At 46.7% G+C, this 70,965-nt stretch overlaps 1 protein-coding gene, 2 long non-coding RNA genes and 1 other non-coding gene across 7 annotated transcripts; 1 reads left to right on the top strand and 3 right to left on the bottom strand.

Moving 5' to 3' along the window:
* Window positions 1-17,599: 17,599 nt before the first annotated feature.
* On the bottom strand, window positions 17,600-40,271 carry LOC134808944 (uncharacterized). Of its 2 annotated transcripts, XR_010153221.1 has the most exons (5): window positions 36,833-40,271; window positions 35,272-35,410; window positions 28,077-28,227; window positions 20,031-20,312; window positions 17,600-18,359 (listed from the first exon to the last, which is right to left on the bottom strand). It is a non-coding gene; the product is annotated as an uncharacterized LOC134808944 (long non-coding RNA). The 2 variants fall into 2 exon arrangements; XR_010153222.1 differs by lacking the exon at window positions 28,077-28,227.
* A 7,525-nt stretch (window positions 40,272-47,796) lies between these two features.
* Window positions 47,797-52,801, top strand: LOC129137752 (uncharacterized). The gene is made up of 2 exons (XR_008540527.2): window positions 47,797-47,913; window positions 51,524-52,801. It is a non-coding gene; the product is annotated as an uncharacterized LOC129137752 (long non-coding RNA).
* On the bottom strand, window positions 50,036-67,897 carry LOC740665 (uncharacterized). Of its 3 annotated transcripts, XM_063799593.1 has the most exons (6): window positions 67,504-67,742; window positions 66,936-67,057; window positions 60,245-60,630; window positions 58,100-58,239; window positions 56,648-56,790; window positions 50,036-50,451 (listed from the first exon to the last, which is right to left on the bottom strand). In XM_063799593.1, exons 3-6 carry the CDS (start codon window positions 60,301-60,303, stop codon window positions 50,404-50,406), a joined length of 390 nt encoding a protein of 129 aa, XP_063655663.1. In that variant the 5' UTR covers window positions 60,304-60,630; window positions 66,936-67,057; window positions 67,504-67,742; the 3' UTR covers window positions 50,036-50,403. The 3 variants fall into 3 exon arrangements, with proteins under 3 accessions (XP_063655663.1, XP_016787221.1, XP_063655662.1); XM_016931732.4 differs by lacking the exon at window positions 66,936-67,057 and having other exon boundaries at window positions 50,073-50,451; window positions 67,288-67,897; XM_063799592.1 differs by lacking the exons at window positions 50,036-50,451; window positions 66,936-67,057 and having other exon boundaries at window positions 55,300-56,790; window positions 67,288-67,897.
* On the bottom strand, window positions 66,226-66,417 carry LOC112206202 (U2 spliceosomal RNA). The gene has a single exon (XR_002940395.1). It is a non-coding gene; the product is annotated as a U2 spliceosomal RNA (small nuclear RNA).
* Window positions 67,898-70,965: the final 3,068 nt, after the last annotated feature.

Genomic DNA, 70,965 nt, shown 5'->3' with positions numbered 1-70,965 from the left:
GAAGGCCGCAGTGAGGTGAGATCGCGCCATTGCACTGCAGCCCCGGCGGCAGAGCCGGAGCCCCGTCTCGAAAGAAACAAACAAAAACCAACCGACCAACCAACAAACAAACACAGACAAAGAAAGAAAGAGCCCAGGCAACCTAGTGAAAACCTGTTCGGGCTGGGGCGTATCTGTACCCCAGCTGTTCCAGAGGCTGAGGCCAGGAGGATGGGTGGACGCTGGGAGGTGGATGCTGCAGTGAGCAGTGATCGCACCACTGCACTCCAGCCTGGGTGACAGAGCCAGACCCCGTCCCAAATAAATAAACATGAAAATAGAGGAACCAGTTTGTAGAAAGCGGGAGAGGGTCCCATTGAACTTCAAGCCTTCGAGCAACAGCTGTGGCTGGACAGGTTGGACCAGCAGGCTGGAGCAGTCGCCATCTTGGCAGGGATCATTGACCCTGATCTATCGCCGGGAGGAGGAAGAGCTGATCTTACGCAGGGAGGGCAGGTGGACTATGCGTGGACTCTGGTGATCTGTTTGGGTGCCAGGTGTTACTCCCAGGGCCACCCGTAACTGTGAATGTGCAGGAACCCTGACTTGAGAAGGGCCTGGCCACGGGGGGCTTAGGCCCCTGGGGAATGAGAGTTTGGTTCCCGGTACCCAGGGAAACCACCAGCATCGGCAGAGGTGATAGCTGGGGAGGAGCGGGGATTTGGACGAGAGACACAGGATGAGTACCGGGGGCAGCCCCGTGATCAACAACTGCTGCAACAGGGGCCGTTTGTTCGACTCGCTAGTCTTCTGTGGCTCTATGCGGTACTCAAGAGCAGAAGACAGAAGATACAAAAACCACAAAAGGTAGCCGGGCGTGGTGCTGCCCGTCAATAATCCCAGCTACTCGGGAGGCTGAGACAGGAGAATCGCTTGAACCCGGGAGGCGGAAGTTTCAGCGAGCCGAGATCACGCCATTGCAGTCCAACCTGAGCGTCCGAGCGAGACTCTATCTCAGAAAATAAAGACAGAATGAAAGAGCCCGGCGCGGTGGCTTACGCCTGTAATCCCAGCGCTTTGGGAGGCCGAGGCGGGCGGATCGCCTGAGGTCAGGAGCTGGAGACCAGCCTGGCCGACATGGCGAAACCCCCTAAAAATACAAAAATGAGCCGGGCGTGGTGGCCTACGCCTGTAATCCCAGCTACCCAGGAGGCTGAGGCAGGAGAATCGCTGGAACCCGGGAGGTAGAGGCTGCAGTGAGCCGAGATCGCGCCACTGCACTCCAGCCTGGGCGACAGAGCAAGAGTTTGTCTGCCAAAAAAAAAAAAAAAAAAAAGCCAGGGTGAGCGGTGGCTCAAGCCTGTAATCGCAAGCAACACTTTGGGAGGCGGCAGCTGGGCGGATCACCGGAGGTCGGGAGTTGGAGACCAGCCTGACCAACATGGAGAAACCCCATGTGTACTAAAAATACAAACTTAGCCGGGCGTGGTGGCACATGCCTGTAGTCCCAGCTGCTCGGGAGGCTGAGGCAGGGGAATCGCTTGAACCCGGGAGGCGGAGGTTGCAGAGAGCCTAGATCGCGCCATTGGACTCCAGGCTGGGTAACAAGAGCGGAACCTCCGTCTGAAAAAAAAAAAAAAAAATTGGGAGAATTTTGCTCCCACTGCCGTCAAAATCCCATGTGTATTTCACACTTACAGCACAGCTCCATTAGAACTGACCACATTTCCAGGGCTCCCTAGATACCTGTGGCTAGCGGCTGCCATACTACACCGTGCTGGGCTGTAGAATGGGGATGACAAGACAGGGCGGCGGAGATTGGGTTGGCGTGAAGCGAGGGAAACACTCGGCCGCAGGACAAAACTAAAACAGCAAGGGGGCACCGAAAGACTCAGTAGTCCACATGAATATCTTGATTATGTTGTAGCCGAGATAATGTAGGGTCCACCCCTACCGGGTCTGTGGGTTTTCTCTTCGTGTGTGTGCGCGCGGAGACGAGAGATCGAAGAGATAAAGACAGAAGACAAAGAGATAGGAAGAAAGACAGCTGGGCCCGGGGGACCACTGCCACCAAAGCGCGGAGACAGACAGGTAGTGGCCCCGAATGCCTGGAGGCGCTGCTATTTATTGTAGTCAAGGCAAGGGGGCAGGGTAAGGAGTGCCAGTCATCTCCAGTGATCGATAGGTCACGCGAGTCACGTGTCCACTGGACAGGGGGCCTTTCCCTTTGTGGTAGCCGAGGTGGAGAGGGAGGACAGCAAACGTCAGCGTTTCTTCTATGCACTTATCAGAAAGATCGAAGACTGTGGTACTCCTACTAATTGTGCTACTGCTGTCTTCTAAGAACTTAAAAGGAGGAGCCAGGTGTACAGGCGGAACATGAAAGTGAAGAAGGAGCGTGCCCACTGAAGCACAGCATCACAGGGAGACGTTGGAGCCTCCGGCTGACTGCGGGCCGGCCTGGCTAATGTCAGACCTCCCACAAGAGGTGGTGGAGCGGAGCGTTCTCTGTCTCCCCTGGAGAGAGGGAGATTCCCTTTCCCGGCCTGCTAAGTAACGGGTGCCTTCCCAGGCACTGGGGCCACCGCTAGACCAAGGCCTGCTAAGTAACCAGGGCCTTCCCAGGCACTGGCATTACCGCTAGGCCAAGGAGCCCTCCAGCGGCCCTTCTCTGGGCGTGAATGAGGGCTCACACTCTTGTCTCCTGGTCACCTCTCACTGTGGCCCTTCAGCTCCTAACTCTGTGTGGCCTGGTTTCCCCCAGGGTAATCATAATGGAACAGAGATCATTATGGTAATAGAACAAAGAGTAATGCTACAAGCTAATGATTAATAATAGTCAGATATAATCCTATCCGTTTCCTATCTCTAGTAAAACTTTTCTTATTCTAATAATTTTCTTTACTATACTGGAACAGCTTGTGCCTTCAGGCTCTTGCCTGGGCATCTGGATGGCTTTCTGTAGGGTGCAGCCCTACGGGGCCTGTAGGTTTTTCTGTTTGTGTGCGGAGAAAATAGATCATGGAAGTAAAAACACAGGACAAAGAGAAGAAAAGACTGCTGGGCCCACGGGAACACTACCACGAAAACTCGGTGACCGGTAGTTGCCCTGAAGGCCTAGCTACGCTGTTATTTATTGTATACAAGGCAAGGGGGCAGGGTTAGGAGTGCGAATCATGTCCAATGATAGGTAAGGGCACGTGAGTCATGCGTCCACTGCACAGGGGGCTCTTCCCTGTTTGGTAGCCGAGGCAGAGACAGAGAGGGGAGAGCTTATGTCATTATTTCTTCTTTGCATTTCTTGGAAAGATCAAAGACTCTAATACTTTCACTAATTGTGCTGCTGCTATCCAGAAGGCGGGGCCATGTGCACAGAGCTGAAAATGAAAGTGGACCAGGACCACTGAAGCAGAGCATCACAGGGAGACGTTTAGGCCTCCGGATGTCTGCAGGCATGGTTGCAGGTGGGTCTGACTTATGTCAGTCCTTCCACAAGAGGTGGTGGAGCAGAGTCTTCTCTAACTCCCGCAGGGAAAGGCAGAGTCCCTTTCCTGGTCAGCTAAGTAACGGGTGCCTTCCCAGACACTGGGGTTACCGGTTGACCAAGGAGCCCTCCTAGTGGCCCTGCCCGGGCATGACAGAGGGCTCACACTCTTGTCTTCTGGTCACTTCTCACCATGTTCCTTCAGCTTCTATCTCTGTATGGCCTAGTTTTTCCTAGGTTATAATTGTAGAACAGAGATTATTATATTGGAATAAAGAGTAATGCTACAAACTAATGATTAATAATATTCACATATAATCACATATAATCCTATGTATATTCTATTTCTAGTATGACTATTCTTATTCTAAATATTTTCTTTATTATACTGAAACAGCTCGTGCTCTCCGTCTCTTGCCTCGGCACATCGGTGGCTTACCACCCACATCTCCCCCCTTTTTATTGACTAGGATCATCATTGCCATCATTGCTTCTCGTTGACTTGGGACTTGTCCTCGGCCTCCTTGGAGACATCTGCAGACTAAAAGTAGACAACATAAACATACCAGTATTAATAATGCCAATGACAACAATGATCCTCCGAGGGGTTTGATCCATTTAAAGGGATTAAGATCAGATAATCCTTTAGTTATTCCTTCAAAACTGCCCAAGCCAGGAGCAGTAGTTAAATGAGCCTGTGAGGCCTCAAAAACGTGTTCTTTAAGTTTTGAAATATCTAAGGTTAAGTTACCATCCCAGGCTTTTAAATGTCTTGAGACTTCTTCCCCGCTATGTTGATCTTTATTATAAACATAAGGTCTTATGCAATAATAAGAAGTATTCCAATCGCACTGTAATTGCATATGGTGTTCCAGATTCATAACTCTATCTCCCAGTCAGATTACACTCTGGCGGAGATAATTAATTTGAATAGCCAATTTTTGATCAACTTGAGCATGAGAATTTCAGAGTTTGGTGGAGTTTTTTTTGCCATGCTTCCACATATTGAGCGGTTTGAACAGAGTTGTGGATAGCAACTCCAGCGGTTGCCACTGTTGCAGTCATGGCAATTAGTCCTGCAATGACTGCAATAAGAGTAAAAATGAATCTCTTGGTTGTTTTGAGGATACCCTTAAGAACTTCACTGACTATGTGTATAGAGGGGGAAGACTCCCATGGATGATGTAAAGAAATGATATCCATACCCCCTTCCTAGCCCTTATCAAAAGAATACTTGTTCTGGGATTAAAAGTAGCATCGATACACGTGAACAGCTTACAATCATTACATTCTGTAGTTTGTGTATTGGGAATAATAATTATAACTCCAACTAGCAGCATGTAAGGGGATTTGACACAGCTCCTGATATGTATCACCTGTCCTGACATCAAGGTGATCTTGAATATGAGTGTCTTGGTATTAGTAGGAGAGATTTGATAGGTAGCGTTCCATATCCTTATTCCTGTCATGGCTGCAGCTAATTTCCCTAATTCAGGATGTTCAGGGGTAACAATTTGATGAATCATTTTTGGTCTAGGAGGAACGATTCCCGTGTTCATCCATTTAAATGGATAAGGAGGCACCCATTCCCTCAACCTGTAGAATTGCCATCAGTCCTTTACATAATCTAACAAATAATTAAACTCCAAGCATTTGGTATTTTAGCCAGAGCAATTTCTCCAATAATACCCTCTTGGGGCCCAGTCAATAACAACACCCGTAGCTAGATTTTGGAACCCTACAGCCTTTGGAGCATTACAATCATTCCATAAAATTGAATTTAGTAGAAAATGTCCCTTTGTAGGTTCCTTTGAGCAGTCTGGCAATCCTTTTGTTTTATTGCTTTTAGTAGTGACAGGAACTCTCCATTCCTCATGTGGATTAAGTTTAACATTCATGAGTTGAAAAGAATTGCTCCTGAACTTGATAAGAATCATTACTAGAGGACTGTATGGTCCACATCCAATTCTGATAAGAATAAGCTAAGCAGCCAGGCGACATTCCAATACACAGTGGTGGATATTTGTAGCCAATTGACAAATTAAAGTGCATACTTTTTACTTCTGGTTGAGCTGGAAACCTGTCATCGTTGGGGACTGGCATGAAGGCACTATTATTGGTGTAAACTTCCACTGAGGAGTCCATCCAGGAGACAGACCGAATTAAAGGGGGAAAAGGAATGTATGCCCAGTAGGTATAATTTTGAGTTGCCCCAACCCCTGGTATACTCACCACTGCACTGACCACCATAAAGGCAGCCAGAATTATATTACCCGTCATTTTTGGAATTCCTTTTTCTTGTAGTTATTTCTCTGTTTGATGGGATAAGACCTTTATCTGGCCCCATGTTGGTAGAGTAGAATGACTGGTGTTGGAGGTCACACGGTGAGATTTTGTTGTAATGTCGAGGTCATGGAATTTATGTGTCAGGCGGCAAACCTTGCTCTTTGATTTCTGAGGCTTCTTTGCCTTTTGTTTCTGAGAGTTCTTCATCCTTGGAGTTAAAATGCAATCTCAGTTGCTGGGAGGGAACCCACACGTGTTGTTGTCCTTCTCCTGGGGAAACACAAGCGAAACCCCTACCCCATGTTATCACAGTGCCTAATTCCTATTTGTCAGTTTTTGCATCCTTCCACCATACCCGCTTTCCTTTTTGTGGATCAAATCTGTTTCCAGTGAAATGTTGTTCTGCTGCTGTAAAAGGTTGATTTCTTGCTAGGTTTAAGAAATTGAGTGTAAAAAGAACAAAACTTAACTGAGTATGAGGGGTAGGAGCATCCTTCTTCGCTTTAGTGTCCTGTTTTCAAAGTTGGTCTTTCAGCATTTTATTAACTCGTTCTACCAATGCCTGTCCTTGACAGTTATAGGGAATGCCAGTTGTGTCAGTAATTCCCCATGTCTGAGTGAACTTTTTAAAATCATTGATAATGTAACCAGAAAATTGTCAGTTTTTAGTTTCTCAGGACAGCCCATAACCAAGAAACATGAAACCATGTGCTGTTTAACATGAGCCGTACTTTCCCCCGTTTGACATGTGGCCCAGATAAAATGAGAAAAAGTGTCAATAGTTACATGCATAAAAGAGAGTTTGCTGAAAGCTGGATAATGAGTCACGTCCGTTTGCCAGAGAATATTTTGTGAAAGTCCTCTAGGGTTAACTCCTGAAGAAAGTGGATGTAAAATTAACACTTGGCAAGTAGGACAGTGACATACAATGGTTTTAGCTTGTTTCCATGTGAAGCAGAACTTTTTTCCGAGTCCTGCAGCATTGACTTGAGTTATAGCGTGAAAATTTTCTACGTCCATAAAAATGGGAGCAACTAATGTATCAGCGCTGGCATTTGCTGCTGAGAGAGGTCGGGGAGGGACATGTGAGCCCGAACGTGAGTAATGTAGAAGGGAGAAGACCTTGCTCTGCGTAGGGACTGAAACTTTTGGAAAAGAAAAGTGGTTATCATCAGGCAGAAATGTGTTTAAGGCAGTTTCAATGTTGCAAGCGACACCTGCTGCGTACACCAAATCAGAAACAATGTTAACTGGTTCAGGGAAATACTCAAGAACAGCCATGACAGCAATCAGCTCAGCTTGTTGTGCTGAAGTAGCTCCTGAGTTAAGGACACATTCTTTTGGCCCTGCATATGCTCCTTGGTCATTACAGGAAGCATTAGTAAAAACAGTGACAGCTTCAGCTAATGGGGTATCCATAGTAATGTTAGGTAAGATCCAAGAAGTAAGTTTAAGGAACTGAAATAGTTTTACATTAGGATAATGACTGTCAATTATACCCAGGAAACCTGCCAAATGTACTTGGCAAGCAATGCAGGTTGCAAAAGCCTGTTGGACTTGTAATCAGGTGAGGGAAACAATGATTTTTTGGGGCTCTGTACCCTAAAGATGAAGAAGGCGAGAGCTAGCTTGACCAATTAGGATAGAAATTTGATCTAGATAAACGGTAAGCGTCCGTAAAGAGCTGTGTGGAAGAAAGCACTATTCAATTAAATTATGTCCCTGGATAATGAGTCCTGTTGGTGAATGTTTAGTAGGAAAGATTAGCATTTCAAAAGGTAAATATGGATTCGCCCTGGTTACCTGAGACTGTTGAATGCGTTTTTCTATAAGTTGTAATTCAGAATCTGCCTCAGGGGTCAAAGACCTTTTGTTGCATAAATCAGGATTGCCCCATAATGTTGCAAACAGATTAGACATAGCATATGTAAGAATGCCTAAGGAGGGGCAAATCCAATTAATATCTCCAAGCAATTTTTGGAAATCATTTAGCGTTTTTAGAGAGTCTCATCTGAGTTGAACCTTTTGGGGCTTAATAACCTTGTCTTCCAGCTGCATTCCTAAATATTGATAAGGAGAAGAAGCTTGGATTTTTTCTGGAGCAACAGCCAAACCAGCTGTTGCAACTGCTTGTCGTACTGCAGAGAAACAAGATATTAATACAGAACGTGAAGGTACTGCACAAAGAATATCACCCATGTAATGAATGATAAAAAATTGGGGAAATTGATCTTTTACTGGCTTTAATATGCTCCCCAAGTAATATTGACAAATAGTACGCTATTAAGCATTCCTTGAGGTAGGACTTTCCAATGGTAACGTGCTGTGGGAGCGATGTTGTTAAGGGTTAGAATTGTGAAAGCAAATTTTTCAAAGTCCTGAGGGGCCAGAGGAATGTTGAAGAAGCAGTCTTTAAGATCAATGATGATAAGAGGCCAATACTTGGGAATCATAGCGGGGAAAGGCAAGCTGGGTTGTAATGTCCCCATAGGCTGAAGGACAGCACTTACTGCCCTAAGATCAGTAAGCATTCTCCACTTACCGGATTTCTTTTGGATAACAAAGACAGGTGAATTCCAGATAGAAAAAGATTGTTCGATGTGTCCCAATTTTAACTGTTCAAGGATCAAAATGTGGAGTGCCTCCAGCTTATTTTTAGGGAGTGGCCACTGATTTACCCAAACCGGTTTCTGAGTTTTCCAAGTCAAGGGGATGGGATTTGGAGGCTTGATAGTGACCACTTCTAAAAAGAATAACCAAGTCCCGTAAAATCTGATTTATGGGTAGGTATAATAGGCTCGGTGATGCCTTGTGCTGATTTCCCTAAGCCCATAACTTGAACAAATCCCATTTTTGTCATAATGTCTTTACTTTGCTGGCTGTAATTGCCTTGTGGAAAAGAAATCTGTGCCCCTCATTGTTGTAAAAGATCTCTTCCCCGCAGGTTAACAGGAATGGGTGTAATGAGGGGGTAAATAGTACCAATCTGTTCTTCTGGGCCCATACAGTGTAAAATTGTAGAACTTTCATAGACTTCTGAAGCCTGACCAACACCAACTAATGCTGTGGACGCGTGTTCCTTTGGCCAGTGTCGGGGCCATTGATGTAAAGCGATAATGGAGACATCAGCGCCCGTATCAATCATTCCCTCAAACTTCCTTCCTTGAAGATGCACGGAGCACACAGGACGAGTGTCAGAAATTTTGCTGGCTCAATAAGCTGCTTTGTCCTGATAGTCTGTGCTACCAAAACCTCCAGTTCTGGTACAAGAACTGGATCCTAAAGGAACGTAAGGGAGTATAAGAAGCTGAGCAATGCGGTCTCCAGCTGCCGTATATCAAGGGACTGCAGAGCTAATGACAATATGAATTTCACCTGAATAGTCAGAATCAATTACACCAGTATGTACATAAACACCTTTTAAATTTAGGCTTGAGAGATCAAATAGCAAACTGACACTGCCAGTCGGCAAGGGGCCAAAAACACCTGTGGGAACAGTAATAGGTGGCTCTCCAGGTAACAGAGAAATATCTCTGGTACAACAGAGATCTACTGATGCTGAGCCTGTGGTGGCAGGGGACAATCATTGTACTGAGATTCCTGTTGGGGCAGAGCCATTAGATCCTGTGGCACAAATTGCTGAAGTGGGAATTGGGATGTAGGTTGAATGGATTGGGCTGGCAAGGCGCTCATCTTGCTGGACGCCAGGGGCTCGGAGTTGAGGAATGCCCCATTGTTTGGAGGGGCCTAGGGCTGACCCCTCTTCCCGTTTACCTGGAAGTGACTGTAAGGGATTGCCATCAATATCAAATTTTGAATGGCATTGAGCCACCCAGTGATTTCCTTTTTGGCATCGTGGGCATATAGTAGAAAGTGGGGCTTGGTGTTGAAAAAATTTTGGTTGTTGGTGTTGAAAAGAACAGCGGCCTGTATGCCAAGGACAATTTCTTTTAGAATGTCCCGATTGGCCGCATAGGAAGCATTTGCCAGGGAATTGTCCAGGCATTTGAATAGAGACCATGGCTTGTGCCATGACCATTGCTGTACGCAGAGTTCCCCTCACGCCTTCACAGACTTTAATGTATGAGGTGAGTACATCACCCCCTGGTGTAATTTTGCCTTTAATGGGGCAAATAGCCACCTGACAGTATGGATTTACTTGTTCATAAGCCATAAGTTCTATAACAAGTCATTGGCCCTGGCTATCAGGGATAGCTTTTTCTGCTGCGTCTTGAAGACGGACAATAAAGTCTGGATACGGTTCATGTTGTCCCCGTCTGACGGCTGTAAAACATGGGCATAGTTTGTCATCATCTTGAATCTTGTCCCAAGCATCTAAGCAACATTTCCACAGTTGTTCAATAACCTCATCATTTAGTATAGTTTGGTTTCGAATTGCAGCCCACTGGCCCATTCACAGTAATTGGTCGGCTGTAACATTAACAGGAGGATTAGAGCCCAAAGACGAATGAATTCCTGGACAGCATCAATCCACCAAGTCCTGAATTGTAAATATTGGGATTTAGATAAGACTGACTGCTAAAATCTCCCAGTCATAGGGCACCAAGTGTTTATTTTCTGCTAGGGCTTTTAATTTGGAATGGACAAAAGGGGAGTTGGTGCCATACTGCTTCACAGATTCTTTGAAATCTTTGAGGAATTTAAAAGAAAAACTTGGCCAGGTGCGGTGGCTCACTCCTGTAATCCCAGCACTTTGGGAGGCCCAGGCAGGTGGATCACAAGGTCAGGAGATCGAGACCATCCTGGCTAATAGGGTGAAACTCTGTCTCTACTAAAAATACAAAAAAAAAAAAAAAAAAAAAAAAAAAATTAGCTGGGCATGCCTGGGCGACAGAGCGAGACTCCATCTCAGAAAAAAAAAAAAAGAAAAAAGAAAAAAGAAAAAAAAACTTTCCTAAGTAGCAGGACATAGCTGAACCTGGCCTGGATGTATAGGGTCAGGTTGAACTACTGCCTGAACTACTGGAATACCAGGAACTGGCTGTGTCTCAGCTGCAGGCAGTTGTGGAGCCTGATTATTTTCCTGAGCAGCCTGATTGTCAGGCTGAGGGGCTTGATTCTCAGGCTGTTGATCTTGAGGGGTAGCGGGATCAGCCGCCTGCTGAGCGGGATCAGCAGGCTGTGGCTGATTTTGTGCCACTGGGACGGCGGGTATTGGAGGTTGTAAAATTACAGGAAATTGCCAGGCTTCGGGATCCCCATATTCTCTTGTCTGAGCTATAGCCCTCATAAAAGGAGTGTCATTTTCAGGGATGTATATAGCTCATTGCTTATGAGCGGCAATGGTGGTATTGGCAACCACAGTAGCAACTGGACCAGAAGCAGAAAAAAGGTTGGAATTTTGAATGGAGGAAGAGTTGAGAACCTGTAGGCCAGGATGAGACGAGATTACCTGCTGGGCAGGTCTTTCATGGGCCTGAGGCTGCCACAGTAACTGTGGACCAGGCTTCAAGGGAGCCTGAGGTTTCAAGGGAGCCTGATTTGTCAGAAAAGACCCAGGCTTCAAGGAAGCGTGATTTGCCAAAAGAGACCCAGGCTTCGAGGGAGACTGATTTGCCAAAAGATACCCAGGCTTCAAAGGAGCCTGATTTCTGAAAGAGACCCAGGCTTCAAGGGAGCCTGATTTACCGAGAGACCCAGGCTTTGAGGGAGCCTGATTTACCAAGAGAGGTCCAGGCTTCAAGAGAGACTGACTTGTCAAAAGAGAACGAGAAGAGAGAGGTGGAAAAATAAGTTGAATATGGATAGGGTTGAGGGCCTCATAACTGGGCTGAACTGGTAGAAAGTTGAGAGCCCCACAGCGGGGCTGAACAGAGATAGGGTTGAGGGCCTCATTACCAGGCTGAATAGGCAAGAAGTTGAGAGCTCTACAGCAGGGCTGAACAGGGATAGGGTTCAGGGCCTCATTACCAGGCAGGGAATTGAGAGCCTCTTCACCGGGCTGTGTAGAAATTGGAGCCTCTGTACCAAGCTGCATGAAAACATAGTTTAGAGCCTCTTTTTCAGGCTGCATCATCTCATTTTCTATCTGCATAGCTAGAGAGTTGAGAGTTTGAGGAAAGGTAGGAGGGTACAGCTGTGATGGCTATTGATAATATCTTTCAGCTGGATTTTGCTGGTTGGGGGAAATAAATTCATTCAGATCAGTTAAAAGTTCATCATAAAGTGATAACTGGGGCATGGTAGGCTCTGGCGTAGGTGGTGGCACCAAAGGAATATCAGAGTGGAGGTCCGTCTCTAGAACTATGGTCTCAAACTGTGCAGTATCCTCAGGTGAAAAAGAACTAAGCACTTCCTCAGCCTCCTCAGAGGAAAGAGGGATCAGTCTCCATGTTGTCCTCCTGAGTCTGTAAAGAGTCTAGGACAGAGTGAACCGAAGCCCAGATTGACCAAATTGTGGGTGGAATAATATGTCCGCCTTTATGAGCAATTTTGAATGTCTGCCAATCTCATCCCAATCCTTAAGTTCTAAAGTTCCCTCAGTAGGAAACCAAGGGCAAAGAAGATCTACAACATCAAACAGTTCAATTAACTTATCAGTAGATACTTTTAACCACTCCTTCTTTAAGGAGAGTTTTTATACAATTTAAATAAGCTGAGTACTTAGTACAGGCCTGTCCCTTGGTGTCCCCGGGATACTCTGAGTGCCCAAGCTTACCACCAAGCTTATTGACCTCAATCCTCAGGAATCTGTCATTGAAATCCTCTGCTGTGTTTCACGCTCAAAGTGCAACTTCACACAGTGAGAGAGATTCTCGTTGGGTGCCAGATGTAGGGTCCAACCCTACAGGGCCTGTGGGTTTTTCTCTTGTGTGTGGAGATGACAGATCATAGAAATAAAGACACAAGACAAAGAGAATAAAAGACAGCTGGGCCCGAGTGAACACTACCACCAAGACGTGGAGACTGGTAGTGGCCCCGAATGCCTGGCTGTGCTGTTACTTATTGTATACAAGGCAAGGGGGCAGGGTAAGGAGTGCAGGTCATCTCCAATGATAGGTAAGGTCACGTGAGTCACGTGACCACTGGACAGGGGGCCCTTCCCTATTTGGCAGCTGAGGTGGAGACAGAGAGGGGACAGCTTACATCATTATTTCTTATATGCATTTCTCGGAAAGATCAAAGACTAATACTTTCACTAATTCTGCTACCGCTATCTAGAAGGCCGGGCTAGGTGCACAGAGTGGAACATGAAAGTGAACAAGGAGCGTGACCACTGAAGCACAGCATCACAGGGAGACGTTTAGGCCTCCAGATGGCTGCGGGCATGGCTGCGGGTGGGCCTGACAAAGATCTTCCACAAGAGGTGGTGGAGCAGAGTCTTCTCTAACTCTCTCCCTTTCCTGGTCTGCTAAGTAACGGGTGCCTTCCCAGGCACTGGCGCTACCACTAGACCAAAGTCTGCTAAGTAACGGGTGCCTACCCAGGCACTGGCGTTACCACTAGACCAAGGAGGCCTCTAGTGGCCCTGTCCGGGCATGACAGAGGGCTCACACTCTTGTCTTCTGGTCACTTCTCACCATGTCCTTTCAGCTCCTATCTCTGTATGGCCTAATTTTTTCTAGGTTATAATTGTAAAACAGAGATTATTATAATATTGGAATAAAGAGTAAAGCTACAAACTAATGATTAATATTCATATATGATCATATCTGTATTCTATTTCTAGTATAACTATTCTTATTCTATATATTTTATTATACTGGAACATCTTGTGCCTTCGGTCTCTTGCCTCAGCACCTGGGTAGCTTGCCGCCTGTAGGGTCCAGCCCTACAGGGTTTAGTGGGTGTTCTACCCATGTATGGAGATGAGACATTGTAAGAGATAAAGACACAAGACAAAGAGATAAAGAGAAAACAGCTGGGCCCAGGGGACCATTACCACCAAGACGCAGAGACCAGTAGGGGCCCGGAATGGCTGGGCTCGCTGATATTTATTACATACAAGACAAAGGGGGCAGAGTAAGGAGGGTGAGACGTCCAAGTGATTGATAAGCTCAAGCAAGTCACATGATCATGGGACAGGGGGCCCTTCCCTTTTAGGTAGCTGAAGCAGAGAGGAAAGGCAGCATACATCAGTGTTTTCTTCTAGGCACTTATAAGAAAGTTCAAAGATTTTAAGACTTTCACTATTTCTTCTACCACTATCTACTATGAACTTCAAAGAGGAACCAGGAGTACAGGAGGAACATGAAAGTGGACAAGGAGTATGACCACTGAAGCACAGCACCACAGGGAGGGGTTTAGGCTTCCAGATGACTGCAGGGCAGGCCTGGATAATATACAGCCTCCCACAAGGAGGTGGTGAAGCAGAGTGTTTCCTGACTCCTCCAAGAACAGGGAGACTCCCTTTCTTGGTCTGCTAAGTAACAGGTGCCTTCCCAGGCACTGGCATTACTGCTTGGCCAAGGAGCCCTCAACCGGCCCTTATGTGGGCATGACAGAGGGCTCACCTCTTGCTTTCTAGGTCACTTCTCACAATGTCCCTTCAGTACATGATCCTACACCCATCAATTATTCCTAGGTTATATTAGTAATGCAACAAAGACTAATATTAAAAGCTAATGATTAATAATGTTTATACATTATTGATTGATAATTGTCCATGATCATCTCTATATCTAATTTGTATTGTAAGTATTCTTTATTCTAACTATTTTCTTTATTATACTGCTACAGTTTGTGCCTTCAGTCTCCTGTCTTGGCACCTGGGTAATCCTTCGTCCACAGCTGCCCAAATCTCCCCTCTTTTTATTGACTAGGATCATCATTGCCATCATTGCTTGTTGTTGACTTTGGGCTTTTCATCGGACTCCCTGAAGACACCTGCATACTAAAAGCAGACAACATAAACACACCAATATCAGTAATGCTAATGACAATAGTGAACCTCTAAGGGGTTTGATCCATTTAAAAAGATTAAGATCGGATAATACTTTGGTGATTTCCTCAAAAATATGAGAGCCAGGAATGGTAGTTAAGTGAGCCTGTGAGGCCCCCAAAATTTGCTCTTTCAGTTTTGAAATATCTTAAGTTAGATTATTATCCCAGGCTTTGAATGTCTCATGACTTTTTCCCAGCTATGCTGATCTTTTTTATAAGCATAAGGCATTATGCAATAATCAGAATTATTCCAATCACATTGTAATTGCATACGGTGTTGCAAATTCATAACTCTATTTCCCAGCCATATCACACTCTGGTGGAGATCATTAATTTGATTAGCCAAATTTGATCAACTTGAGCCTGAGAATTCCAGAGTCTGGTGGAGTTTTTTTTTTTTTTTTTTTTTTTTTTTTTTGCCACACTTCCACATATTGAGTGGTCTGAACAGAGTTGTGGATAGCAACTCCAGCTGTCATTGCTGTGGCAGTGACAGCAATTAATCCTGCAATGACTGCAATAAGAGTAAAGATGAATCTCTTCATTCTCTTAAGGATTCCTTTAAGGATTTCATTGACTATATGAATAGAGGGAGAAGACTCCCAAGGGCGGTGTAAAGAAACGGTATCCATACCCCGTCCCTAGCCCTTACCAGGAGAATACTTGTTATGGGATGAAATGTAACACGAATACATGTAAACAATTTGCAATCATCAAATTCTATGGTTTGGCTGTTGGGGGGTGATAATTATATTTCCGACTAATAGCATATAAGGGGATTTTACACAGCTCCTGCTAGGTATCACCTGTTCAGACATCAAGGTGACATTGTATACGTCTGTCTTGGTATTAGTGGGAGTGATCTGATAGGTTACATTCCATATCCTAATTCCGGTCATGGCAGCAGCCAATTTCCACAATTCAGGATGTTCTGGGGTAACAATAGGATGAATCACTTTTGGTCTAGGAGGAATGATCACTTTGTCCATCCATTTGAATGGGTAAGGAGACACCCATTCCCTCAGCCTGTAGGACTGCCATCCCTCCTCTACATAATCTATCAAATAGTTGAACTCAGACTATTTGGCATTTAGGCTGGAAAAATTTAGCCAATAATATCCTCTTGGAGCCCAGTCAATAACTACACCTGTAATCAGGCGCTGTAACACTACTGCTTTTGGAGCATTACAATCATTCCATACAATAGTTTCAACTGTAAAAGGTTCCCTGGTAGGTTCACTTGAACAGTCTAGCAGTCCTTTTGTTGTATTATGTTTGGTAGTGACGGGAACTCTCCATTCCTCATGAGGATTAAGTTTAACAGTCATGATCTGAAAAGAATTACTACTGAACTCATTATGTACTTGATAAGAATCATTATTAGAGGACCGTACGGTCCATATCCAATTTTGATTAGAGAAAGCTAAGCAGCCAGGTGACATTCCTATGCACAATGGTGGGTATTTAAATCCAATTGACAAATTAAACTGCACACCTTCTTCCTCTGGTTGAGCGGGAAACCCGTCATCATTAGGGACTGGTATAAATGCACTACTATTAGTATACAGGCAGCATTTGCGAAGCTGTTGAATGACCTCATCATTTAGTATAGTTTGATTTGTAATTGCAGGCCATTGTCCCATTCCCAATAACTGGTCAGCTGTAATATTAACAGGAGGATTAGAGCCTTGATTAAGCTGAACTCGATCCTGGACAGCATCAACCCACCAAGTCCTGAATTGTAAATATTGGGATTCAGATAATACTGATTTTGCTAGAATTTCCCAGTCATAAGGCACCAAACGTTTATCCTCTGCTAGAGCTTTTAATGTGGAATGGACAAAGGGGGAGTTGGTGCCGTATTGTTTCACTGATTCTTTGAAATCTTTGAGGAATTTAAAAGAAAAACTTTCCCGTGTAGCAGGGAGTAACTGGACCTGGCCTGGATGAAAAGGATCTGGTTGGACTACTGCCTGGACTGCAGGTATACCTGGAGCTGGCTGCGCTACAGCAGCAAGCATTTATGGTATAGGTTGAGGAGCCTGATTATTTGCCTGAGGAGCCTGATTTTCAGGCTGCGGACCTTGGGGAGCCGTGTGATCAGCCACCTGCTGAGCAGGATCAGCGGGCTGTGGCTAATCCTGTGCCACAGCAACAGGAGCGGCAGGTAATGGGGATGTAGAATAACAGGAAGTTGCTAGGCCTCAGGATGCCCATACTCCCTGGCTTGAGAAATGGCTCTCATAAGAGGAGTGTCATTTTCAGGAATGTATGTAACCTGTTGCTTATGAGCAGCCATGGTGGTGGCAACAGCAGTGGTAACCGGACCAGAAGCCAAAAAGAGATTAGAGTTTTGGGTAGAGGAAGAATCAAGAACCTGTAAGCCAGGATGAGGTGCGATTACCTGCTGGGCAGGTCTTTTAGGGTTGAGAAATCAAGGCTGCTGCAGTAACTGCAGGACAGGCTTCGAGGGAGCCTGATGCACCAAAGGAGAAGCAGAAGTGAGAGATGGATAACCAGGCTGTGGAGGGATAGGGTTAAGGGCCTCATTGCCAGGCCAAACAGGCAGAAGGTTGAGAGCCCTACAGCAGGGCTGAACAGAGACACAGTTGAGAGCCTGTAGGGGCCAGCCCTACAGGGTCTGTGGGTTTTTCTCCCCGTGTGCAGAGACAAGAGATCATAGAAACAAAGACAAAAGACAAAGAGATAAAAGAAAAGACAGCTGGGGCTGGGGGACCACTACCACCAAGACGTGGAGACCAGTAGTGGCCCCAAATGCCAGGCTGCGCTGTTATTTATTGGATACAAGACAAGGGGGCAGGGTAAGGAGTGTTAGCCATCTCCAATGATAGGTAAGGTCACGTGGGTCATGCGTCCACTGGAAAGGGAGCCCTTCCCTGTTTGGCAGCCGAGGCGGAGAGAGAGGAGAGACAGCTTACACCATTATTTCTGCATTTCAGAGACTTTTAATACTTTCAGTAATTCTGCTATTGCTATCTAGAAGGCAGAGCCAGGTGTACAGGATGGAACATGAAAGCAGACCAGGAGCATGACTACTGAAGCACAGCATCACAGGGAGACGGTCAGGCCTCTGGATAACTGCAGGCAGGCCTGACTTATGTCAGGCCCTCCATAAGAGATGGTGGAGTAGAGTCTTCTCTAAACTCCCCCGGGGAAAGGGAGACTCCCTTTCCCGGTCTGCTCAGTAGCAGGTGCTTTTCCTTGGCACTGACGCTACCACTAGACCATGGTCCGCTTGGTACGGGTGTCTTCCCAGACGCTGGCATTACTGCTAGACCAAGGAGCCCTCTGGTGGCCCTGCCTGGGCATAACAAAAGGCTCACACTCTTGTCTTCTTGTCACTTCTCACCATGTCCCCTCAGCTCCTATCTCTGCATGGCCTGCCTTTTTCTAGGTTATGATTGTAGAGTGAGGATTATTATAATATTTGAATAAAGAGTAATTACTACAAACTAATGATTAATGATATTTATATATAATCATATCTATGAGCTATATCTAGTATAACTTGTTATTTTATATATTTTATTACACTGGAACAGCTCGTGCTCTCAGTCTCTTGCCTTGGCACCTGGGTGGCTGCCACCCACATCTCCCCGCTTTTTATTAACTAGGATCACCATTGCCATCATTGCTTGTCGTTGACTTTGGACTTGTCTTCGGATTCCTTGGCGGCATCTGCAGACTAAAAGTAGACAACATAAGCATACCAATATTAATAATGCCAGTGACAACAATGATCCTCTGAGGGGTTTGATCCATTTAAAGGGATTAATATCAGATAATTCTTTAGTTATCCCTTCAAAAATGTCTGAGCCCAGAACAGTGGATAAATGAGCCTGTGAAGCCTCAAAAATTTGTTCTTTAAGTTTTGAAATATCCAAGGTTAAGTTATCATCCCAGGTTTTTAAATGTCTTGAGACCGTTTCCCAGCTATGCTGATCTTTATTATAAGCATAAGGTGTTATACAGTAATCAGAAGTATTCCAATCACATTGTAATTGCATACGGTGTTCCAAATTCATAACTGTATCTCCCAGCCATATTACACTTTGGTGGAGATAATTAATTTGATTAGCTAATTTTTGATCAATTTGAGTCTGAGAATTCCAAAGTCTGGAGGAGTTTTTTTGACATGCGTCAACATATTGAGTGGTTTGAACAGAACTGTGGATCTCAACTCCAGCGGTTGCCGCTGTTGCAGAAACCACAATTAGACCTGCAATGACTACAATAAGAGTAAAAATAAATCACTTTGTTCTTTTCAGGATACCTTTAAGAACTTCATTGACTATGTGTATAGAGGGGGAAGACTCCCATGGATGATGTAAAGAAACTGGTATCCATACCCCCTCCCTAGCTCTTACGAATAGAATACTTGTTGTGGGATTAAAAGTAGCATCAATGCACATGAACAGCTTACAATTATCACAGTCTATATTTTGTGTATTGGGAATGATAATTATATTTCCAACCAACAGCATGTAAGGGGGTTTGACACAGCTCCTGATACATATCACCTGTTCAGACATCAAGGTGATGTTGAATGTGGGTGTTTTGGTATTAGTGGGAGAGAGTTGATAGGTAGCACTCCATATCCTTATTCCTGTCATAGCTGCAGCTAATTTCCATAATTCAGGATGTTCTGGGGTAACAATGGGATGAATCATTTTTGGTCTAGAAGGAACAATGCCTGCGTTCATCCATTTGAATGGGTAAGGAGACACCCATTCTCTCAACCTGTAGGACTGCCATCCGTCCTCTAATATTGTAACAAATAATTGAACTCTGAGCATGTCGTATTCTGGCCGGAGCAATCCCGCCAATAATGGCATTACAATTATTCCATAAAATTGAATTCACCAGAAAAGGTCCCTTTGTAGATTCCTTTGGGCAGTCTGGCAGTCCTTTTGTTTTATTGCTGTTAGTAGTGACCAGAACCCACCATTCCTCTTGTGGATTAATTTAACAGTTAGAAGTTGAAAAGAATTGCTACTGAACACATTATGTACTTGATAAGAATCATTTGTAAAGGACGGTACTGTCCACATCCAATTCTGGTAAGAATAAACAGCCAGGCGACATCCCCGTGCATAGTGGTGGATATTTATAGCCAATTGACAGATTAAAGTGCATACCTTCTTGTTCTGGTTGAGCTGGAAACCTATCATCATTAGGGACTGGCATGAATGCACTATTATTAGTGTAAACTTCTACTGAGGAGTCCATCCAGGAGATAGAGTGAATTAAAGGGGGAAAAGAACATATGCCCAGTAGGTATAATTTTGAGTTGCCCCAACTGGTGGTATACTCACCACTGCACTGACTACCATAAAGGCAGCCAGAATTATATTACCTGTCGTTTTGGGGATTCATTTTTCTCTTAATGATTTTTCTGTTGATGGGATAAGACCTTTATTTGACCCCATGTTGGTGGAGTTAAATGAGTGGTGTTGTAGGTCACACGGCGAGATTTTGTCTCAATGTCGAGGTCATGAAGTTTATGTGTCAGGCGGTGATACTTGCTCTTCGGTTTCAGAGGGGTCTTTGCCTTTTGTTTCTGGGAGTGTTTCTTCTTTGGAGTTATGGTGCAATTTCAGTTGTCGGGAGGGAACCCACACAGGTTGTTGTCCTTTTCCTGGGGAAACACAAGCAAAACCCCTACCCCATGTTACGACAGTGCCTAATTCCCATTTGTTAGTTTTTGCATCCTTCCACCATATGTGCATTCCTTTTTGTGGATCAAATTTATTTCCAGTGAAATGTTGTTCTGCTGCTGTAAAAAGTTGATTTCTTAGTAGGTTTAAGAAATTTCAGTATAAAAGCAGCCAGATTTAACTAACTGAGCATAAGGGGTAGCATCATCCCTCTGTTTTAGTGTCCTGTTTCCGAAGTTGCTCTTTGAGTGTTTTATTGGCTCGTTCCACCAAGGTCTGTCCTTGAGAGTTATAGGGGATGCCAGTTGTGTGAGTAATTGCCCATGTCTGAGTGAACTTTTTAAAAGCAGCACTAGTGTAGCTGGGGCTGTTGTCAGTTTTTAGTTTCTTGGGACAGCCCATAATCGAGAAACATGAAAGTATGTGTCATTTAACATGAGCCATACTTTCCCCTGTTTGACAAGTGGCCCAGACAAAATGAGAAAAAGCATCAATAGTTACATGTATAAAAGACAGCTTGCCAAAAGCAGCATAATGAGTCATGTCCATTTGCCAGAGAGCATTCTGTGAAAGTCCTCTAGTGTTAACTTCTGAAGAAAGTGGATGTAAAATTAACACTTGACAAGTAGGACAGTGATGTACAATGGTTTTAGCTTGTTTCCATGTGAGGGGGAACTTTTTTCAGAGTCCCACAGCATTGACATGGGTTAAAGTATGAAAATTTTCTGCATATGTAAAAACGGGAGCAACTAATGTATCAGCTCTGGCATTTGCTGCCAAGAGAGGTCTGGGGAGGGTTGTGTGACCCCAAATATGAGTAATGTAGGAAGGAGAAGACCTTGATCTGAGTATGGACTGAAACCTTTGGAAAAGAAAAAGTAGGTTATCATCAGGCAGAAATTTGATTCAGGCAGTTTCAATGTTGTGAGCAACATGTACTACATACGCCGAATCAGAAACAATGTTAACTGCTTCAGGGAAATATTCAAGAACAGCCATGATATCAAACAGCTCAGCTCACTGTGCTGAAATAGCTCCTGTGTTAAGAACATGTTCTCTTGGACCCATATATGCTGCTTGGCCATTACAGGAAGCATCAGTAAAAACAGTGGCAGCTTCAGCTAATGGGGTGTTTCTAGTAATGTTAGGCAAAATCCAAGGAGTTTAAGGAACTGAAATAATTTTACATTAGGATAGTGATTATCAATTATATCCGGGAAACCTGCCAAATGTACTTGCCAAGAGATGCAGGTTGCAAAAGCCTGTTGGACATGTAATCGGGTGAGGGGAACAATGATTTTTTTGGGCTCTGTACCCAAAAGATGAAGGAGACGAGAACGAGCCTGACTAATTAAGATAGAAATTTGATCTAAGTAAATAGTAAGTGTCCATAAAGAGCTGTGTGGAAGAAAACACCATTCAATTAAATTATGTCCCTGAATAATGAGTCCTGTTGGTGAATGTTCAGTAGGAAAAATTAGTATTTCAAAAAGTAAATGTGGATTCACTCTGGTAACCTGAGACTGTTCAATGCGTTTTTCTATAAGTTGTAATTCAGAATCCACCTCAGGAGTCAGAGACCTTTTGCTGTGTAAATCAGGATTGCCCCATAACGTTGCAAAAAGATTAGACATAGCATATGCAGGAATGCCTAAGGAGGGATGAATCCAATTAATATCTCCAAGTAATTTTTGGAAATCATTTAGAGTTTTTAAAGAATCTCATCTGAATTGAACTTTTTTGGGCTTAATAATCTTGTCCTGTAGCTGCATTCCTAAATAGTGATAAGGGGAAGAAGTCTGAATTTTTTCTGGAGCGATAACCAAACCAGCTGCTGCAACTGCTTGTTGTACTGCAGAGAAACAAGATATTAATACAGAGCGTGAAGGTGCTGCACAAAGAATATCATCAATGTAATGAATGACATAACATTGGGGAAATTGATCTCTTACTGGCTTTAGTATGGTCCCATAATATTGACAAATAGTAGAGTTATTAAGCATACCTTGAGGTAGGACTTTCCAATGGTAACGTGCTGCAGGAGGGATGTTGTTAAGGGTTGGAACTGTGAAAGCAAATTTTTCAAAGTCTTGAGGGGCCAGAGGAATGTAAAACAAGCAATCTTTAAGGTCAATGATGATAAGTGGCCAATACTTGGGAATCATAGTGGGGGAGGGCAAACCAGGCTGTAATGTCCCCATAGGTTGAAGGACAGCATTTGCTGCCCTAAGATCAGTAAGCATTCTCCACTTACCAGACCTCTTTTGGATAACAAAGGCAGGTGAATTCCAGGGAGAAAAAGAGGGTTTGACCCAATTTTAACTGTTCAAGAACCAAAATATGAAGTGCCTCCAGCTTATTTTTTGGGAGCAGCCACTGATCTACCCAAACCAGTTTCTGAGTTTTCCAAGTCAAAGGGATGGGATCTGGAGACTTGATAGTGACCACTTCTAAAAAGAATAACCAAGTCCTGTAGAATCTGGTTTATGGGTAGGTATAATAGTCTCGGTGATGCCTTGTGCTGATTTTCCTAAGCCCATATCTTGAACAAATCCCATTTTTGTCATAATGTCTTTACTTTGCTGGCTGTAATTGCCTTGTGGAAAAGAAATCTATGTCCCCCATTGATATAAAAGATCTTTTCCCCACAGGTTAACAGGAATGGGTGTAATGAGGGGGCAAATAGTTCCCATTTGTCCTTCAGGGCCCATGCAATGTAAAATTGTGGAGCTTGCATATACTTCTGAAGCGTGACCAACACCAACTAATGCTGTGGACATATGCTCCTTTAGCCAGTGTTGGGGCCATTGATGTAAAGCAATAATAGAAACATCAGCACCTGTATCAATCATTCCCTCAAACTTCCTCCCTTGAATATGCACAGAGCACACAGGATGAGTGTCAGAAATTTTGCTGGCCCAATAAGCCACTTTGCCTTGATAATCTGTGCTACCAAAACCTCTGTTTCTCATACAAGAACTGGATCCTAAAGGAATGTAAGGGAGTATCAGAAGTTGAGCAATGCGGTCCCCAGCTGCCACATTCCAAGGGACTGCAGAGCTAATGACAATATGAATTTCACCTGAATAGTCAGAATCAATTACACCAGTATGTACTTGAGCACCTTTTAAATTTAGACTTGAACGACCAAGTAGCAAACTGACACTGCCAGTCAGTAAGGGACCAAAAACACCTCTAGGAACAGCAATAGGCAGCTATCCAAGCAACAGAGAAATATCTCTGGTACAACAGAGATCTATTGCTGCTGAGCCTGCGGCGGCAGGAGACAAACACTGTACTGAGATTCCTGCTGGGGCTGGGCCATTAGATCCTGTGGCACAAATTGCTGAAGTGGGAATTGGGGTGGAGGTTGAATGGATTGGACTGGAAGCCACCCATCTGGCTGGATGCCAGGGGCTGGGAGTTGAGGAATGTGCCATTGTTTAGAGGGGCCTGCGGCCAGCCCCTCATTCCATTTCCCTGGTTGTTAAGAGACTGTAAAGGATTACCATCAATATCAAATCTCGAATGGCATTGAGCAGCTCAGTGATTTATCTTTTGGCATCGTGGGAATAAAGTAGAAGGTGGGACTTTCTGTTGTTGAAAAATTTGTTGTTGTTGTTGGTAGTGGGGTTGAAAAGAACGGCAACATGTACACTGGGGACAATTTCTTTTAGCATGTCCTGTCTGGCCGCATATAAAGCATTGGCCAGTGAATTGTCCAGGCATTCGAATAGAGGCCATGGCTTGTGCCATGATCATTGCTGTGTGCAGAGTTCCTCCCACACCTTCACAGGCTTTAATGTAGGAGGTGAGTATATCACACACACACACACACCCGTGGAATTTTACCTTTAACAGGGCGAATAGCCACCTGACAATCTGGATTTGCTTGTTCATAAGCCATGAGTTCTACAACAAGTCAATGGCCGTGGCTCAGGGATAGCTTCTTCTGCTGTGTCTTGGAGATGGGCAATAAAGTCTGGGTAGGGTTCATGTTATCCCTGTCTGACTGCCGCAAAGGATGGGCATACTTTGCCATCATCTTGAATCTTTTCCCAAGCATCTAAGCAACATTTCCACAGTTGTTCAATAACCTCATCATTTAGTATAGTTTGGTTTTGAATTGCAGCCCACTGACCCATTCCCAGTAACTGGTCAGCTGTAACGTTAACAGGAGGATTGGAGCCCTGATTAAGATGAATGCGTTCCTGGACAGCATCAACCCACGAAGTCCTGAATTGTAAATATTGGGATTTAGATAAGACTGACTTTGCTAAAATCTCCCAGTCATAGGGCACCAAACGTTTATTTATCTTCTGCTAGGGCTTTTAATGTGGAACGGACAAAAGGAGAGTTGATGCTGTATTGTTTTACTGATTCCTTGAAATCTTTGAGGAATTTAGAAGAAAAACTTTCCCAAGGAGCAGGGCGTAGCTGAACCTGAGCTAGAAGTATGGGGTCAGGTTGAACTACCGTCTGAACTGCTGGAATACCAGGTACTGGCTGTGCCCCAGCGGAAGGCAGTTGTGGAGCCTGATTATTTCCCTGAGCAGCCTGATTGTCCGGCTGAGGGGCTTGATTATCAGGCTGTTGATTTGATGAGCTGCAGGATCAGCCGCCTGCTGAGCAGGATGAATGGGCTGTGGGTGATTTTGTGACCCTGGAGTGGCAGGTACTGGAGGGTGTAAAATTACAAGAAATTACCAGGCACCAGGATCCCCATATTCCCTTGCCTGAACTATAGCCCTCATAAGCGGAGTGTCATTTCCAGGGATGTATGTATTTTGTTGCTTATGAGTGGCAATGGTAGTATTGGCAACAGCAGTAGCGACCAGACGAGGAGCAGAAAAACGGTTGGAATTTTGAAAGAAGGAAGAGTTGAGAACCCGAAGGCCAAGATGAGACCAGATTACCTGCTGAGCAGGTCTTTCATGGGCCTGAAATCCAGGCTGCCATGGCAACTGTGGACCAGGCTTCAAGAGAGCCTGAGGCTTCAAGGGAGCCTGATTAGCAGAAAAGGAACCAGGCTTCAAGGGAGCCTGTGACTCCAAGGGAGTCCGATTAGCAGAAAAGGAACCAGGCATAAGAAAACTAGGCTGTGGAGGGATAGGGCTGAGGGCCTCATTACCGGGCCGAGAACTGAAAGCCTCCTCATCAGGTTGTATAGATATCAGAGCCTCTGTACTCTGGGCTATCGGGCTGCATGGAAACATAATTTAGAGCCCTGCTTTCAGGCCACCTGATCTCATCTGCTATCTGCATGGCTGCAGCATTGAGAGGGTGAGGAAAGGCAGGAGGGTCTGGCTGCAATGGCTGCTGATACATTTCAGCTGTGTTTTGCTAGTTGGGGGAAATAAGTTCATTCAGGTCAGTTAAAAGTTCATCATAAAGTAATAACTGGGGTGCAGTAGGCTCTGGCGTACGTAGTAGCACCAAAGGAATGTCAGAGTGGAAGTCTGCCTGTAAAATTATGGTCTCAATCTGTGCAGTATCCTCAGGGGAAAGAGAACTGAGAACTTCCTCAACCTCATCAGAGGAGAGGAAACAGGGATCAGTCTCTGTATTGTCCTCCTGAGTCTGTAAGGAGTCTAGGACAGCAAACCAAAGCCCAGATTGACCAAATGGTGGGTGGAATAAAATGTCCCCCTTTATGGGCAATTTTGAATTGTCTGCCAATCTCATCCCAATCCTTAAGTTCTAAAGTTCCCTCAGTCAGAAACCAAGGGCAAAGAAGATCTACAACCTCAAACAGTTCAATTAACTTATCAGTAGAAACTTTAACCCTTCCTTCTTTAAGGAGAGTTTTTATAAAATTTAAATAAGCTGAGTACTTAGTACTGGCCTGTCCCATGGTGTCCCCAGGATACTCTGAGTTCTCAAGCTTACCACCAAGCTTGTCGACCGCAATCCTCAGGAATCTTTTGTCAAAATCCTCCACTTAGTCCCATGCTCAAAGTGCAACTTCACACAGCGAGGGAGAGCCCCACATTGGGCGCCAGATGTAGGGGACAGCCCTACAGGGTCTGTGGGTTTTTCTCCCCATGTGTGGAGACGAGAGATCATAGAAATAAAGACACAAGACAAAGAGATAAAAGAAAAGACAGCTGGGCCCAGGGGACCACTACCACCAAGACACAAAGACCGGTAGTGGCTCCGAATGCCAGGCTGTGCTGTTATTTATTGGATACAAGACAAGGGGGAAGGGTAAGGAGTGTGAGCCATCTCCAGTGATTGGTAAGGTCACGTGGGTCACATGTACACTGGAAAGGGGGCCCTTCCCTGTTTGGCAGCCCAGGCGGAGAGAGGAGAGACAGCTTATGCCATTATTTCTGCATTTCAGAGACTTTTAATACTTTCAGTAATTCTCCTACTGCTATCTAGAAGGCAGAGCCAGGTGTACAGGATGGAACATTAAAGTGGACCAGGAGTGTGACCACTGAAGCACAGCATCACAGGGAGATGGTTAGGCCTCCGGATAACTGCAGGTGGGCCTGACTGATGTCAGGCCCTCCACAAGAGGTGGTGGAGTAGAGTCTTCTCTAAACTCCCCCAGGGAAAAGGAGACTCCCTTTCCTGGTCTGCTCAGTAGCGGGTGCTTTTCCTTGGCACTGATGCTACTACTAGACCATGGTCCACTTGGTAACAGGTGTCTTCCCAGATGCTGGTGTTACTGCTAGACCAAGGAGCCCTCTGGTGGCCCTGTCCGGACATAACAGAAGGCTCACACTCTTGTCTACTGGTCACTTCTCACCATGTCCCCTCAGCTCCTACCTCTGTATGGCCTGGTTTTTTCTAGGTTATGATTGTAGTGCAAGGATTATAATATTGGGATAAAGAGTAATTACTACAAACTAATGATTAATATGTACATATAATCATATCTATGATTAATATGTACATATAATCATATCTATGATTTATATGTAGTATAACTCTTGTTATTATATATATCTTATTACACTGGAATAGCTCGTGCTCTCAGTCTCTTGCCTCGGCACTTGGGTGGCTCGCTGCCCACAAAAGCCTCATTACCAGGCCAAACAGGCAGAAGGTTGAGAGCCCCACAGCAGGGCTGAACAGAGACAGAGTTTAGGGCCTCATTGCTGGGCTGAACAGGCAGAAGGTTGAGAGCCCTACAGCAGGGCTGAGGAAAGACAGGAGGGTCTGGCCAAGATAGCTGTTGATGATATATTTCGGTTGGAGTTTGCTGGTTTGGGGAAAGATCATTTTAAAGGTCATCAAAAAGTGATAATGGAGGCATGGTAGGCTCTGGTGTAGGTGGTGGGGCCAAAGGAATGTCAGAATGGAGGTCCGTCTGCAGAATCACGGCCTCAATCTGTGCAGTATCCTCAGGGGAAAGAGAACTGAGGACTTCCTCAACCTCCTTGGAGGAGAGGAAAGAGGGACCAGCCTCCATGTTGTCCTCCTGAGGATGCGAGGAGTCTAGGACAGAGTGAACCAAAGCCCAGATTAAGCAAATGTGGGCAGAATAATATGTTCCCCTTTATGAACAATTTTAAATTGTCAGCCAATTTCGTCCCAAAGTTTGAGTTCTAAATTTCCCTCAGTAGGAAACCAAGGGTAAAGGAGATCTACAACCTCAAACAGTTCAATTAACTTATCAGTAGAGACTTTTACACCTCTTTCTTTAAGGAGAGTTTTTATAAAGTTCAAATAAGCCAAGCACTTGGTACTGGCCTGTCCCATGGTGTCCCCGGGATTCTCTGAGTGTCCAAGCTTACCACCAAGCTTATTGACTGCAATCCTCAGGAATCTGTCATTGGTAGTCCTCCGCTGAGTTCCACGCTCAAGGCGCACCTTCACACAGTGAGAGAGAAGTCCTCATTGGGCGCCAGACGTAAGGTCCAGCCCTACAGGGCCTGTGGGTTTTCTCTTCATGTGTGGAGACAAGAGATCATAGGAAAATAAGACACAAGACAAAGAGAGTAAGAAAGACAGCTGGGCCCAGGGGGCCACTACCACCAATGCATGGAGTCCGGTAGTGGCCCAGAATGCCTGGATGCATTGCTATTTATTGTATACAAGGCAAAGGGGCAGGGTAAGGAGAGTGAGTGATCCCAAGTGATTGATAAGGTCAAGCAAGTCGCTTGTCCACGTGACAGGCAGCCTTTCCCTTTGTGGTAGCCAAAGCAGAGAGGGAGGACAGCATACGTCAGCATTTTTTCTATGCACTTATCAGAATGATCAAAGACGTTAGTACTTTTACTAATTCTGCTACTGCTATCTTCTAAGAACTTAAAAGGAGGAGCCAGGTGTACAGGCGGAATGTGAAAGTGAACAAGGAGCATGACCACTGAAGCACAGCATCACAGGGAGACGTTTAAGCCTCCAGATGACTACGGGCAGGCCTGGCTACTGTCCGACCTCCCACAAGAGCTGGTGGAGTAGAGTGTTCTCTAACTCCCCCAAGGAAAGGGAAACTCCCTTTCCTGGTCTGCTAAGTAATGGGTGCCGCCTTCCCATGCACTGGCACTACTGCTAGACCAAGGTCTGCTAAATAACGGGTGCCTTCCCAGGCACTGGCACTACCACTAAACCAAGGAGCCCTCAAGCAGCCCTTATTTGGGTGTGACAGAGGGCTCATACTCTTGTCTTCTGGTCACCTCTCACAGTGTCCCTTCAGCTCCTGACTCTGTATGGCCTGGTTTTTCCTCAGTTAAAATAACAAAGATTAATACTAAAAACTAATAATTGATAATATCCATATATAATCTCTATATCCTATGTCTAATATAACTTTCTTTTATCCTATTTTCTTTATTATATTGGAAGAGCTTATGCCTTCAGTCTCTTTCCTCGGCACCTGGGTGGCTTTCTGCCCACACTGACTGAGCCAAGTGAATGGAAAGTAAGTCACACTCTGGTAATATACACGTGGTAAATGTGAATGCAGTGATCTTGATACCATATCTACTGAGCCACGTGAATCAAAAAATAGACTCAGCAGAGTGATGTTCATGCGGTAACTGGAAGTCAATCATCTTCATACCACATCTAACTGAGTCAAGTGAATCGAAAATTAGTCAGACTCTGGAGAGCAAAGTACATGTCATAAATTTAAATGACAGGCTCTTTATACCCCTCTGACTGAGCCAGGTGAATTGAAATGTAGTTAGACTCTGTATAGTGACGTACATGTGACGAATATGAATGCAGTGATATTCATACCGCATCTGACTAAGCCAAGTGAATTGAAAAGTGGTAAGACTCCTAATAGTGACATACACGCCATGACATTGAAGGCAGCAATCTTCATACTGCATGTGAGTGAGCCAAGTGAATCAAAAAGAAGTCAGACTCTAGATAGTAACGTACACACAGAAAACTTGAATGCAGCAATCATGTTACAGGAAAGGGGCCCCAATCCAGACCCCAAGAGAGGGTTCTTGAATCTCACACAAGAAAGAATTCAGGATGAGCCCGCAGTGCAAAGTAAATGCAAGTTTTTTAAGAAGGCAAAGTGGTGAAAAAACAGCTACTCCATAGACAGAATAGGACATTCACAAAAGTAAGAGGAGGAACACATCTATCCTAGGTACAATGCTTGTATATTTGGGGAGATGTGCTCTGCTACAAGGGTTTGTGATAAAAGATTAATGTTCTCAATTACTGTATTTTGCAAGAACCGATATTATCATCTTTGAAGCAAAATTAGGAATGCCTTTGTTCTCCAGATATCGAGATGTCTGGACATTGCCACGTTTGGGTCTGTTTAGTAAACATTATTAATTTGTTCCCTTAGCCATAAACATCTAGAGGCTAGGAATGCCTGACTTTCTCAGAATCCAGCCCAGAAAGTCCCAGCCTCATTTTCCTAGCCCTCCCTCAAAATGGAGTCGCTTTGGTTCAAACGCCTCAGACATATCTCCCCACTCCCTTTACAAGAGGACCCTTAATCCTAAGGGTTGCAGCAAGATGAAGATCTGTCTTGTGTAACTTCTTCAGGCTGAATTGGGGCAATGATATTGCTGCCTAACTATTACAGTCTCTTGCATTTGGGATAGAGAAAAGCTCAGAGAGCGTTGATATGGTAAATGTCATTCATAACTCTGAGTTCTGATGAAAGGTGATATCTGGAAGATTAGTAAGTGTCCAATTTAAAAAAGCATTGAGTGAGCTTGTCTTGCATTCCTACACAAAGAGCTCAACCACAATATTTTCCACAGCAGCAAAGCAAAGTAAGTAAAATTGTTCCAAGTAAACTAAACAGGAAGTCTTTCCAAGAACTAGGCAGTTGTTGAAACCAAGCCGATATAGGGTCGATTGACAGCACGCCAATGGCAGAGATATGAGTGTCTAAAGCTTTCATAGCCTGGGTAATAGTATGTGAATAGTCAAAAACATACACACAACATTCGATTTTGATCAAAGCACATGTTTCCCCTTGGGCTGCTGCTAAAATGTCCACATACCCAGCAGTTTATCTGATTATGTAGAGAGGCTAAAGTCTATGCCCACTCAATAAATAAGTTAATCTCTGCATGATTCCAACTTCTACCCAAAAGTAGAATCCCAATCCATATCTTTAGGTTACCCATCTCTTTCATTTCTTCTGAACAGGAGTCGGAGGTCACTGCTTGGCTCACAGGAATAAACGGGATCAGTCTGTGTTCCACCAGATTGTGGGACTTCATAAGAGACAGGTTTCATTCGAGATAAGTGGACCCAGCTGTTTATTCCCAGAAGTTTAACTATATAGCTGGCATACTGAGGAGAACTTGATAGGGTCCCTTCCATTTTGGGGAAAGTTGATCTTCTGGGAATAGTTCCAAGTTTCTAACAGGACTCAATCTCCTGGCTGGGTTGTAACAAGAGTCTCTTTCTTAGTGGGGGAAGGGAGTCTTTGGTTTCCATATTTAAGGAGTGCATTTTGCATTTGTTCTAAGTTGATCACATAATTCTGTAGCTTGAAAGTATCTATGTCTATTAGGAGGTCTGTAGTTAAGAAAGGCCTTCCATACATAATTTCAAAACTGGTGAGCCATAGATTTCCCTTAGGAGCCACTCAAACACGTAATAAGGCTATAGGTAATAAAGACAGCCAGGTTTCTGATATCTCCTGGCATAGTTTAGCAAGAGTCCTTTTTAGAGCTTGATTAGCTCTTTCTACTTTCCCTGAAGACTGTGGCCTCCTTGCCAAGTGAAGGCGGTACTGAATTCCTAGGGCTGAAGATATGTTTTGGGTAATTGTCACTGTGAAACATGGCCAATGATTGCTCTGTAAACTCTTAGGCAGACCAAATCTAAGACTTATTTCCTTTAACAGGAGTTTAGAAACTTCAATTGCCTTTTCAGGCCAGGTAGGAAAAGCCTGAACCAACAAGTAAAGGTGTTAATGACTAATAATAAATATTTCAACCCTTTACATAGGGGCATCTGAGTATAGTCTATTTGTCAGTCTTCAACAAGGTACATTCCCCTATGCTAAACAGGACTTATTAGGGGTGGAGGTAAAGATTGGTTATTTGGGTTATTCCGGGCACATAGGTCACAGGCCTGAGTTACCTGCTTTACCATTTTAAGTAAGTCTTTTCCTACAAAAAGCCTGGGCATTAATTAAAACAGGGAATCTCTTTCCAGATGAGTAGAGAGAGTCATGCAAATACTTAGCTATTTCCCACTGATTAGCACCTGGTAGTAACAGCTTGTTGTCATTGATAAGCCAGCCAGAAGGATCTTGAATTAAACCCTGACCTTTAGCCCATTCTTGTTCCTCCTCAGTATACCCAGGTTCTGTCATTACCATGGCTGAGGGCACTAACATGCCGACAGGTCCAACTAGCTCCTTTAATGCTGCTGTCTTAGCAGCTGCATCTGCAAAGGAGTTTCCCTTAGCCGCACTAGAGTCTCCTTTTTGATGTCCTCTGCAATGGATTAGAGCTACTTCCTTGGGCAGCAAAACAGCATCCAATAGATTCCGAATTTCTAAGTGATGTTTTATAGGGGGACCCTTAGCAGCTGGAAGGCCCTGTTCCTTCCAGACGGCAGCATGAGCATGAAGTGCCAGAAAGGCATACTTAGAATCAGTATTGTGGGGAAAAGCAAGAGAGATCAGATTGTTACTGTGTCTGTGTAGAAAGAAGTAGACATAGGAGACTCCATTTTGTTATGTACTAAGAAAAATTCTTCTGCCTTGAGATTCTGTGACCTTACCCCCAACCCCGTGCTCTCTGAAACATGTGCTGTGTCAACTCAGAGTTGAACGGATTAAGGGTGGTGCAAGATGTGCTTTGTTAAACAGATGCTTGAAGGCAGCATGCTCCTTAAGAGTCATCACCACTCCCTAATCTCAAGTACCCAGGGACACAAAAACTGCGGAAGGCCGCAGGGACCTCTGCCTAGGAAAGCCAGGTATTGTCCAAGGTTTCTCCCCATGTGATAGTCTGAAATATGGCCTCGTGGGAAGGGAACGACCTGACCATCCCCCAGCCTGACACCCGTAAAGGGTCTGTGCTGAGGAGGATTAATAAAAGAGGAAGGAATGCCTCTTGCAGTTGAGACAAGAGGAAGGCATCTGTCTCCTGCCTGTCCCTGGACAAAGGAATGTCTCGGTATAAAACCCGATTGTATGCTCCATCTACTGAGATAGGGAAAAACCGCCTTAGGGCTGGAGGTGGGACCTGCGGGCAGCAATACTGCTTTGTAAAGCATTGAGATGTTTATGTGTATGCATATCTAAAAGCACAGCACTTAATCCTTTACATTGTCTATGATGCAAAGACCTTTGTTCACGTGTTTGTCTGCTGACCATCTCCCCACAATTGTCTTGTGACCCTGACACATCCCCCTCTTCGAGAAACACCCATAAATGATCAATAAATACTAAGGGAACTCAGAGGCTGGCGGGATCCTCCATAGGCTGAATGCTGGTCCCCCGGGTCCCCTTATTTCTTTCTCTATACTTTGTCCCTGTGTCTTTTTCTTTCCTAAGTCTCTCGTTCCACCTTACGAGAAACACCCACAGGTGTGGAGGGGCAACCCACCCCTACAAGTATAAATGTTAATTCTTAAGTCCTTTCCCAATTGCAGGGCTCTATTAGGAGCTTTTAATTCAGGCCAGGCGCGGTGGCTCCTGCCTGTAATCCCAGAACTTTGGGTGGCTGAGGTGGGTGGATCACCTGAGGTTGGGAGTTCAAGACCAGCCTGACCAACATGGAGACACCCCCATCTCCAATAAAAAAATACAAAATTAGCCGGGTGTGGTGGTGCATGCCTGTAATCCCAGCTACTCGGAAGGCTGAGGCAGGAGAATTGCTTGAACCTGGGAGGTGGAGGTTGCAGTGAGCTGAGATTGTGCCATTGCACTCCAGCCTGGGCAACAAGAGCAAAACGCCATCTCAAAAAATAAATAAATAAATAAATAAATAAAGCTGTTAATTCTCCCTTTTGAGCTGATGTAGAAGCTGGTAAGGCCTGAGATTCAATTGCCTCGTGTTTACTGACAACAGCACACCCAGCTTTTCTGTTTCCCTGGTGCACAAAGCTGTGGGGAAAAGAAAGATCAGATTGTTACTGTGTCCGTGAAGAAAGAGGTAGACATAGGAGACTCCATTTTGTTCTGTACTAAGACAAATTCTTCTGCCTTGAGATGCTGTTAATCTATAACCTTACCCCCAACCCCGTGCTCTCTGAAACATGTGCTGTGTCAACTCAGGGTTAAATGGATTAAGGGCGGTGCAAGATGTGCTTTGTTAAACAGATGCTTGAAGGCAGCATGCTCCTTAAGAGTCATCACCACTCCCTAATCTCCAGTACCCAGGGACACAAACACTGCAGAAGGCCTCAGGGACCTCTGCCTAGGAAAGCCAGGTATTGTCCAAGGTTTCTCCCCATGTGATAGTCTGAAATATGGCCTCGTGGGAAGGGAAAGACCTGACCATCCCCCAGCCCGACACCCGTAAAGGGTCTGTGCTGAGGAGGATTAGTATAAGAGGAAGGCATGCCTCTTTGCAGTTGAGACAAGAGGAAGGCATCTGTCTCCTGCCCGCCCCTGGGCAATGGAATGTCTCGGTATAAAACCCGATTGTATGTTCCATCTACTGAGATAGGGGAAAACCGCCTTAGGGCTGGAGGCGGGACATGCGGGCAACAATACTGCATTGAGATGTTTATGTGTATGCATATCTAAAGCACAGCACTTAATTCTTTACCTTGTCTATGATGCAGAGACTTTTGTTCACGTGTTTATCTGCTGACCTTCTCTCCACTATTATCCTATGACCCTGCCACATCCCCCTCTCTGAGAAACACCCAAAAATGATCAATAAATACTAAGGGAACTCTGAGGCTGGCGGGATCCTCCATATGCTGAACGCTGGTTCCCTGGGTCCCCTTATTTCTTTCTCTATACTTTGTCTCTGTGTCTTTTTCTTTTCCAAGTCTCTCGTTCCAGCTAACGAGAAACACCCACAGGTGTGGAGGGGCAACCCACCCCTTCACAAAGCTATTTCCATCTGTAAACCATTCTACTTTGGGATTATCTAGAGGCTCATCTTTTAAATGTGGACGGCTGGAGTAAACTTGCTCCATAACTTGTATCCAAGAATGATCTGGGGTGCCTGTGGGTTCAGGCAAGTAGGTAGCTGGATTAAAATCTGGCATACTTTAAGTGTTATATCAGGAGCATCTAGCAACAAAGCCTGGTATTTATTCACAGGAAAGGAGAAGAAGCAATTTCTGTCTGCCTTGTCATTTCCAAAACATACTACTGTTTGCAGCTGAGTTAATAAATCCCTTCCCAACAAGGGTGGGGCATTCAGGAGAAAACCAAAGTCCCTGAAGAGCAGCTTAAAGGATAGGTAAAATGGCATCTATGGGCCTGTCTATCCCCTTGACCATACAGTTTTGGGATGACAGAGGCCCATTATAATGGGTCAAAACAGAGTAAGCATTCTAGAAGGAAGTTAATATTATTACCTGTCATGTCAAGGGTTAGCTGAGGCTTCTCAGAAGATATGGCTAGTTGTCCGATGGGAGGTGTAGTGGAAGGTCTCGGGCCCCGTCACTCTTGGGCTTGCCTGGTTATTTTGGCATCTGGTTTGGGTGCAGATGGCTGCTGTAAGGTACATGGATGTGCTTTGGTCAAGGAATAGCCCGAGGCAGATAGCCAGGCCTGCATGACTCAGTGAGACTGCTGCACAGGCACTCACCTCCACTTGTTATATAACCTGTTTGTGTAAGCTCATACTTGGCTCTACACCACTACTGTCTGTAAAAGGAATAACTGCCCTGCTGACACTGTGCACGGGGACTCAACATGGCTCAGCATGGCTCTTGTGCAGGCACTGGTGCCCAGAAAGAGAGTGAAGCTACTGACCCCTGTAAGGGAGAATGACTGTCTGGCAGGTGGATAGAGGGGAGCCAGGACATGGCTCAGCTTGTGCCCAGAGAGAAAGGTTGAGCTACTGATCTTAGAGGTGGCCTTGCAGACCAGTTGTGCAGCTGTGAGTGGGAGCTAGCTGCTGAGAGGATCCAGAGTCAGAGCAGACAGCCAAGATAAACGCGAACAGTATAAAAGAGCTAGTGTGAGAGAACTGCTGATGAGAGAGCTGCTGAATAAAACTACATTTCACCTGTCTACAGCCCCCCGAATGTTCTTTCAGCTATTCATCTACCCATCCACTCCTCTCAGACCTCACCATGGGCTGCACCCTAACCCTGAGCATGACATTTGTCATAGTCACGGCCCTGGACCTAACAGCTCCCTTTGGAGGAAGACTGGGCAATCCCTCTTCCAATGACCAGTTTCCTTACAGTGTGCACACTGACTCATGCCCAAAACACGCTGACTTGGACATCCAGCTTTGGGCTTCCCACATTTCAGCTTCCCTTGTTCACTCCAAGAGCCAGGAAAGAAACTCTATGTAGGAGGTGAGCTTAAAGCTGCAGCCAAGAGCTGCACCTTGTGGGAGGTCCTTCTTGCTCCTCTTTCTGCTTCCTGTGCTTTGTCCCCATTATTAAAAACTAAAAATGTCATATCCAAAAGCTGTTTAATAGGAGTCAAGGGACACATAGTCACATAGCGGGTTTTTTTTTTTTTTTTTTTTTTAGACACAGTCTCGCTCTGTCACCCAGGCTGGAGTGCAATAGCGTGATCTGGGCTCACTGCAACTTCCACCTCATGGGTTCAAGCAATTCTCCTGCCTCAGCCTCCCAAGGAGGTGAGATTACAGGCACTTGTCACCATCCCCAGCTAATTTTTGTATTTTTAGTAGAGAAGGGGTTTCACCATGCTGGCCAGGCTGGTCTTGAACTCCTGACCTCAAGTGATCCACCCCCTTCAGCCTCCCAAAGTGCTGGGATTACAGGCTTGAGCCACCACGCCCAGCTCCCATAGCTGCTTTTTGTAGTTTCCTGGGGATATCAGGGGCAGACTGGGTCATAAAATGTCCTCCCAAAAGGGTTTGTCTCTCCTTTGAGGCAGGATCAGTGATATTATACTTCCCGATTGCTTCAACTAAATGCCCTTGAAACAAACCTGGATTCTCATCTTTATCCTGAGAATCTTCCTTAACCTGTTCATAGATAACAGGCTTTTTCATACATTTCTTCATCCCTTCCAACGAACAAGTGACCATATGATCTCTCCTCCCCAAGTCCTCACTGCGCCTTTGATAATTCCACTCTGCATCTTGCTCTGGAACTGCTATACTTCCTGCCTGATACATAGTATGGTACGGGTTGCGAGCCAATACCTCATCTGCATGGGTCCTAGCTGTCCCCAAAATGCATTGTTTCTCCTCCACTGTACAACACAGAGACAACAAAACATGCAGATCCTCCCAAGTTAAACTATAGGTCAGAGTTGATTTCTCAAACTCATCTATAAATTTTCCTGGATCTTCAGAGAAATGACCAACCTTCTCTATATATAGGGTCAAACCAGACGGAGAAAAGGGAACATGTACTCTCACAGTGCCCTCTTCCCGATTTGCCACCTAAGTGGACAAAGATTTCCCTTTGGAGGTTGATAGCAGGCTGCACTATAAGTAGTACTCGGTGGGCTAAGTTCTTTGTGGGAATGGTGGGTACAGAGTGGGACTAGCTGGGTAAGGAGAAGGGACGAAGGGTTCTCAAGAACTTTCAGGTGGACTACAGGGAGAAAGAACTGACACATACGAACCTTCAGAGATGACAGAAAGGGGTTCCGCTCCACCCAAAAATGCCTGCTGAACCACAGCAGGGCTTGCATTAAAGGATCGCCTGGTACGTCTAGATCTTTTTCTTCTTTTCCTCTCATCAAACATGATTCACATTATCCAAATAACGTAAGTGAGCTGAGCTATGAATCTTAGATAAACCACAACATGGACTTTGAAAAAAATGTCGAATAAGGCAAAATAAATGAAGAGGATTTAGATGGGAACAACCAGAGTAACCAATAACAGTAGTGAGGATTGGAAAAGCAAAGCAAACACGGTTTGCCCGAATCCAAGAAAAGAAAGATTTTTGATTTTCTTTTGAGACAGAGTTTCGCTCTGTTGAGAAGACTGCTGGAGTGCAGTGGTGCAATCTCGGCTAACTGCAAACTCTGACTCCTAGATTAAAGTGATTCTCCTGACTCAGCATCCCAAGAAGCTGGGATTACAGATGTCTGCCACCACACCCGGGTAATGTTTGTATTTTTAGTAGAGACGGGGTTTCACCACGTTGGCCAGGATGGTCTCGAACTCCTGATTTCAGGTGATCTGCCTCCCTCGGCCTCCCAAAGTGCTGGGATTACAGGTGTGAGCCACCGCGCTTAGCTACAAAGGAGTTTTTTTAGTGTGCAAAACCAAACAAAACAGCAAGGAGAAAAGTCCCCCGATTTCCACCCTAGTGCTTCTCAATCACACTCAGCACAGCAGCAACAAAACACAACCACATCTATCGAATCTTATTGCTCACAGCTGTTAAATATCAAATCTCAATCAGCAATTTTAGAGACGGATCCTCCAATGCTTTTGGTTCCCAGTGTTTCACAAGCAAACGGACAGAAATCGGGAGGGACACAGGAGAAGAATCAGTTAAAATCCCTAAGATCAGTTAAATGAAGTCTCCTGAAAATGACACTGAAACGGAGACAGCAACCAAGACAAGGAGGACGAGGCAGATTAATACAAAGAGCATAGCCTGCGGTGTCAAACCTGTTTTTTAGCCAAGAGGGACTTCACTGAGAGGGACCTCTAACCCCCTAAATCTTAGAAGGGGCTCTAACCCTCCTCGATCCGGCCTGTAACCCGAGGTCGGTCAAGCGTCCTTGCCTTTTATTAAGAGGGGCCTCTAACCCACTCTCTTTTAGGAAAGACTCTAACTCCATTAAGTTGGGCCTCTAACCCAATCCCATTCTTTACCCGGGCACTCCACCACTTACCCAAAGTCAGTCTACTGACTACTGCAGTGCTGCAGTCTACTTCCTTTGGGTTGGGGGAGTTTCTTCAGTATCGTCCCTTCCGTCATTCGCCAGAAATATGTTATAGGACCCCAACACTTCCCCAAAGCACTATAGTCCCATCTGTGGTGGCCAGAAATACGTCACAGGAAAAGGGCTCCGATCCAGACCCAAAGAGAGGGTTCTTGGGTCTCGCGCAAGAAATAACTCAGGGCGAGTCCGCGGTGCAAAATAAAAGCAAGTTTATTAAGAAAGTAAAGTGGTGAAAGAACAGCTACTCCACAGACAGAGAATGGCGTTCCCGAAACTAAGAGAAGGAACGTATCCGCCCTAGGTACAATGCTTGTACACATGGGGAGAGGTGCTCTGCTATAAGGGTTTGTGATAAAGAATTAACTTTACTTATTACATTTTGCAAGAATCCCTATTACTACCTTTAAAGCAAAATTAGGAACGCCTTTGTTCTCCAGATATCCAGCTATCTGGACACTCGGGTCTCTTCAGTAAACATTAATTTGTTCCCTTAAGCGTAAGCATCTGAAAGCTAGGAATATCCTTCTGAGAATGCAGGCCCGTAAGTCCCGGCCTCATTTTTCTAGCCCTCACTCAAAATGGGGTCGCTTCAGGTTCCAACGCCTCTGACAGTCATACTACATATGACTCAGCCACGTCAATGGAAAAAGTAGACTGGATAGTGATGTACCCGCAGAAAACGAATGCAACAATCTGTCATACAGATCTGACGGCAGTCAGATTCTGCAGTGAAGTAGAGGCGGTAAACTTGAATGCAACCATCTTCATACCGCATCCCACAAAGCCACGTAAATCCAAAAGCAGTCCGACTCTGGATAGTGAAACACATGCGGTAAACTTGAATGGAAAGATGTTTATACTGCCTCGGATAGAGACACGTAAATGAAAAAGCAGTCCCACTTGGGATAGTGAAGTATGGGCGCTCAACTTAAATAGGACCGTCCGCATATCGTACGTGAGTGAAGCAAGTAATAGCAAAGGGCAGTTAGATTACGGAGACCGATGGCGACTGAAGTGAGTGCAGTAACCTTTAACTCAATGAACATCACGACGCAACCAAGTGAAACCGAAAGCAACTAAGCGCTCCAAAGCACGCCCGGCCAGCTCAAAAACTACGGCGCTGATGGACCCCAGTGATCCGACGTAAAGGTGCAAACGTAAAGCTCACGCGGCCAATTTAAAAGCAGCGGCGCTGATAGGCCCCGACGAACCGACGTGAACACGTAGAAGTAAGGTATGCGCGATGAGCTTAAATAGGCGAGTACTGACAGACCGTGAAAACCGGATTTCAGCGTGTAAACGCAACACACAACCTACGAGGTCAGTAACAACGGTCCCAACCGATGCAAACGGCCCAATGCAAACACGTCGAGAATCTCCCGTTAGCGACAGTAACATACGCTAAGCGCCCAACGCGAACAAAACTCCAGCTTGGAAAACTACACCTTCAAACCTTTCCAGCCATCAAGGGCCAAAACCACCACAAGCCTCCCACGGTATCAACGCTGCTTTCAAAATATGAAGCCTCACGATCGGCCACTGTACTTCTCCCACACATCCTAACCTCAGGGTGACAGATAGCACCCTCAATAACTCTCTCTCCTACGTTGAGATTGTGTATCTTTATCCAAATTTGAACACCTGCCTAAGTAATATTGTTACTATTTCGGAGGATATTCACTTTCCTTTTTTGCTCCCATAACTCCCGAGAGAAGCAGCCATTTTAAATTTGCATGCCCCGCCCCAGACGCGCCGTGCCCTGCCTGCCAACCACTGAACAGAAAAGCGCCTGTAAATCACTGGAATCTTGGGAAAGCTCCTTCGGCTTCATTGCCCTTCAGGAGGAAAAACCCACAACGGAAAAGACAAGAAGAGCTCTAGGAGGCTCTTCTTTCCTCCTCCTCCCCCTCCCCTTCCCCTCCCCTCTCTCTCCGCCTCCCTTCCCCTCCGGATCCCCTCCCCCTCCCTTCCTCCTCCCCCTCCCCTCCTCCTCCCCCTCCCCATCTCGTCCTGACCTAGCTGGCATCCAACATTACTTTAAACTTTTTTTCACACATACGTTGAAAGAATTGTTTGGTGAACACCCGTATGCCCATCACCTAAAGTCATCTTGCTGTACTTGCTTTATTACATGTGTTACAGACGTCTAATTACATTTTTTTTTTCTTTTTTTTGAGACGGAGTCTCGCTCTGCCGCCCAGGCTGGAGTGCGGTGGCGCGATCTCGGCTCACTGCAAGCTCCGCCTCCCGGGTTCACGCCATTCTTCTGCCTCAGCCTCCCGAGGAGCTGGGACTACAGGCGCCCCCACCACGCCCAGCTAATTTTTTGTATTTTTTAGTAGAGACGGGGTTTCACCGTGTTAGTCAGGATGGTCTCGATCTCCTGACCTCATGATCCCCTGCCTGGGCCTCCCAAAGTGCTGGGATTACAGGCAATTACATATTTTGTATAGCTGCACACATGGAGACAGGTATTCAGGTCTCGTCCCTCTAGCCATTTCTCAACTGTCTGGTCCGGCAAGGGCAAGTTTTCGAGGAGGCCAGGGTGCAGCCCTCAGGGGAGCACATGCTCTGACTGGTTGCAGGGCTGGGCGGAGCCTTGGGAAAGGGGCCCCTGTAAGAGTTAAAGAAAGAGGAAATAAACACGAAAAGAGTTTCGCTCTTGTTGCCCAGGCTGGAGTGCAATGGAGCGATCTCGGCTCACCACAACCTCCGCTTGCCGGGTTCAAGTGGTTCTCCTGCCTCAGCCTCCCAAGTAGCTGGGATTACAGGAGCGCGCCACCATGCCCGGCTAATTTTTGTATTAGTGTATTTTATTTATTTATTTATTTATTTTAGAAGAGACATGGTTTCACCATGTTGGCCAGGCTGGTCTCCAAATCCTGACCTCAGGTGATCCACCCGCCTCGGCCTCCCAAAGTGCTGGGATTACATGAGGTACCGCACCCAGCCCCACATTACTATCTTCAAAGCAAACTTGCATGCAACGATCTTCATACCGCATCCCACAAAGCCACGTAAATCCAAAAGCAGTCCGACTCTGGATAGTGAAACACATGCGGGAAACTTGAATGGAAAGATGTTTACACTGCCTCGGATGGAGACACGTAAATGAAAAAACAGTCCCGCTTGGGATAGTAAAGTAGGGGCGCTAAACTTAAATATAACGATCCGAATATCGCATCTGAGTGTGCCAAGTAATAGCAGAGACCAGTCAGAATACGGATACTGATGTGAGTGCGGTAACATTTAATCCAATGACCGTCACACCGCATGTGACTAAACCAAGTGAAACCTAAAGCAGCCACACTCTCCAAAGTACGCGCTGCTGACTTATACACAAGTGTGCTAACAGACCCCGAAGATCCGATGCAAACGCGTGGAGGTAACGAAAGAAGCTCCCATTCCACCTTGTCAGCAGACAGCGTTTAGAGATCTCCTTCGCTGATGTAATGCGAAATAACAGTAACTGATAGTGCAAGTTCCGCACTTAACCTCAGCCTAAACGACCAAGGCGCTGCCGGCATTAGCGTTCGTCCACGGCCCTCGTCCTCTTAGAGCCAAGTGTATTAATAGGTCCCGACAATCTGAGTGGAGATGACAAGAGGCTCCCATTCTATGAGTGGAGATAACAAGCTGATGACGAAACCCGGGTGCTCCCCTCAGTGGCACCCAGCAGGCAGCACCGGCCCGCTCCCGGAGCCCTCCATCCTGCGCTTTCCCAAACCCCCATCAAAACACCAACCCAGTCTCCTCCCTCTCAAGCCATTTTCCAACCTGCCTGGGAGCCACTCTGATCTCCCAGAACACCTCATTTTGTGAATTATAAACCTTTTCACACCTTCTCGGTCCCTGTGTGATGTCACCAGTCTCGATTTCCAAAATAAATTTGGGGTCAGTGGTGGGGGTGGGGTCCATCTAGTTCTGCAGAGTGGGAACAGCACAGAAGCTACCGGACTTGCTGTGCGCATAGTCCAATTTGGGTGCAAAAGCCTCCCCACTGGACTGGGTGGCCTCTTGTCAGTGACAAAACCAAGGGATTTGCTAGTCCCTCATTTACACACTGGTTACTGAGTGCCTCCCGTTGAGGTGAACACTTTCACTTCCGGGGAAAATTCGTTGTTCCAGACCAAGTTGACTACCGTCTTCACTGGACATTCTAAGAGGTGCTTTTGGTCCCAGGGAAATACCCCGGAAGCTGTGAAGTACAACAGCCTTAGGCCCTGTCCCAAATATTCTAATTTAATGGCTGTACGGTGGCGCTAGGACCTCAGGATGATTCACTCCACCGAGCTATCCGGTCGTCCTGAAGTATAGCCAAGGTTGAGAAGCACCGATAGACACGGAAGAATTTTCACTCCCCTTCAGGAAAGACCTTTGTAGGTATGCCCTCCTTTGGCTGTCATTGTTCAGAATGGTGGGGGGTCTGGCAAGAGCGAGTCTTAGGGCTGAGACTAAACCCAATTTATAGGATTTAAGTCCTCTAGATGGGAGGTGGGACAACTGGGACTGCTCACTTGTTCACATGTACATCGGCCTGGTGTATTTCCACCAGAAACTGTTCCTCATTATACTGTCTGCCTGGGCCGATCCCTCCTGTCACATTGACACAAGTAAATTGCAAAGTCCTAATCACCTAATTTTGGTGGAGTCTTTAGGTTTTTCCAAATATATCACCTTCAAACGAGGATAATTTGACTTCTTCCTGTCCTTTTTTTTCTTCTTCTTTTTCTTTTAAGACAAAGTCTCACTCTGTCACCCAGTCTGGAGTGCAATGGCACGATCTCGGCTTACTGCACCCTCTGTCTTCCGGGTTTAAGTGATTCTCAGATCTCAGCCTACTGAGTAGCTGGGACTACAGGTGTGTGCCACCATGCCCAGCTAATGTTTTTATTTTTGTAAAGGCAAAATTTCACCATGTGGCCTAGGTTGGTCTTGAACCACTGGACTCAAGCAATCCTCCTGCCTCTGCCTCCCAAAGTGCCAGGATTACAGGTGTGAGCCACTGCGTCCAGCAAGAATAATTTCAATCTCTGGTAAATGCACCTGATAGAACTGTGAATTTCCAACTTCTTTGTCTTTTCTTTTCTCTTTTCCTTTCCCTCTCTCTCTCTCTCTTTCTCTCTTTCTTTCTTTCGTTTCTCTCTTGTTGCCCAGGCTGGAGTGCAGTGGGGATCTTGGCTCCCCATAGCCGGTGCCTCCCGGATTCAAACAATTCTCCTGCCTCAGGCTCCTGGAGTAGCTGGGATTACAGGCACAGGCCACCACGCTTGGCTAATTTTGTAGTTTTTGTAGAGACGGGGTTTCTCCATGTTGGTCAGGCTGGTCTCGAACTCCCAACCTCAGGTGATCTGCCTGTCTCGGCCTCCCAAAGTGCTGGGATTACAGGCATGAGCCACCGCGCCTGGCCGTTTTCTCTAGTTTCTTTAAATTTCCTCAAAATGGCTATTTTGAATTCTCTGTCTGAAATGTCACGTCTCAGTTCCTCTGGAATTGAACAAACGTGGTTTGGTGAGACCATGTTTTCTTGGATGGTCTTGATGTTTGTGGATGTTTGTTCTGTCTGCGTATGGAAGAATTAGGCATTTATTGTATTTTTCACAGTCTGGGCTTGTTTCTGTGTGTCTTTCTTGGGAAGGCTTTCTGGGTATTCCAGGATATGTGTGCCCCAAGTCCAATCATGCTGTGATTCTTACAGACTTGTAGAGGTACTACCCTGGTGGTTATTGGGGGAAATTCAGCCAGATATCAGGCAAAATTCAGCCCTGATATTTCACGTAGTTCTTTTCTATTTTCCCTAAGTGTCGGCCAGTCTGAGAAATAAAGGGACAGAGTACAAAAGAGAGAAATTTTAAAGCTGGGTGTCTGGGGGAGACATCACATGTTGGCAGGTTCCGTGATGCCCCCTGAGCCATAAAACCAGCAAGTTTTTATTAGTGATTTTCAAAAGGGGAGGGAGTGTACGAACAGGGTGTGGGTCACAGAGATCATGTGCTTCACAAGGTAATAGAATATCACAAGGCAAATGGAGGCAGGGCAAGATCACAGGACCACGGGACCGGGGTGAAATTAAAATTGCTAAGGAAGTTTCAGGCACGCATTGTCATTGATAACATCTTATCAGGAGACAGGGTTTGAGAGCAGACAACTGGTCTGACCAAAATTTATTCGGCGGGAATTTCCTCGTCCTAATAAGCCTGGGAGCGCTATGGGAGACTGGGGCTTATTTCATCCCTACAGCTTCGACCATAAAAGATGGCTGCCCCCTGAAGCAGCCATTTTAGAGGCCTACCCTCAGGGACGCATTCTCTTTCTCAGGGATGTTCCTTGCTGAGAAAAAGAATTCAGCAATATTTTCCCATTTGCTTTTGAAAGAAGAGAAATATGGCTCTGTTCTGCCCGGCTCACCGGTGGTCAGAGTTTAAGATTATCTCTCTTGTTCCCTGAACATTGCTGTTATCCTGTTCTTTTTTCAAGGCGCCCAGATTTCATGTTGTTCAAATACACATGCTCTACAAACAATTTGTGCAATTAACACAATCATCACAGGGTCCTGAGGTGACATACATCCTCCTCAGTTTACGAAGGTGACAGGATTAAGAGATTAAAGTAAAGACAGGCATAGGAAATCACAAGGGTATTGACTGGGGAAGTGATAAGTGTCCATGAAATCTTCACAATTTATGTTCAGAGATTGCAGTAAAGACAGGCGTAAGAAATTATAAAAGTATTAATTTGGGGAACTAATAAATGTCCATGAAATCTTCACAATTTATATTCTTCTGCCATGGCTTCAGCCGGTCCCTCCGTTCGGGGTCCCCAGCTTCCCGCAACAGTGGTCTTGGATGAGATCCGAAAGAATTCTCTGGATTACCAGGCAGAGACTCTTGTTCTTTTCCCTTACTTTCTCCTAAATAAATGGAGTCTCTCTCTGTGCTGAGATGCCTAAGCAACCCTGTGCTGGTTCAGACCCAAACCCAGCACAGCACCAGCTCTCACTCAAAGGCCTGCTATATCCACTACCTGCTACCACCTATGCCCCCTCAAAGCAGTAGAGCTCTAGGATCAGGTGGCCAAGCCAGCCAGGATTATGTCCCTCCCTTTAGGGCAGTGAGCTCCCTCAAGCCCTGGGTGGGTGCTGGGATGCTGTCTAGGAGCCAAGGTTTGGAGTCAAGACCTTAGAAATGTAACTGATGTTTTATTCTACTGCAGTTAAGCTCCTATGGAAACCACAAGAAAAAAGTTCTCCCCACTCCTGGCTAACTGCAAGATGCCTCCGATGAGGCCTCCTACCCAAACAACCTTTCTTATTCGCAGGGACCAGGCTTTCTTACTCGCAGGGACCAGGCTTCGGCTCCCTGACGGGATGAATTAAGAAGTCAAATAAAGGTCGGGCGCGGTGGCTCAGGCCTGTAACCCTAGCATTTTGGGAGGCCAAGGCGGGCGGATCACTTGAGTTCAGGAGACAAACCTGGCCAACATGGTGAAACTTCCTCTCTCCTAAAAATACAAAAATTAGCCAGCCATGGTAGTGAACGCCTGTAGTCCCAGCTACTCGGGAGGCTGGGGCGGGAGGATCGCTCGAATCCGAGAGGCAGAGGTTGCAGTGAGCCGAGATGAGGCCACTTCACTCCAGCCTAGGCAACAGAGTGAGACTCGGTATCAAAAAAAACAAAAAAGAAAAAATGTGAGCAGTTGGGAAGCAATAATATGAAAAATGAGAGCAAAAGTAACTGCAACATTGGGGAAGACTAAACAACGTCGCTTCTGGCGTTGGCTTATGGATGACCACCCTGCTTTCTTCACGTTTTAACTGTCTGGAGTCCAGAAATTAGCAGTGCACCTCCTTGGCATATCAGGATGCCAATAAGCACCCTTGTCCCCAGTTTCAGGACTCGGCGGCGTACTTTCCCAATACGCATTCCCTTATTCTCAATCCGGTTAAAAGCAGAAAAGCAATACCACCCACCAATACTTTCCTTATACAACACAAAAACACACACACATACACAACACCACGTAACGAAACCAGGGCGAACGCCGGCAAATCTGCTCTTCGTAAAACGTGTTTTAACCTCCTTCGGAAACATTGCAACACCAAGTCGTTGCGCAGAATAGAAAAATAAAAACCAGCTCCTATTTCTTTTCTTTAACCCAAAGCCCCACTTAAATATACCATCCTCAGACAAGAGAAAAAAAGCTCGTAAAAACATACCATACCCCACTTCAATTAGAAAGCCTAAAAACAATAACAACACGTTTCTTTCGGCCACAGCACTCCTTCTCCCACTCATCCTGAGCTCACGGTAAGAAAAATGATCCTCAAGTAAAGAAGCACTGTCTTCCCTAGGTTCACACGGTGTTCCTTGTTACAATTTGTAACATTGCATAAGTAATACTGTTACAAATTTGGGGGGGATATTCTCTTTCTCTTTTTTGTTCCCATAGCTCCTGAGCGAAACAGCCATTTTACATTTGCATGCCCCGCCCCACAGGCTCCGAGCTCCGTCCTCCCCGCAGGCTGGCCCTATTACCACCATCTAACATCATCTTGCTGGACTTGCTTTATGTATTTATTTAAGGCGGATTCTCGCACTGTTTCCCGGGCTGGAGTGCAGTGCCGCCATCTCGGCTCTTGCAGCCTCCGCTTCCCGGGTTCACGCAATTCTCCTGCCTCAGCCTCCCGAGTAGCTGGGATTACAGGCGTACACCAGCACATCAGGCTAAATTTTTGTATTTTTAGTAGAGACGGGGTTTCACTATGTTGGCCAGACTGGTCTGGAACTCCTGACCTCGTGATCCGCCCGCCTTGGCCTCCCAAAGTGCTGGGATTACAGGCATGAGCCACCGTGCCCGGTCTGGACTTACTTTATTATATGTTATAGACATGTAATTACATATTTTGTATAGTTGACCACACAGAAACAGGCACTTAGGTCTCCGTCCCTCTAGCCATTTCTCAACCGTCTCGACCGGCGAGTTTTCGTTGAGGCGAGGGAGCGCTCGCTCCTACAGGTTCGAGGGCTGGGCGGAGCCTTGGGAAACGGGCCCTGGTAATCTCCGCTCAGTGAGTGGCGCTGCGAAGCTGCTTCTGCCCGGGAAGGAGGAGAGGGGCCTGGAACCGCCGAGGGAACCACCAGTTCCGACGCCCTGGGGTGGGCCCGGAGGACCGAGTGGCTGGGGCGGCACGGGGCGGGGGGCTGGGCGGGAGGAGCGGGGGTCCGGGAGGTGACCCAGGAGGGGGTAGGATCGGGCTGGGCCTCGTGGGCTCCCTGCCCCCGGAGGGGGCGCGCAGAGGGAGGGCGGTAGCACAGTGAGCGCGACCACTACTTCCCTGTGAACGCGAGAGCTCAGACAAGCCACAGGGGGCCAGAGCCGAGAAACCGGAAGACCGGCGAGGAGACCATAGCACACTCCCAGGAAAGAGAGCGCGAGGACTTGGGCCAGGATGGGGGCACTGCGGGGGCTGAGGAGTGGCCAGATTCTGGGTGTACTTTGAAAGCAGAGCTGATGGCCTTTGCGGACAGTTGGGATGAGGGGTGAGAGAAAGGAGTGGAGGGTGACCCCAAGGGTTTGGCCAGAGCGACTGCCACATTCAGCTTGGGCGACAAAAGCGAAACTACGTCTCAAAAAAAAAAAAAAAAAAAAAAAAAAAAGTCTGCCAGGCGCAGTGGCTCACGCCTGTAATTTCAGCACTTTGGGAAGCCGAGGCGAGCGGATCATTTGATGTCAGGAGTTCAAGACCAGCCTGACCAATGTGGTGAAACCCTATCTCGACTAAAAATACAAAAATTACTCTGGTGTGGTGGCAGGGGCCTGTAATCCCAGCTACTTGGGAGGCTGAGGCAGGAGAATCTCTTGAACCCGGGAGGCAGAGGTTGCAGTGAGCTAAGATAGCACCACTCTGCACTCCAGCCTGGGGAACAGAGTGAGACTCTGTCTCAAAAAAAAAAGGTCGACAACACATAAGGCTGAAGGAGACTTAAAGAGACCTGACAACCAAAAGTGACAAGTGATCCTGGGCCAGAAAAACCTAAAGGACTTTATTGGGACAATTGGTGAAATCTGAACTCGGACTGTAGATCCAGTATGGAATTAATGTGAAACTTCCAGAAGGCCTTTGTTCTTAGGAAACACACCGAAGTATTGGTGGACTGGGGGGTGAAGGGACATCCTGTGTGCAAATTACTTACCAATGGTTCAGGAAAAAAATGTATATAGGTGTCTTCTTATGAGTGTGTGTGTTGTGTAAGAGAGAGTGAGACAGAGAAAGAGTGAGAGAGAAAATTATAAAGTAAATGTGGCCATCAAGGGGAGAGAGAGGGAGTGAAGGAGGGAGGGAGAGACAACAGAGAGAGAGAGAGAGAGAGAAGAAAGAGCACGAACTTGGGAGTTAAGAAGTGTGTCACTGAACCCCAGACTTCTCGCTTTACCAACTGTGTACCTTGCGGGGATGGGGAAGAGGGTAGAGAAGTTCTCCATGTAAGTCTTTTAACTTTTCTGCAAGTCCGAAGTTATTCAAAGATTAAAATAATTGAGGCTGGGCACAGCAGCTCATGCCCGTAATCCCAGCACTTTGAGAGGCTGAAGCGGGCAGATCACCTGAGGTCAGGAGCTCAAGACCACCCTGGCCAACGTGGTGAAACCCCATCTCTACTAAAAATACAAAAATTAGCCAGGTGTGGTGGTGCATGGCTGTAATCCCAGCTACTAGGGAGGCTGAGGCAGGAGAGTCGCTTGAACCTGGGAGGCAGAGGTGGCAGTGAGCCGAGATGGTATCACTGCACTCTAGCTTGGACAACAGAGGGAGACTCTGTCTCAAAAAAATAAATAGGCCAGGCGTGGTGGCTCACACCTCTAATCCCAGCACTTTGAGAGACGGAGGTGGGCAGATCGCTTGAGGTCAGGAGTTTGAGACCAGCCTGGCTACCATGGTGAAACCCCATCTCAATTACAAATTCAAAAATTAGCCCAGCGAGGTGGTGGGCGCCTGTAATCCCAGCTACTCAGGTGGTTGAGGCAGGAGAATTGCTTTAACGCAAGAGGTAGGGGTTCCAGTGAGCCAAGATTATGCCACTGCACTCCAGCCTGGGTGACAGAGTGAGACTCCGTCTCAAATAAATAAATAAAATAAAATAAAATAAAATAAAATAAAATAAAATAAAAAATAGAGAGGGGGGAGAGAGAGAGAGAATGACAGGGACAAATATAGACAAGTGTTTGGAGGAGTTTTCCTGTTAAAAGAAGGGAAATGAGATGGTAACTATAGAGTGAAGTGGGGTCAAGGTAGGGTTTATTTTATTTACTTATTTTTAGGGTTTGTTTTAAAGTGGAAACAATAACAGCACTTTTACATGCTGGAGGTGGGCAGGGGGTGGGGGCTGGAAGAGAATACAACCCAGAGAATATGAAGGATGCAGGAGAGAGAGAGGGAGAGTTGCCAGAGGTAAGGAGGGATGGATGGGTTCCTGTGCCCAAGTGGCAGGTGGGCCTTTGCCAGGAGCACGGATGGCTCATCCACAGCACCAGAGGGGAAGGTAGAGGTGGTGGTTACACGTGGAGGAGGTGGGTGGATGTGTCCTGGGAACTCATGGAAGTTTCCTCTGATTGTTTCTATTCCTCTGGGGACATAGAAAGCAAGGTAGTCAGCTGAGGTTCTTTGGAGGTTGAAGAAGAAAGTGAGAATCAGCTGTCTGGAAAATGTAAGATCTATACATTAGGGAAACAGGATGATTTCACTTCTCAACACTAAGAGGCTCACCTGAGTCAGTGATTGCAAAGTTAACCCCCACTATACCCTTGGACCCAAAGTTATAGCTGACTAATCCATTCTTCTTCCCACCCCGAGCCCCCATTCATTTCCGTTTCTTTTTGGAGCAATTCTAGATGTACATACTGATATTTCATGACCTTTGTTCTTTTACAGGTCTTCCAATGAAATAAATAAGTTTCTTTCTTCCCCCCCTCTCCCCCGCCCTTTTTTTTTTGAGATGGAGTCTTACTCTGTTGCTCAGGCTGAAATGCAGTGGCACGATCTTGACTCACTGCAGCCTCTGCCTCCAGGGTTCAAGCGATTCTCCCACCTCAGCCTCCCAAGTGGCTGGGATTACAGGCATGCACCGCCATGCCCGGCTAATTTTTGTGGTTTTAAGGTGGGAAATTAAAGAAAAATAAAATTAAAAAGAAAGAGAAATAAATTTTCGTGTATTAGGCCGACTTGTCCCAGAGGCAGCAACGGGCACAGCCCAGACCCAGGAAAAGTCTTGATAATATTATCTAATGTGCTCTGGAGACTCTCTCAGCAATCCCTCAACATAAGGAGAAGAAAAACAAATTTTCCTTTGTTTTATGGAATGAGTTTATAGATTCCTGTTCTCTGTAACTGTAGGGTCCAGCCCTACTGGGCCTTGCGGGTTGTTCTCTTCGTGTGCAGAGACGAGAGACGGTAGAAAAATAAGACACGAGACTAAGAGATAGTAGGAAAGACAGCTGGGCCCAGGGGGCCACTACCATCAATGCACGGAGTCCAGTAGTGGCCCCGAATGCCTGAACGTGCTGCTATTTATTGTATACAAGGCAAGGGGGCAGGGTAAGGAGAGTGAGTCATCCCAAGTGATTGATAAGGTCAAGCAAATCACATGGGGGTCTTTTTTGTGGTAGCAGAAGCAGAGAGAGGACCGCATATGTCAGCATTTTTTCTATGCACTTATCAGAGAGATCAAAGACTTTAATACTTTCACTAATTCTGCTACTGCTATCTTCTAGGAACTTAAAAGAGGAACCAGGTGTACAGGCAGAACATGAAAGTGGAAAGGAGCGTGACCACTGAAGCACAGCACCACAGGGAGGGGTTTAGTCCTCCGGATGACTGCGAGCAGGGCTGGATAATGTCAGACCTCCCACTAGAGCTGGTGGAGCAGAGTGTTCTCTAACTTCCCCCAAGGAAAGGGAAACTCCCTTTCCCGGTCCGCTAAGTAACGGTTGCCTTCCCAAGCACTGACGCTACCACAAGACCAAGGTCTGCTAAGTAACGGGTGCCTTCCCAGGCACTGGTTCTACCGCTAGACCAAGGTGTCCTCAAGCGGCCTTTATCAGGATGTGACAGAGGACTTTCACTCTTATCTTCTGCTCACTTCTCACAATGTCCCTTCAGCTCCTGACTCTGTATTGGCTGGTCTTTCCTCGGTTATAATAATAATACAGAGATTAATACTAAAAACTAATGATTGATAATATCCATATATAATCATCTCTATATCCTATTTCTTTTTCTTTTTTTTTTTTTTTTTTGACATGGAGTTTCACTCTGTCTCCCAGGCTGGAGTGCAGTGGCGCGATCTCAGCTCACTGCAAGCTCCACCTCCTGGATTCATACCATTCTCTCGCCTCAGCCTCCTGAGTAGCTGGGACTACAGGCGCCTGCCACCATGCCTAGCTAATTTTTTGTTTTTGTATTTTTAGTAGAGACAGGGTTTCACCCTGTTAGCCAGGATGGTCTCAATCTCCTGACCTCGTGATCCGCCCACCTTGGCCTCCCAAAGTGCTGGGAGCCACCGCATCCAGCTCTATATCCTACTTCTAATATAACTTTTCTTATTCTAACTATTTTCTTTACTATATTGGAAGAGGTTGTGCCCTCAGTCTCTTGCCTCAGCACCTGGGTAGGTTTCCGCCTACATGTAACCAGTGACTTCAAATATTCTGTTTTATCTAAGAAGTACAACGAAGGTCATGAGAAGCCTGAGTAGGCCTGAACTACAGCTGCCTGGGCACCATAGTGAAGGTTATAGGATAAGCCCATGCCCAGACAAACCTAGATAACGGACATCTGGGTTACTTGGCAACAGTCATGTGCAATCCTGTCTTTGTCCTGCCTCTGTATCGCTGCTTTTCACACCACTGTAAGCTTGCTTCAACCTAGCCCACCACCTTCTGTGAAGTATGTATAAAAGTCAGATGCTGTCTTTGTTCCGGGCCCAGTCTTTTGGACGTTGAGTCAGCTGGGCCTGAGTGCACTCAATAAAGATTCTAGTTTCAACCTGAGGTCTCTCTCGTCCTCCTGAATCCTGCAACATTTCCAATAGAGACGGGATTTCACCATGTTGGCCAGACTGGCCTCAAACGCCTGACATCAAGTGATCTGCCCACCTCTACCTCCCAAAGTGCTGGGATTACATGCGTGAGCCACCATGCTCTACTGTTTTCTTCCCTTTTTAAACAGAATAAAACTCATTATGTCTTGCAATGACCATATAGATCTATTGGTAGGCCCTCTTATAACCTGTCAGCACCATCCAGCCAAAGGCCACCAGGAACACACCTGTCATGACATGAGTTAGCTTTGAGGGAGAACGTTTTGCATGCCACGGGGAACTGTGGGGCAAATAAGTAAGAGGGTGTCAGGGATGGTTTATTATAGGATTTGGGCACGTGTTAGGTGGTTTCAGGAGTCCTTTCTCTGGGATGCTCTCAGGAAGTGGGGGTAATTCTATGATTGAGGATCTTAACAAATTTCACCAAGAAGGAGGGAAGAGTAGAGGAAGGCCAAAGCCGTAACTGGCTAAAGTAGCAGCAGTCGATCCTATTAGCCAGGACATGGGGTATGGCCTGGCTGTGAATCCCAGACCCACTTCTGGTTCTGCTTTTCTCTTTCCCAAAATCCAAGACATATTGTGGGATCTTAGCGGTCTTACTTCTTCTGCATCTTGAAATGATTTGCTATTTCATCATCCTGGGAAATCTTCTGTAGTTAATTCATTGATTCCCAAAAATGACTTAGGAGTCTTCAAGAGGCCAGGCACGGTGGCTTATGCCTTAATCCCAGCACTTTGGGAGGCCGAGGCGGGCGGATCATGAGGTCAGGAGTTTGAGACCAGCCTGGCCAACATAGTGAAACTGTGTCTCTACTAAAAATACAAAAATTAGCCGGGCATGGTGGTGCATGCCTATAATCCCAGCTACTCAGGAGGCTGAGGCAGGAGAATCGCTTGAATCTGAGAGGCGGAGGTTGCAGTGAGAGGATTGTGCCACTGCACTGCAGCCTGGGTGACAGATTGAGACTCTCTCAAAAAAAAAAAAAAAAAAAAAAAAGAGGTGTAAGAATTAAAGAGGAAAGAAACATGAAAGGGGATGGGCAGTGGGGGAGTGGAGTAACACGTACCACAGAGTAACAGAGGGAGGGGTGGTAGAAGGTGATTGGAGAGTGTGACCCTGGAAGTGGATGGTGGATGGCGTTATGGCATCAGCAATGACAAGATCTAGACTTAGACCAGGGAAGTGAGTGGCTGGGGTAGGTAAGGCCTAGGTCAAGGAACTGGGGAACTGGGTGTCAATTGATGACAGGAGTTATGTTGGAAAGTGAGCCAGGAGCTAAAACCTTCAAGGAATAAGTAAGTGTTGGCATGAGTGTGACTGGCCACCAGGACAGATGACAGCAATAAAGGGAGGTAGTGGGCGGTATGGGTACAAGGCACAATGGAATGAGGGGTGGGGAGAACCAACAGAGAAAGGAAAGCAATCAATGTCCTTAGTGGAGGATAAAGCGAAAGAAGAAAGCAGGTTGGGAATAGGGAGGACAGCAGGAAAATGAGCAAGGTTTCAGGAATCAGACACGGGATAAGAGATGAAGCTTCTTGTGCCTGACCCACACAGAGCAGAAATGCAGAACTTCAGGGTCATTCTACAGTGAGTGGCAGATACATGGAAGACAGCTGCAGCATTAGTTCTTTGCACTCACTACCTGGGGGATGTCACCTCTGTCCAAGTATAATGCCCAAGGGGTTCGCCTTGCGTGCTGCCTAAACAGAGCTGATTCATCAGAACAGGGGAATTGCAATAGAGAAAGAGTAATTTGGCTGGGCGCAGTGGCTCACACCTGTAATCCCAGCACTTTGGGAGGCCAAGGCAGGTGAATCACCTAAGGTCAGGAGTTTGAGACCAACCTGGCCAACACAGTGAAACCCTGTCTCTACTAAAAATACCAAAAATCAGCCGGGCGTGGTGGCACGTGCCTATAATCCCAGCTATTGGGGAGGCTGAGGCAGGAGAATCGCTTGAACCTGAGAGGCGGAGGATGCTGTGAGCCAAGATCCTGCCATTGCACTCCAGCCTGGGCAACGAAAGTGAAACTCCATCTCAAAAAAGAAAGAGTAATTCACGCAGGGCTGGCTGTGTGGGAGACCGGAGTTTTATTATTACCCAAATCAGTCTACCCGAGCATTTGGGGAGCAGACTTTTTAAGGACAACTTGGTGGGTAGGGGGAAGCCAGTGAGCCCAGGAGTGCTGATTGGTCAGGGATGAAATCATAGGGAGTTGAAGCTGTCTCCTTGTGCTGATTAAGTTCCTGGGTGGGGACCACAAGATCACATGAGCCAGTTAATCAGTCTGGGTGGTGCCAGCTGATCCATCAAGTGCAGGGTCTGCAAAATATCTCAAGCACTGATCTTAGGAGCAGTTTAGGGAGGGTCAGAATCTTGTAGCCTCCAGCTGCATGACTCCTAAAGCATAATTTCTAAACTTTTTTTTTTTTTTTTTTGAGACAGAGTCTCACTCTGTCGCCCAAGCTGGAGTGCAGTGGCAAGATCCTGGCTCACTGCAACCTCCACGCCGCCTCCCAGGTTCAAGCGATCCTCCCACCTCAGCTTCCCAAGTAGCTGGCAGTATAGGCATGTGCCACCATACCCGGCTAATTTTTGTATTCTTCAGTAGAGATGGGGTTTCACCACGTTGGCCAGGCTGGTCTTGAACTCCTGACCTCAGGTGATCTACCTGCGGTGGCCTCCCAAAGTGCTGGGATTACAGGGGTGAGCCACGAGGCCCAGCCCATAATTTCTAATCTCGTGGTTAATGTTAGTCCTCCAAAGGCAACCTAGTCCCCAGGCAAGAAGGAAGTCTGCCTTGGGAAAGGGCTGTTAACATCTTTGTTTTAAACTATAAAATAAAATATAAACTAAGCTTCTCCCAAAGTTAGTTCAGGCTATGCTCAGGAATGAATAAGGACAATTTGGAGGTTAGAAGCAAGATTGGGTCGGTTAAGTTAGATCTCTTTCACTGTCTCAGTCATAATTTTGCAAAAGCGGTTTCACAAGCAGTCAATACCAGGAGCCTCTGAAGACCACCATAGCAGTCCTCAGTGCCAGGCAAATCCACTAAAATAGAAACACCAGGCTTTGCCAAGAAGGGAAAACAAAAAGAAAAACAAAACAACTTTATCGCACATTTCATTAGAATTTCAGGGACAGGCTGGGTGTGGTGGCTCACAACTGTAATCCCAGCAATTTGGGAGGCCCAGGTGGGTAGATCACTTTGAGGCCAGGAGATCAAGACCAGCCTGGCCAATATGTCGAAACCCATCTCTACTATAAATACAAAAAATTAGCCAGACATGGTGGCACGCACCTGTGATCCTAGATACTCCAGAGGCTGAGGCACAAGAATCACTTGAACCTGGGAGGCAGAGGTTGCAGTGAGTTGAGATTGCATCACTGCACTCCAGCCTGGGTGAGAGACAGAGACTCGAACTTCCATGGACAGGCATTCATGTTCAGGAGAAGGGGGTTCTGGGCACTGGAGTTGGAGGAAAGAGCCTCAGTAAAGGTACAGAAACGTTAAGCACAGGGCAATCAGAAAATGAGGGGACCGGTTCGTACATCTACGACCCATCCAGCCACCTGGGAAGGTAGGATCTGGGCCTTAGCCTGTCCCAGAGAATGCAGGCTCCACGTGGGCTCCTTCCTACTGTAATTGCCCCCATTACACCCACATCCATCCCCTCACAGACTGGTTCACGTGCCAGACTCAGCCAGCGGGTGGAGCTTCTCCCGGGAAGCCACACCTCCACCTCCCCAACACGCAGCACCCCAGCCTCGCTCTGACAGGCTCTTCCTTACATCATGGCAGTTTTTCATCAGGGAACCACTGTCTCCACAAGCCAAATGCTGTTGTAGGCCAATCAGACTCTGAAATCCATGCACCTTTGTTAGCAGGTCATCGTGGAGGATGCACCCATCGAAGGTGGCCTTCCACCCCCGTCCTATAAAAAGAAGGCCACTTCAGCAAATAGAATAAAGAGTCTGACAATGTCTTTTTTTTTTTTTTTTAACTTTCTTGTTATGGACCAACCAGTAACCATGATCATGACCACATTTGAGAATCAGGGCTCTTTGCAGCTGGGGCAATACTTCTGGATCGGGAGCAACTTATCATGGAGGACCTGGTATTAGAGGACACATTGACAACATAGAATAATACAGGCAAGTACGATCAAGGCATTAAAAGTCCTCACATCAAGATGGACATGGCCTTCTCCCAGTCCATTCCACATACAGCATTTATTTGGCCGGCACTGCTGTGTATTTCTTCAAGAATGCATTTTCTCCTAATCATTCCATTTCAAACAGAGCCACGGCTTTAAATGCTTAGGTTAATTTCAAAAGAGGTGAGTCCCTTTCAGCATCTCATGGGGCATACTGTATCTCCTTTCTTTCTTTCTGTTTTATTTTATTTTATTTTATTTTTGAGACAGAGTTTCACTCTCGTTGCCCAGGCTGGAGTGCAATGGCGCGATCTCGGCTCACCGCAACCTCCGCCTTCTGAGTTCAAGCGATTCTCCTGCCTCAGCCTCCTGAGTAGCTGAGATTACAGGCATGTGCCACCACGCCTGGCTAATTTTGTATTTTTAGTAGAGACAGGGTTTCTCCATTTTGGTCAGGCTGGTCTCAAACTCCTGACCTCAGGTGATCCACCTGCTTCAGCCTCCCAAGGTGCTGGGATTACAGGCGTGAGCCACCGCACCCGGCCTGTATCTCCTTTCAAAAAGAGCTGCTGTCCTTGTCCACTTTGGGAAGCCAAGGAGGGCGGATCACCTGAGGACAGGAGTTCTAGGCCAGCCTGGCCAACATGGTGAAACACTGTCTCTACTAAAAATACAAAAATTAGTTTACAATGAGCTGATGGACCCACCCGGGGTCAAGACAGTGACCAAGCGAAATGGGCGTGGGCGTCACGAGGTGTCTGCGGAAGGAAGTTGGAGGAGAGTGGTCCGAGCTCTTTTGAGGAAAGCCATTACTGTGAAGAGCGGAGCTTCAGCGGTCTGGCTGGGTCGGAGGCGAAAGCGGAGCCCATGAGCCCCCTGTCCCCCACTGTGGGGGGGACTTCCCGGGGCCGCAGAGAGAAGTCCGACTGCGACTGCGAGATCGCGCCCTGAGGGGGCTGCCGCCCTGGGAGTCACAGCCCCGCCCCTCTCCCTGCCCTGTCGGTGGGTCGGTGGGGACTGGGGACAAACTACTTAACCTCTGGACTCTCAGTTTCCACAGCTGGGAAGTGGAAACACCACTGCCTACCTCGTGGGGTGGAGGGAGCAGAAACGGAGCCGAGGGCGCGACCGCGGCTCAGTAGTCTGGAATGTGGGTCCCAGTATCCGACTAGCTTCCCCCGAAGGGGTCTTGGCTGTGATACCGAAGCACCTGAGCAACTGCGTTGCCTGCGGACAATACAATAGGAAGCATTTACTGTTTGGCCTAGGCTGTGTGCTAAGTGCTCTCCTCATTACAAACTCGCAAAGGTTACCTACAGAAGGAAACCTTGAGATGGAGGTTAAGCAGCTTAGGCAACAGAGCAAGACCCAGTTTCTACCAAAAAAAAAATTTTTTTTTTTAATTTTTTTTTTTAAACGGAGACTCGCTCTGTTGCCAAGGCTGGAGTGCTGGAGTGCAATGGCACAATCTTGGCGCACGGCAACCTCCACCTCCAAGGTTCGGGGTAGTCTCCTGCCTCAGCCCCCCGAGTAGCTGGGATTAGATCTTTTAGCAAGTTGGGCAGATGACTCATGCCTGTAATCCCAGCACTTTGGGAGGCCGAGGCAGGTGGATCACCTGAGATCGGGAGTTCGAGACCAGCCTGACACCAACATGGAGAAACCCCGTCTCTACTAAAAATACAAAATTAGCCAGGTGTGGTGGCGCATGCCTATAATCCCAGCTACTAGGGAGGCTGAGGCAGGAGAATCGCTTGAACACCCCTTCTCTGGTCTCATGGAAAAATGGTTTGGAAATGGAAGGGACTCATGACCTCAATCTTTACCTCCCTTGCAATTATTACCAGTGTACTCATTCTTGTAGGTTGTGTCATACCTTGCATTTGTGCATTTGTGCAAAGGCTTATAGAAACAGCTCTTACCAAACCCCTCTCCATTCTCCCCCACCCTACTCAGATAAACTCCTACTTCTAGACAACCAAGAGGAGCAACAAAGCCAAAATATATTAGAGGAATTTGAAGAGGACGAACTATAAAGTCAGGAGGGGGAAAATTGCCAGAAACAGTAAGTTCCTCTTCAAAGCTTCCTTGGTCTTTCTTGCTCTATACACAGCCCTTCCTGCTTAATCAGGAACGAGCACTTGTTTCTCTGTTTAATGGGTAACTAGCAAACCTCTTACTTGGTAAACAACCCTTCCCGCCTAGTTGGTAATGGACAGCCTCTCCCTTCCTGCCTAATTGGCCTTATTCAATTTCAAGCACTAGTCAATTGGGTCAGCTTAGACTGTGCTGTCCAACTCCAGCAAATGGGGAAAGGACACAGAAACAGAAACTGTGTTAGGGATAAAAACCCCTGCTCTACCCCACTTGGTGTGCTCTTGGGATCAGTCAGACGCAAGCTGTACCCTTCTGTAGAAGTAAATGTGCCTTGCTGAGAAATTCTTTGTTTAAGTGGTGGTTTTTCTTTGCAGCACCAAACACTTGTTTCTAACACCTGGGGGGCAGAGGTTGTGGTGAGCCGAGATCTTGCCATTGCCCTCCAGCCTGGCGCCATGGCTCACATGGGAGGCTGAGACAGGCAGATCACTTGAGCACAGAAGTTTGAGATCGGCCTGGGCAACATTGGCAAAACCCTGTCTCTACAAAAAATACAAAAACTAGCTGGGCATGGTGGTTCAGGCTTGTCATCCCAGCTACTTGTGAGGCTGAGGTGGGAGGATAACTTGAGTCCAGTAGGCAGAGGTTACAGTGAGCTGGGATCATGCCATTGCATTCCAGCCTGGGTGACAGAGCCAGACTCTGTCTCAAAAAAGAAAAAGAAAAAGAAAAAAAAGTGGTGGAATCTCTTATACCAGTAAGGGGGTGTACCTTTTTGCATGCTTAAGATCTTCTATTTTCTTTTCTATGAGCTGACTGCTCAGATCCTTTCCCCATTGGCCTTTTTGAATTGTTGATCCTTTGTATTTGCATCCCTAACCTACTTGTTCTAGTCTATGATTTCAGTTACACATCCAACTTTTGTTTTTTTAAGATGGCTAACCAGTTGCCTCAGCATCATATATGGAGCAGCCCACCTTTTCATCAGTCTGAGATGCCACTTTTATCATGTAATAAAGGCCTCATATATACTTAGGTCTATTTCTGAAACTTTCTTTTAAACGAAAGAGCCTTCTGGTATCATGGCTGTTTTTTAAACTTTTGATTGATTGTGTACCTACCTTTGTATACCTACCTTTGTGTACCTGTGAACGTGGCCTTGTCCGTGTGGTTAGCAAGGAGCATGTGTTCCATTCCTCCTCTGGCTGCCCTTCAACACCATCCACTGCTCACAATGCTGCCAGGGAAGCCTGGGCACCTCCAGAGGTGCCAACCTGACCATGCCAAGGCTGCCAACTCCAGGTGCTTCTAAGGTTTTCAGTCCTTGGGCACCAGGGCTGCCAGGTTTCCTGCCAGCTGAGGAGAGCAGCCTATTCAACTATTCAACCTATGCAACTCCAGGTCCTGCTATTTCTGTTTTTCTTGGCCCTGATTGCACTTCAGTTTTCGCCCTGTCTTCTGGAATGGCTCCTTCAAATTCCCCTTTTCATCACATCAGTTTTCACAGGTAGTTGAAGAGATCTGCTTGGAGAGAGATACCATTTGTTTCCCTATTTTCCTTTGCCTCCTCTCTGACTCCTTCCACCACCCCCGCCCCCTGCCCAGCCCCACCATTCTTTTCTCTCCCGCCTGGGCCTCTTCACAGTTACCAACCAAAAACTTTCACTTATAGCAACAGAAACAGAACTGTGCCAATCTGTGTGGCCTTGGTGGGGGAAGGGAGATTGTTTGGCTGCAGCAGCCAGCAAAGTTAGTGTTCCATATGGCTCCTTTTTTTGTTTCTGTTTTTTTTTTTGGGGGGGGGGGCGGAATTTCGCTCTTGTTGCCCAGGCTGGAGTGCAATGGCACGATCTCGGCTCACCACAACCTTCGCCTCCTGAGTTCAAGCGATTCTCCTGCCTCAGCCTCCCTAGTAGCTGGGATTACAGGCATGTGCCACCACGCCTGGCTAATTTTGTATTTTTAGTAGAGACGAGGTTTCTCCATGTTGGTCAGGCTGGTCTCGAACTCCCGACCTCATGTGATCTGCCTGCCTCGGCCTCCCAAAGTGCTGGGATTACAGGCATGAGCCACTGCACCCGGCTGTTTTTTTGTTTTTTTGATACACAGTCTCACTTTGCCATCCTGGCTGGAATGCAGTGAAGAGATCACGGCTCACTGCAGTCTTGACCTCCCAGGCTCAAGCAATCCTCCTGCCTCATCCTCCCAAGTAGCTGGGACCACAGGCGCGCATCACCACAACTGGCTAATTTTTTTTGAGACGAAGTCTTGCTCTGTCACCCAGGCTGGAGTGCAGTGACACAATCTCAGCTCACTGCAACCTCTGCCTCTCGGGTTCAAGCGATTCTCTTGCCTCAACCTCCCAAGTAGCTGGCACTACAGGCGTGCGCATCCAGGTAATTTTTGTGGTTTTAGTAGAGACAGGGTTTCACCATGTTGGCCAGGCTAGTCTTGAACTCCTGACCTCAAGTGATCCACCTGCCTTGGCCTTCCAAAATTCTGGGATTACAAGTGTGAGCCACCACACCCAGCCACCTGGCTAATTTTTGTTAATTTTTTTTTTTTTTTTTGGTAGAGATGAGGTCTACCTATGTTGCCATGGGTGGTCTCAAACTCCTCCTCAAGTGATCCTCCCCCCTCGGCCTCCCAAAGTGCTGGGATTGCAGGCATGAGCCATTGCGCCAAGCCCATATGCCCCTTTAAAAAAAAGATATTTAGTAGAAATGGAGCATCTTGCTACAGTCTTGCTGCTCACAGTGTGGTCCCCAAACCAGCACCATTGATATCATCTGGGGGTGGGTTAGAAGTGCAGAATCACTGGCTCCAGACCTATTGCGTCAGAACCTGCATGTTAACAAGGTTCCCCCAGAATGCACATGCACATCAGAGTTTGGGAAGCATTCTGCTCTGGGACTTGATGACTGAAGGAGGGAGGCTGAGGGAGAGAGAAGAAGCAAATATGTTTTTTGAGACCTCAATTCTCACTACCAATATCTGAAACTTGGGGACCACATGGATTTGGATAACAAGTGATACAGTTATAACTCCAGATGTCTACGCTGGTGGCTGAGTGGGTCTTAGAACACTTTCTGGGGTTATAAAATACAGAATCAGCAAGTTGAGGCAGAAAGGCCTGAAGGGAGATGGCAAATCCGTGTGAGCAAGGCTAAGTCTAAAGCCCCATGGGCCAGGGGTGCTTATTGAGAACAGAGTACGTGGCACCATTAGGGGCAGAGGATGGAAGCAAGCACATATGAAACTAGGCATGGTGGCATGCTCCTGTAGTCCCAGCTACTCAGGAGGCTGAGGTGGAGGGTCACTTGAGCTGGGGAGGTCGAGGTTGTGAGCCATGGTCATGCCACTGCCCTCCACCATGGGCCACAGAGCGAGACTTGAAAAAAAAAAGAGAGAGAGAGAGGGAGAGAGAGAGAGAGAGGGAGAGAGAGAGAGAGAGGGAGAGAGAGAGAGAGGGAGAGAGAGAGCGAGAGAAAGAAAGAAAAAAAGAAAGAAAAAGAAAAAGAAAGAAAAAGAGAAAGAGTTGAAAATCTTGGAGGCCTTTGAAAACATAGAGAGACTGGACTTCTGTTTCTATGATCAGGGTGAGGTATACAGGTGGTCCCCAGTAGCCATGGACTGGGAGAGATGACACGGAGATACTACTTTGTGTAAGAGAAGAGGAGTACATGTTTCAGAATCGCAGGAACACCAATGTGTAACGAGCAGGCAGGCCGAGAGAAATGACAACATATGTCCTTATAAAGACTTAGAGGCAAATGTTTAGAGCAGCATTATTCGAATAGCTTTGAACTGAAAACTACTCAAACGTCCATCAGTGGGTGAACGGATAAACAAAATGTGATATTCAGGAATAAAAACATAATGGTACAACATAATGGCACATGTCACAATGGGGATGAGCCTCAGAAACATTATGCTCAGAGAAAGACATCAGTCAGACACAAAAGACCACATACAGTGTAATTCCCTTCATATGAAATGCCAGGAACGGGAACTCTAGACATAAAGTAGATCAGTGGTTAACTCAAGATGAGGGTGGGAGTGGGCAATGACTGTGTAGGGGAGGCAAAACTTTACCTCTATCTCCTTAGGGTCCTTGCTGGGCCTGAGACTCAAACTGACATAGATTAGCAGGAGGAAAGCTATCATGAAAGCTGTCAATGTAAGTTTTACATGACACGGGAGCCCTCACAAGGAAATGAAAACCCAAGGCCACGATCATATATGTGCATTTGTTCTGGTTATTTTCTGCCTCCCCTTCCACTTGCCATTCTTCTCTCCCCTGCTCTTTTGTACTGCATAGAGCTGCATAAGGGTCGTGAGCCAAATAGCACTCCCTCTTGCTGCAGCTGGTCACAGGGCTGCCCCTGCTACTCATCCTGTGCCTCATGGGCAACATGTTATGCCCATGTCCAAGGTACAGAGAAGTGGACCCAGAGCCAGGGAGAGGTGGTAGGGACCTTTGGGCGGGGTGGGAGGTGCTTATTGAGAACAGAGTCCATGTCACCATTAGGGGGAGAGCGTGGAAGCAAGCACGTTTGACAATCCTGTGTCTGCCCTGTTTCTGGAGAGGCAGATGCAGACAGCAGGTCAGAGGGAATTTGACTGGACAGGAAGTTGGGGGGTTGAGGGTAGCCATTGCATATAACCAAACCTGTTACACATTTCTTTGATATCTGATGTCATTGTGACATGATCTAGAAACCTCTGTCAAAATAGTGGTCTTCCTAATGATACTAAACAACAACTGAGACTGTTTATTGAGTTTTTGAAATCAAGGAGTGGCTGCTCTTCTAGAAGCAGTGAGTTGATGTCTGTTCTAACATTGTTCTGAGACAAGGAAACCTTTTTATACTTTAATAGCCAGGGTCAGAATTTCTCAGATTGTATATTTGCATGTAGCACAGGAGATGCTCTTTTAATAAAAATCCAGAAATTTTTTGTGCACATTATTTAATAGAGAACAATATCAAATTAAACCAACAACAATGACACTTAACATTTGCCCAAAGCTTGGTAAATGTTGATGGTCACTGTGTACCTTCAGATAGCTGTGTACTCTAACAGAGAGAATGATTTCAAAATCAGTTGAAGAGAAAACGCCTCTGCCTGCCTGTACCTGTATATTACTGTCAATGTCAATCAGGAATGTGTGGGTTCATTCCAGTTATTTTCCGGCTCCCAATCTACTTGCCATTCTTTCATCTCCTGCTCTTTTGTACTGCATAGAGCTACAGAAAGTTAGTGAGTCAAACAACAGCCCCTCTTGGTGCATTTGGTCACAAGGCTGCCCCTGGTACTCAACCAGTGCCTCCTGTCCTCTCCCCTCCAAATCCCCCCTCCTTCTCAGCTATCAACTCTGTTAATCCTGGTGGTTTCCCTGGCTACCGTGACCCAAACTCTCATTCCTGAAAAGTCTAAACCCCTCGAGGCCACATCTTTCTCAAGTCAGGGTTCCTGCACTTGTCCATTCATGTCACAGGTGGACCTGGGAGTAACACGTGGCACCCAAACAGATCACCAGAGTTCACATATATTCCACCTGCCCTCCCTGCATAAGAGCACTACTCCCTCTTCCTGATGATGGTTCAGGGCCATTAATCCCTGCCAAGATGGTGACTGCTCCTGCCTGCTAGTTCAACCTGTCCAGCCACAGCTGTAGCTTGAAGGCTTGAAGTTCAATGGGACCCACTTCTGCTTCCACGCTTTCTTTCCTTTAATTTTAATTTTTATTTATTTGAGACAGGGTCTGGCTCTGTCACCAAGGCTGGAGTGCAGTGGTGCAATCACGGCTCACTGGAGCATCCACCTCCCAGACTCAATTGATCCTCCTGCCTCAGCCTCTGAAATAGCTGTTGTACAGATATTCGTCACCCTGAACAGGGCTTCACTACCTTGCCTAGGCTGTTTCTTTTGTGCTTTGTTTGTTCATTCGTTTGTTTCGAGATGGGGCTCTGGCTTTGCCGCCTAGGCTGGAGTGTAATGGCGTGATCTCACCTCACTGTGGCCTTCTGGGCTCAAGCCGTCCTCCCACCTGGGCCTCCCAAAGTGCTGGGATTACAGGCATGAGCCACAGTGCCCGGACTGAAGATAGCCTTTAGAGAAAGAAGCAGCGGGTAGTTTTGCCAAGGCCAGACAAGATTTCTGGAGTTTGGAAAGGGTGAGAGATTGGGTCAGCAAAAGACACATTCCGATCTTTATGCTGGGATGCAATTTATAGATACAGCGATGAGACCCAAAAGAGCTGGGAGAGATTTGTCATCATGGTTGCAAGGCAACTGCCGGTGGCTGACCCCGTAAAGGATACACATACCTAGAACGGAGCCTAAAAAAGCATCAAGCATGAAGGGTGGAGCCACGATGCTTGGACTCGAGTTCTGCTCCTGTGCATTCCTCGGTAACTTAAACTACTTGTGCCTCGATTTTTCCTGGGGAAAAAAGGAAGTTTGTAGCCAGTACATTGGTGCCTGCCTTAAAGTAGAACTACTCCACGGGCTGAAGAGGAAGTTCAGCTGGGCGTAGTTGGTCACACCTGTAATCCCAGCACTCTGGGAGGCCCAGGCAGGTGGATCACCTGAGGTCAGGAGTTCGAGACCAGCCTGGCCAACATGGTGAAACCCCGTTTCTACTAAAAATACAAAAATTAGCTGGGCATGGTGGCGGGTGCCTGTAATCCCAGATACTCGGGAGGCTGAGGCAGGAGCATTGCCTGAACTCGGGAGGTAGAGGTTGCAGTGAGCCGAGATGGTGCCGTTGCACTCCAGCCTGGGTACCAAGAGCTAAACTCCATCTCAAAAACAAAAAACAAACAAACAAACAAAAAGAGTAAGTTGAAGTCCAGCCTGGGCAACACACCACTGGAATCCATCCCTTTGAAAGGTCATCACCCCTCCACAGCCAAGCTGAGATTTAAAGCCCTCCAAGTAAAGTCGAACATGTTCCCTACTTGGAAATGAATATTCTTGTTTTGGGTCCTAGGATACTCTCCATAAATCATGAACCTTATGATACTTAAAGGAGTAAGAAAACCTACCAACTATCCTAAACTACCCGGCGCAGTCTTTTCTTTCTAACCTTGCAAACAGGTTGTAGCCCAGGAGAGGGAGCCCCATTCCTGGAGGTACTGCAATACCAGGTCGACGCGTGGAGTGGACAGAGCAAGCTCCTATTTCATCTCCCTGCTCCAAAAATCTATCTAATATAATTGTCCTCTGATAGAGGACGTATCAGATATTAAACTGATAAGAACAGATACTACACTTGATCTTAGCCAAAAGGACGAGAAGCGATGTCGTCGCCTTCCTCCCTGCCATCACCGTCCCACTCTCATCCACATTCAAGACGCGGTGAGAGCCCCAGCCTCGCTCCTTGCCTCATTCACTTTGTCTCGTCCACACCAATATTGACGCCATTACACACTCGGGCTGATTTCTTATTCTCCACGTTTTAAAAGAAAAATCTGCCGGGCGCAGTGGCTCACGCCAGTAATCCTAGCACTTTGGGAGGCCGAGGCGGGTGGATCACAAGGTCAGGAGATCGAGACCATTCTGGCAAACACGGAGAAATCCCGTCTCGACTAAGGAGCTCGAGACCAGCCTGGGGAACACGGTGAAACCCCATCTCTACTAAAAATACAAAAAAATTAGCCGGGCGTGCCGGGCGCGGTGACTCACGCCTGTAATCCCAGCACTTTAGGAGGCCGAGGCAGGTGGATCACGAGGTCAGGAGATCGAGACCATTCTGGATAACACGGAGAAACCCCGTCTCTACTAAAAATACAAAAATTAGCCGGGCGTGGTGGCACGTGCCTGTAGTCCCAGCTACTTGGGAGGCTGATGCAGGAGAATCTCTTGAACCTGGGAGTCCGAGGTTGCAGTGAGCCAAGATTGCGCTACTACACTCCAGCCTGGGCGACAGAGTGAGACTCCATCTAAAAAAACAAACAAACAAACAAACAAAAATTAGTCAGGCGTGGTGTCGCGCGCCTGTAATCCCAGCTACTAGGGAGGCTGGGCAGGAGAATCACTTGAACCCGGGAGGCGGAGGTTGCAGTGAACCGAGATCGCGCCACTGCACTCCAGCTTGGGCGACAGAGCGAGACTCTGTCTCAAAACAACAACAAAACAACAACAACAACACAAAAACCAAGAGAAATCTTACACCAGTTCTAGTTCCGGGGTTTCCGGGCTTTCATTTCGAATTTGCATGCCCTGCCCTTTCCCAGGAGGCGTGGCCACCGCGGTTGACTCCACGCCCGGGCCCGCCTCCAGCTAAGGAGCCGCGGCTGGGCTAGGGGCGACTTCCTTGTTTGTATGAGCGAAAAGACTGAACCAAAAGAGACAGGGGATGAAAACAAGATAGGTCTGTGGAAGAGACCTGTAGGCGGAGAGCGGTCCCTGTTTTCCTGGAGAAAGACGAGTCGCAAGATATCATCACAAGGGGAAACCAGGCTGCGCTGGATCTTTACGTCGTCACCAGTGGGCGGGGAGACCAGCCTCGTACCCACTGGACAACCGGCCCATTCCGAGTCAGGGAAGCAGAAGGCCTGGAGGAGCTTCGGGGAGCAGGGGCTGGAGTTCCTCTGCCAGGCAGGAGGCTGACACCAGACACCGGGCAGAGGGAGGCGGCGCATGGACGGCGAGGGCCCAGCAAGGATTCTCCCCAGCCCCTGTGCCTGCGTCTCCTGCGGCTTCTGTGCGCGGACCGTGTCCTGTGCTGTGTAGGGAAAGCTGCTTCTCTGCTCGGGACGTGGATTCCTTTCCCCTCCTCCTCGCCTGGCTACTTCTGACGCGGGTCGTCAGGACTCCGCTTGGGTGTCACCCGTCCAGGAAGCCTCCCTTAATTAAGGGCCCTCGGCACCCACCCCATATGTGATTAGCAGCCCTCCTGTGTATTTCATCGCACCCCGTTGTTTATATCAACTACTCCACTCACCACCCTTCTGGGCAATCCTTTATCTCCCCCTCTGAAATCCGATCGCTGAGGGCTGGGACCCTCATCAGTACTTATCCCCGTTTCCCTGCGCTAGTCTAATTAGTGCCTGGCAAGTTGAAGGCGCTCAGTAAACGTTTGTGGAGCGAAGAAACGACGGATAGGGCGTAATGAGCACGACACACGCAATCAGAGAGGACGCAGTTAGGAGGCTATTGGCCCGGGGCAGGCGTGAAGGGGGAAGATCGGGCTCGGGGTGGGAGGACACCAGAGGGCGGGGTGACTGTCGGGGTGCTCTGGAGGAAGATGGGCGTCAAGGCCCCCAGCAAGGTTGGGATAAATTTTCTCTCTGAGGCACAGACTGCGCCTGTAGCGTCAGCATTTACCATTGCCGTCCTCCTTCCTAACACAACAGTTGAGATGAGAGTTTATGGCTCTTTTATTTGATTTCAGAAAAGCAAGAAGGTATCATAGATCCGATAGTGACACTCAGTCAGTCATGCTCCCCCTGCAGGATGGAAAGCCGGATGGCAGGGATTGCCTGGTGAACAACCAGGTCAAAAAATATAAACTGTGCCTTTCCCAATGCCAGCCTCGGGTCCGAGGGCTCTACGTGCATTATTATCTCTTTTAGTTCACTCGACAGCCTTAAGAGATGGGCGTTATTATTAGCCACGGCCAGGATTAGGGTGAGGTCAATCCTCTAGGTTCGAATTTCAGGGGGTGATCCTCCAGAACCCTTCAGTAATCAAAATAAATAATAGTTCAATGCAATATATCTTATCTCGATTATAAGATAATCAAGCCATTTATCTGGATTGCTGAGTCTTTTGGTGCCCCCTTATTTTTTTTTTAACCTCTCAGCAAGTGTTTCCCTCATTTCACTTTACCCCAATCTCCACCGTGTCATTGTCATCTCCATTCTATTACCCTGTGAAGTGCAATATGGCAGCCACCCACCTCGGACTCCCAAAGTGCTGAGATTATAGGCGTGAGCCACTGCGCCTGGCCTGTCTGTCTGTCTGTCTGTCTATCTATCTATCTATCTATCTATCTATCTATCTATCTATTCTTTTTTCTGAGACGGAGTCTCGCACTGTCGCCCGGGCTGGAGTGCAGTGGCGCTATCTCAGCTCACTGCAACCTCCGCCTCCCGTGTTTAAGCGACTCTCCTGCGTCAGCCTCCCAAGTAGCTGGGACTACAGGTGCGTGCCAACACACCGGACTGATTTTTTATATTTTTAGTAGAGACGGGGTTTCACCGTGTTAGCCAGGATGGTCTCCATCTCCTGACCTCGTGATCCGCCTGCCTCGGCCTCCCAAAGTGCTGGGATTACAGGCATGATCCACCGCGCCTGGCCATATCTATCTATATTTTGAGACAAGGTTTCCCTCTGTTGTCCAGGCTGGAGTGCAGTGTTACAATCACGGTTCACTCACCATACACCAAGATAAATGCCAAGTGGGCCAAAGATTTCAAAGTGAAAAAAATGGAACTATAAAAGTATATAAGGGCCAAGGCCAGGCGCGGTGGCTCACGCCTGTAATCCCAGCACTTTGGGAGGCCGAGGAGGGCAGATTACGACGTCAGGAGTCAGAGACCAGCCTGGCCAATGTAGTGAAACCCCATCTCTACTAAAAATAAAATTAGCTGGGTGTGATGGCACGCACTCGTAGTTCCAGCTACTCAGGGGGCTGAGGCGGGAGAATCGCTTGAACTCGGAGGTGGAGGTTGCAGTGAGCCAAGACCATGCCACTGCCCTCCAGCCTGGGTGACAGAGTGCGACCCTGTCTCAAAAAAAAAAAAAGTATATGAGGGCCAAGCACGGTGGTTCATGCCTGTAATTCCAGCACTTTGGGAGGCCAAGGTGGGCAGATTGCTTGAGCCCAAGAGTTTGAGACCAGCCTGGGCAATATAGCAAGACCTCGTCTCTACAAATAATTTTTAAAAATAAAAATAAAAATTGTAAAAAAAAAAAGACCAAAAAAAAAAAGTATAGAGGACACCAGGGGTGGTGGCTCATGCCTGTAATCCCAACACTTTGGGAGGGCAAGGTGGGAAGATCACTTGAGCCCAGCAATTCAAGACCAGCCTGAACAACACAGGGATACCCTGTCTCTACAAAATACTAATAATAGGCCGGGCATGGTGGCTCATGCCTGTAATCCCAGCACTTTGGGAGGCTGAGGTGGGCGGAGCACCTGAGGTCGGGAGTTCGAGACCAGCCTGACCAACGTGGAGAAACCCCATCTCTACTAAAAATACAAAATTAGCCAAGTGTGGTGGCGCATGCCTGTAATCCCAGCTACTGGGGAGGCCGAGGCAGGAGAATTGCTTGACCCAAGGAGGCGGAGGTTGTGGTGAGGCGAGATGGTGCCATTGCACTCCAGCCTGGGCAACAAGAGCAAAACTGTCTCAAAAAAAAAAAAAAAAATTAGGCCAGGCACTGTGGCTCACGCCTGTAATCCCAGCACTTTGGGAAGCCGAGGCCGAGGTGGGTGGATCACGAAGTCAAGAGATCGAGACCATCCTGGTCAACATGGTGAAACCCTGTCTCTACTAAAAATACAGAAATTAGCTGGGCGTGGTGGTGTGTGCCTGTAGTCCCAGCTGCTTGGGAGGCTGAGGCAGGAGAATCGCTTGAACCTGGGAGGTGGAGGTTGCAGGGAGCCGAGGTGGTACCATTGCACTCCAGCCTGGGTGACAGAGCGAGACTCCATCTCAAAAATAAAATAAATAAATAAATAAATAAAATAAATAGTAATAATAAATAAAAATTAGCCAGGCATGGTGGTGTGCATCTGTGGTCTTAGCTACTTAGGCAGGCTGAGGCAGGAGCATCACTTGAGCCCGGGAGGTTGAGACCAGCCTGAGCAACATAGTGAGACACCATCACTATTAAAAGG

The sequence above is a fragment of the Pan troglodytes genome, chromosome 19, assembly GCF_028858775.2.
Source record: "Pan troglodytes isolate AG18354 chromosome 19, NHGRI_mPanTro3-v2.0_pri, whole genome shotgun sequence".
In the NCBI taxonomy this organism is placed as follows: Eukaryota; Metazoa; Chordata; class Mammalia; order Primates; family Hominidae; genus Pan; species Pan troglodytes.
Note: the sequence above shows the minus strand (reverse complement) of the source record. Positions and strands in the feature narration are given on the sequence as shown.

What these genes read in the sequence shown, in the direction of transcription:
- LOC740665 (XM_063799592.1), bottom strand. Translation starts at nt 60,303, where the DNA reads ATGGAACACATGCTCCTTGCTAACCACACGGACAAGGCCACGTTCACA. An exon ending in ACGTTCACAGGTACACAAAG is followed by an intron (nt 58,240 to 60,244) that starts GTAGGTATACAA and finishes TATTGTCCGCAG; the next exon opens with GCAACGCAGTTGCTCAGGTG. An exon ending in TGCTCCCTCCACCCCACGAG is followed by an intron (nt 56,791 to 58,099) that starts GTAGGCAGTGGT and finishes TTCTTTTTATAG; the next exon opens with GACGGGGGTGGAAGGCCACC.